General features: G+C 40.7%; 2 protein-coding genes and 1 pseudogene across 3 annotated transcripts; 1 reads left to right on the forward strand and 2 right to left on the reverse strand.

Moving 5' to 3' along the window:
• The first annotated feature begins 2671 nt into the window (after window positions 1–2671).
• On the forward strand, window positions 2672–7588 carry LOC123631796 (mamu class II histocompatibility antigen, DR alpha chain). 2 transcript variants are annotated; one of them, XM_045541780.1, is made up of 5 exons: window positions 2672–2882; window positions 5056–5301; window positions 5775–6056; window positions 6350–6515; window positions 7183–7588. In XM_045541780.1, the coding sequence occupies exons 1-4, from the start codon at window positions 2795–2797 to the stop codon at window positions 6502–6504; spliced, it is 771 nt and encodes a 256-aa protein (XP_045397736.1). In that variant the 5' UTR covers window positions 2672–2794; the 3' UTR covers window positions 6505–6515; window positions 7183–7588. The 2 variants fall into 2 exon arrangements, with proteins under 2 accessions (XP_045397736.1, XP_045397737.1); XM_045541781.1 differs by having other exon boundaries at window positions 2717–2882; window positions 6350–6505.
• A 12839-nt stretch (window positions 7589–20427) lies between these two features.
• Window positions 20428–20564, reverse strand: LOC123633578 (annotated as a pseudogene).
• A 2537-nt stretch (window positions 20565–23101) lies between these two features.
• Window positions 23102–34286, reverse strand: LOC123631797 (HLA class II histocompatibility antigen, DRB1 beta chain-like). The gene is made up of 6 exons (XM_045541782.1): window positions 34085–34286; window positions 26727–26996; window positions 24960–25244; window positions 24157–24267; window positions 23731–23754; window positions 23102–23429 (listed from the first exon to the last, which is right to left on the reverse strand). Exons 1-6 carry the CDS (start codon window positions 34182–34184, stop codon window positions 23416–23418), a joined length of 804 nt encoding a protein of 267 aa, XP_045397738.1. The 5' UTR covers window positions 34185–34286; the 3' UTR covers window positions 23102–23415.
• Window positions 34287–72089: the final 37803 nt, after the last annotated feature.

The raw sequence follows: 72089 nt of genomic DNA on the forward strand, positions 1-72089 counted from the left end.
CACAGAGGACATGCTAGGAAGGCCCATTTACCCACCACCCTAGCACCTTTGTTGATATCAACAGTTCACAGTTTTTATTCTGGCAGAGATTTATTTCAGCAGACTAACTTCTGCCACCTCTCGGGTTGTGGAGAAGTGACACAAACAAAAGTTTTTCGTGCATTGAATTGGGAAGGAAACGTCTAGATCCATATCCCCTCAGCACCTCCGGGAGGGAGTCCTCAGTAGGAGAAAACACCACGAAGACCCTGAGTGCAAGAGGAAAAGGGAAAGGGAAAGCGAGTTTTAAAAAAGGGGCTGGAAGTTCTCAGAACACAACCACACAAACAAATGAAGTATTCAGGTCTCGCACTTGATCTGGGCCCGACGTGAAAGCTCTCTCAATTCTGTCTTAACCTATTACTCCGAAAGAATGTGTCCTCCGGTTTTAGGCTCAGCTCTGTGGGGAGAACTAGAGTGAGCTATGGTGGAGATAAACATTTGCATATGCATATATAAACACACACACATATATATACACATATATATTTGCATTTAGTAATTTTTATAAAATTCCCATTTACTTCTATAGTTCTGTCTGTATCTCAGGGAATAGAAGTAAGACTATTACATCTCCCAGGCTCTCCTTGTCCACAGGTTTCTGAATGTGGCATGCATTTTTCCAGTGAAACTTGATATTATGAGACTTGGGAGGTGGAACTTAGGCTGAAGCCATCTCAGACAGTGAACACAACGTTTCACAGATATGAGTTTTGGCAGCAGCCTTGTGTTCCCAAGACACGCCGCTCCCTGAGGGCTCTACTTGACATCAGCAGAGCTTCCTGTGGGTTCCTGATCTTGTGATCTGCACTGACTCGTGCTCCTCCAGGCTTCCTAACGGTTTTAAGGGATGATTCCGTGTAATAGGTTCAATCCTGTCTAGATTGTCTACAGGGATTTCTGTTTCCTGCCTGAACTCCGACTGGTACCGTGGCTCCTCTCCATTTATTATCACCAGGGAGACCTCATTCAGGAGCCTTCAGAAATTCCCTCAAACACATAGGAAGTTAGAGTGCGGGAGAGAATAGGGAACCATGAGTTGTGTCCAAATAGAAACTTCTCTCCTGTTACAGAGAAAGAGAACTGAAAGTCTTTTCTAAAGTCTTCCAAATTGAGTAATCTCATCAGGAGAACCAATCAGTGTTTTAGGACTAAACAATATCACAAGTTACTGAGCAACACCTTAGGTTGGAGGTGACATGTAAAATGTCTTTGAGTTTACCATATATTTATCAAGCTCTTTTCAAGAGCAAGGCATTATGGTAGCCAGCAAAGGGTAGAGACAGAAAAGTTACACATGGTTTTGCCTCTGAAAGACATGACAAGCCTAAATCACGTTATCAGACTCTCAGCATGGACTGATACTGTAGAACTCTCATGTGGCCCATTCTCCGGCCTCCAGAAAATGTATTCCTGAAAAATTTTAAGACAGAGTTGTGCTGTGGTTCTCCTCTTAGTGATCTAGGAGTTATTGTCAGAGGATGCTCAGAGCCCTTAGATGTGATCAGATAATCAATAATGTGTAGGGTGTGTGCCGTCATTATTTGTGAGGATGGCTGCACTGCAGGATAAGATCTCAGCACAACAGTGTGGCAGATCCACCCTCAGTAGACGTGTTATGACTGATACTGAACGATGGACTCACCATCTGATGTGCTCCCTCACTGCAAAGCCACTCTTCATTGGAAGTATTTGGATTCCAGTCCTTTCTAGGTGTGGTTTAACATTTTCCTTTCTGTTGCACTGTATTTTCAGAAACATGAGAGTCAGAGTCTCTTAACTTTCTGTATTCTCTATGATGAACATCAAAACACATTCTTTGGATCAGAACTTTAGTAACCATATGACAAGAGAAAAATTTTCCTAATCCTGTGACATGAGGGAAGGAATAGCAAAGCTCTCCTGTGGATTATTTTCTTAGTGTTCCTGCTAAAACACGCTCTGCCCAATTTATTCTGCCACACTCATTGACCCTGGTCTTCAAACGAGGAGTCAACTCCTATCTCTGGTCATATTTAAGATGGTAGGGATTAGGAGAAGGTAACCCCTGTACAACCCACTGTTTCCACTAACCACTACCTGTGTGGCAAGGTAAAGCTTCGCATCCTTCGCCAGCTTTGGGAGTACTGAAACTCAGTGTCTCCTCCCATGTTCTCTAAGGACAGCACGATGCCAGCAATCCCAAGCTGCTGGGCTGAGTTGGTCACCTTGGGGTCTAGGACCCTGGAGAAGCATGAAGCGATAATGAGTTTCTTCCCCATGGGGCCTGAGAGTCTACTTTCTGGTTAGATGATTTCTTGTCCCTTCGACAAACTCTCCAGCCTTCACAGCACAGAGGCATGAGCAGTATTTAGCTCTCATTTTAGGGTGTTTCCATCGATTCTATCCTCACCAATGTACTTCAGGCCTATCCCATTCTAGAACCTGGATTGGGATGGAAGAGTTTGCGAGTGATTGACCAGCATTCTCAAAAGCTTGATTTTTTTTTTTTTATTGTTGTTCTATTTGTTTGATTAAGAACTTTACTTTTTAATCTAATGAACTGAGCGAGTATCTCCTGTCCTGGATAGTTTAAAAGAACCCTGCCCCTAGCAACACATGTGTCATCTCAAAAGATTTTTCTGATTGGCTGAAGCTTGACTGATTTGAATTTTAATCATGTCAGACTCTATCGCATCCCACATTCTCTTTCCTTTTATTCGTATTTGTTCGGCCTCACTCCTGAGCTCTACTCACCCCCATCAAAGCACCCGAGATGAAAATGGCCATAAGTGGAGTCCGCGTGCTAGGATTTTTCATCATGGCTGCCCTGATGAGCCCTCAGGAATCCTGGGCTGTCAAAGGTAGGTGCTGGGAAAATCCAAACTGGGGATGATAGACTACCAAGCTTTTGAGAAATGAACTGAAAACATTTGCAAGACAACCTTTGGCGTGAAAGGAAAGTGCGACAGGCTTATGTGTGTCTAAGTCTGAAAGTATAATAAATTGTAGTTTGGAGGAGTTCTTCCCTCACTGCAAACTGAAGTATAAGTCAAATTTATTTTGGAGGAACAAAACTGAGCTATAAATTGATTATTGCCACTGAGTCAATATTAAATATAAGCCAAACTTGGGGGCATTATTTTTGGACAGGCATTAACAAGTTACATCTCTGGAAAATTAGTGAAATTAAAAATTAAAAACCTCACATAATTTTGTTAGAATTAAATGAAAAACATATGAGAAGTTCTTAGCACTGTTCTTAGCTAAATAGATGGTACAGTTGTTATTTTTTGGCATGTAAATCGTGACAGCATACTTTGAACACAGACACTGTATTGAAGATGATTAGAAAGAAAAGTCACCAAAGAGCAGCAATTGACCGAGGGAGGTGGGAGTGCAGGAATGCTGATATGAGTCACATTTAATTTACTGCCTCTTGGGACAGTGCTAGCCATCCCTCCACCGCCCCCCCCCCAACTCTGTGTTACAATAGATCTTACATGGCCTTTGCTCACTGTTACTTAGTAATATTTTCAAGAGAGTAGAAAAATGAATAAGGAACTAAGGAGCCTGATATTATTCTCTGCCATCCCCAGAGCAAACATCTGTGCTGTTGTAAAGATGTATTGTGAAAAAGTATTCTTCACCCAGAGTAACCCCCACAGAGGGTGTCTGTCAGGTAGACCGGAAATAAGCAAAATAATAACCCAGCTCCCACACCCACAGTGGCAATTATAGGTGCCTACTGCCCAGAAAGAGCCATATATGGATGAGGATGTTCACCTGGAAAGATAGAGGTTCTTCCTTGATTTGGAAAGGGGTAGCTAGAATATGTGTGTGTGTGTGTGTGTGTGTGTGTGTGTGTGTGTGTGTGTGAGTGTGTGTGGCACGCATACATTCAAATGCTAAATAAATCTCTAGGTTTATCAATACATGGTCAAACATTAAGATCTCTCACCTTGTCTTTGAAGGCTAAGGAGGGAAACAATGTCCCTTCTCATCTCCACACACCACGGAGACAGCATACTCTCCAACTCCCCAACTGTAGCTTTTCTCATTCAAGTTGATTATTCCCTTGGTGTTGGTTATTCTCAGTATCAACCACAGTAGAATATGTTCCATAATAACAGGCTCAATTTCAGAAGCATTAAGATAAAAGGTCAAGTTGCCAAGGTCAATCCAAACATGATCTCCTCACAGAAGTATCCACAATGTGGATTTGGATCCAGGGAAGTAGTTACTCTACAACGCTGCAAGGTCTCAGTCTTAATTTCCTGGGTACCTCAGGCCCCAGGAAATTCAAAAATCCATATTTTCTATGGATTTGGTCCTTAAATACAAAGCAATTTCTGATCCTAAACTGTGAACACTGCTTGTTATAGGCTTGTTGATATACTCAGAAATTACTTACCTTATCTCACTGAATCTTAAACACAAACCTATGACAGAATATGACAGACTCAAAACCACAACAGAACTATGTAACAAGAATACTACACATATGTAGGTAGACTGATCTGCTCAAGATCACTAGGTAAGTAGCCGAATAAGAATTTAAGATTTTATTTGATTCCAGAGTTCAAATCCCAACCTTTCAAGCAGTGCTTCTTTCTTCTTAGAGTACAATGTTCTGAGATGCTCTGGAACTCTGGCCTGAGTGTGTTTAATGCCTGGGTAAAGAGAGTGAGAGAACATTTCTCTTTTAGGGGCTGCTGCTGGATTTCTAAAGAGGAAATCATTTCCCAGCTAGTAACATGGAGCCAAACAACAGCTTCATGAGACTCAATTCTCGGCCCTCCTCGTCTCCTTTCAGTCTACCTTCTCTAACACAGCCCCCACTGCTGCCCCACCCCCAGCACAACGTCCCCCACCCCCAGCACGACGTCCCCCACCCAGACCTCGTCTTTCACTCATCCCTACTCTCGATCACCCCCCATTCCACTGGGCCCGCTCTTTCTCCACCAGCTCCTGTCTACTGTACGTGGGTTCTCCTCCATCTCCCCCTCCTGACCGCCCCCTTTCCTGCCTTTTCAGAGGAACATGTGATCATCCAGGCTGAGTTCTATCTGGCCCCTGAACAATCAGGCGAGTTTATGTTTGACTTTGATGGCGATGAGATTTTCCATGTGGACCTGGACAAGAAGGAGACGGTCTGGCGGCTTGAAGAATTTGGACGATTTGCCAGCTTTGAGGCGCAGGGTGCACTGGCCAATATAGCTGTGGACAAAGCCAACCTGGACATCATGACGAAGCGCTCTAACAGCACCCCGAACACCAATGGTAGCTCTCTCTCTGCTGCTCTCCTGGGCATGGGTATCCATGGCTTTCAAATAGATGCTTAAGCTCTTTGTCATATTATTGTGACTGACTTTTCCTCCCAGGGGCTTAACCTTGCCAATAAACAAGCCCAAAACTTTCATGCCACAGGCCCAAGAACTTTATGGGTTTGTTCCTTTCTTGATGTGCTCAAATCTTGTCCCTGTCACCCATGGTCACGCACAGGGCATTTCGCTGAGTCCTGCTGGGGGAGCCAGGAGTGAGGTCCTTGGATATATTATCCCTCAATACTGGCTCCAGTTCACGGCAGAGGGTGTCAGAGATAGGCCTCTGAGAATGTGGCACAGACTTTTCAGGGCACAATTTCAACAGTTTTTTGGCATTAGAGTCTTAAATAGGTTTGTACCACAATTCAGTGTGGGAGGGAGGGGTGCAAGCCTGAGCGGTGAGGACTAATTTCTGTCGTGTGTCCCCAGTGCCTCCAGAGGTGACTGTTCTCACAAACACCCCTGTGGAACCGGGAGAGCCCAACGTCCTCATCTGTTTCATTGACAAGTTCTCCCCACCGGTGGTCAAGGTCACATGGCTTCGAAACGGCAAACCTGTCACCACAGGAGTGTCAGAGACAGTCTTCCTGCCCAGGGAAGATCACCTTTTCCGCAAGTTCCACTATCTGCCCTTCCTGCCCTCAGCTGAGGACTTCTATGATTGCAAAGTGGAGCACTTGGGCTTGGATGAGCCTCTTCTCAAGCACTGGGGTACGGACCATCCTTCAATCTACTTTATTTTAAGGTTTCCTCCTGTGATGCTTGTGTCTGGACCTCTGGAACCCAGAGTGTCCTGTTTCATAACATCTGCTACAACTTACATACCTGCCTTCCCCCATCACTCTGCTTCCTCCACTTTTTAATCTGCAATTCCTTCAATGCATCACTCTGTCTTCCTCTTCTTTAATCTATTAATATTCTCTTGAATAAGGACCCCACATTTGGCCCTAAGTATTCCTCCCTACCTCGTTCATTACCATGTACTCTGTCTTATTTTTCCCCAGAGATTGATGTGCCAACCCCCCTCCCAGAGACTACAGAGAATGTGGTGTGCGCCCTGGGCCTGGTTGTGGGTCTGGTGGGCATCATCGCTGGCACCATCTTCATCATCAAGGGTGTGCGCAAAGGCAATGCCACAGAGCGCCGGGGCCCTCTGTGAGGCACGTGGAGGTGGGTTAGGTGTGGTCAGAGGAAGACATATGTGGAGGTGTCTGAGGGAGGAAAACAGAGTGGGTGGGGAAAAGGAGAGAGGGCCATGTGATGCCTTTAAGAGAAACAGTAGGGACAGATGAGGCTCTTGACTTCTCTTTGTTAGAAGGAAGCAGACAATGGCATCATCTGGCATCCCAAAGCTTCAGGGTCTCTCAGCCCTTTCCATAGCTGTGCACCTAGACCACACCTTCAGTCTTGCAAATCATTTCTAGTACCTAATTCGCATTAGAATACTGAGTCTGGTGATCTAGGAAAATAAGCCTTGGGCACTTTCTGGCTTGTATTTCCTGAGGCTGGCCGTCAGTTCAGAAGCATTTCCAGAGCCTGGCTCTTTTGGGCTTAGGGTAGATTCACTGCATGAAATGGAAATCTCTTAGAGGCCAATGCGTGGTTTTGCTCCTCCAGTCTGAAAAGCGCTATCAGAAGCTCTAAGAAAAGGTGAAGCGTGGTTGCTTGTTCATGTTCACTTGGAGAGTAGGGCATATGTTTCATGTTGGAAAGTTCAGATGAATATTAAAAACTTTTCCAAAGTCAAAGGAGTAAGAGAGAAGAGAAACTAATTTGAAGGAAAGAGCTCAAAATATTCATCTTAAACTCTTTAGTAACTATGTGTGTCCTGTTACAGGTGGTGGCCTTTCTCAGAGAGAAGATCACTGAAGAAATTTCTGCTTTAATAGCTGACAGTAAAAGCTGGCAATACTCCAATCGTTGACCTCAGTGAAAACAGCCATGTTCAGCATTTTCCAGGCCTTTAGCCACCCTGGAGTGTGGCGCCTTCCCTGATCCCTCCATGCTCTACACCCAGTTGGCTTCTCTGTCTGTCGCCCTTTCCTGTATCTGTTTTCCCTCTATTTCCCATCATTTTATTATCACCATGCAGTGCCTCTGGAACAAACCCCATAGCTTCTTTCTCTGCTATGGAATATTCTTAGTATTCCATGAGGGCATCTCCTATGTACTTTTTGCTTCAGGTTTCTTCAAACTGTGATTTTTCTGAATATAATAAACTATTTTTAAGGGTCTTAGATGGATTATTTTGTTGTTTGAGCCAGTTCTTTGTGGGGGGAGGAAGGGGCTGGAGAATATATGTGATCCTTCCATCCTGAAATGTCTGAATGTTGACTGTATCTTATAAGCTCTAGAATTAATTAGAAATGTCCAAGGTCAGTAGGGCTTGGTAGCAACTGCAGGCACCCCTGTTGCTGTAGTCTGTCCTCATCAGGAAAACCCTAAAGCAGTTCGTTTGTTGGGAGATCCCTACTGAGCAATGGGTCCAGAATATGGTTTTGGTTCTTGATCCTGCAAGTCAATGACATATCTGTGTCTTCAGTAGAATCTCAAACCCTAGGTTTTGGCCTCTGAGAATGCGTGAGACAGACGGAGGGGAGCAGATGGGGGTAGAGTGGGGAGCAGAACAAGAAGAGCCTCCACATACACTACAGGATTTGCATATCAACATCACCCATTCCAGACTTAGTGAGGAATGAGACTGGACACTGCAGGTTGGCATTACCCATTTTAAAAGATGTGGTCTCAGATGCCTGTTTCATTCCCAGGAGAATAGTCTGACTCTTTCTTGGAACCATCTTCTTACCATCTTATATTAGGAGATGTGTTTTTGAGTGGAAAAAGTGAGTAAGTGGAGAGGCAGGCAGAATATGGCATTAAAATGAGAGAAAAATATGCAAAACACAGTGAGCTATTGCTGATTTGTAAGACTATTTCTAAAATGGTTACCAGAACCTACCACAAATCATAAATATTAACTATTCATGACAGTGCAGCAGACACTGCGAATAAGTGCTATTGAAATGAATTAGACTTGGGTTTCATCTTGGCTCTATCATTGATTAGCTATGTATTCACTGGTGTCTTACTTAATTTAGCCTCAGATTCCTCATGAAAATACTGATGTTAATTTTTACAACATTGAGTTATTATCAGAATTAAAGGAAAATATAAGCAAAGTAATTATATACTATGCTTAGTGATAATAAAATATTGTAAAAATTATACATTCCATTGTTTTCCTCAAAATTTCTATAGCCTGGTGATAAAAATCTAAAAGAAGCAAAACAAAGGCCGGCGCGGTGGCTCAGACCTGTAATCCTAGCCCTCTGGGAGGCCGAGGCGGGTGGATCACTCGAGGTCATGAGTTTGAGACCAGCCTGAGCTCGAGACCAGCCTGAGCGAGACCCCATCTCTACTAAAAATAGAAAGAAATTAGCTGGCCGACTAAAAATATATGTAGAAAAAAATTAGCCGGGCATGGTGGCACATGCCTGTAGTCCCAGCTACTCAGGAGGCTGAGGCAGTAGGATCCCTTAAGCCCAGGAGTTTGAGGTTGCTGTGAGCTAGGCTGATGCCACGGCACTCACTCTAGCCCAGGCAACAAAGTGAGACTCTGTTTCAAAAAAAAAAAAAAAAAAAGAAGCAAAACAAAACAAACACAAACCAGGGCAGCATGATGTTATAAGAATTACTAGTAAATAACAAGATTATCTACCTATGCTTTAGAGCTGTGGTCCCCAGCCCATGGGCCACAGACTGGTATCTGTCCTTGGCCTGTTAGGAACCTGGCTGCACAGCAGGAGGTGAGTGGTGGTCAAGCAAGCGAAGTTTCATCTGTATTTACAGCCACTCCCCATCACTCGCATCACCACCTGAGCTCCACCTCCTGTCCATTCTCCCCTCCCCCACTCACCATCCATGGAAACATTGTCTTCCATGAAACTGGTCCCTGATGCCAAAATGTTTAGGGATCCCTGGTTTAGAGAATCAAAGCAGAATCTTGAGAATATTGAATGTAGAATGGACACCAAGTGCTTTTTTTTAGATGTCTACAATTTTTTATTATAAACAATAGAGAATACACTAAAACTCAGAGAAGTATGGAATAAAAAAAGCAAAAAGTAAACCCATATTCTTCCATATAAGAAAACCACTTTTTAAATAGATTAATTTTCCAGAGCAGTTTTAAGTTTATAGAACAATTGCGAGAAATTGCAGGGTTTCCATGTACCTCCTTCCCTAAAACCACCCACCACCCAGTCTCTCCTGTTATTAACATCCTGCATTAGTATGGTACACTTGCTACAACTGATAACCAATACTGATATTATTATTAATATTAACTAAAGTCCATAGTTACATTAGAGTTCACTCTGTATTATACAGTTCTATGTGTTCCAGCAAATATTTAATACATAATGTCAGATATCCACCATTACAGTAAAATACTTTTGCTGACCTAAAAATGCCCCATGCTCCACCTATTCCTCCTTCACTCTTCCCCCAAAGCCCTGGAAACCACTGATCTACTTACTGTCTCTGTAGTTTTGCCTTTTCCAGAATGTCATATAATTGTAATCATATAGTATACAGCTTTTTCAGAATGGCTTCTTTCACTTAACAATATGCATTTAGGTTTCCTCCATGTCTGTTCATGGGTTGATAGCTTATTTCTCCTTAATGTTGAGTAATACTCCATTGTATGGAGGTACCACAGTTTGTTTATACACTCCTCTACTAGAGGATATCTTAATTGCTTCCAATTTTTGGCAATTGTGAATAAAGCTGCTATCAACATTCATGTGCAGGTTTTTGTGTGGACATAAGTTTTCTACTCATTTGGCTAAATACTTAGGAGTGCAATTGCTGGATCATCTGGTAAGAGTATGTTTAGCTTTGTAAGAAACTGTCAGAATGTCTTCCAAAGTGGCTGTACCATTTTGCATTCCCACCAGCAATGAATGGGAGTTCCTGTTGTTCTACATCCTCACCAGCATTTGGTGTTGTGAGAGTTTTAGATTCAGCCAGAAAGCCACTTTTTAGAAACCTTTTACTTTGAAATAATTATAGATTCACAGGAAATTGTAAAGACACTACAGAGAGATTCTCTGCACCCTCCTTTACCCAGTTTCTTCAAATGTTTATATCTTAAGTAACTATAGCACAATATCGAAATCAGGAAACTGATATTGGTACAATATGTGTGTGCAGTTCTGTGCCTGCATTTTATCACATTTGTAGATTTGTGTAGCCACCACTGCAATCAAGTGCAAAGCTATTCCATTGCCACAGAGATCCCCTGTGCTACCCCTTTAAAGTCACGACCTCCTCTCCCCACACCGTCACTCTAACATTTGACAACCACTAACCTCTTCTCCATCTCTGTAACAGCGTCAGTTTGAAAATGTTAGAGAAATGGCGTCATATAGTATGTGACTTTTTGAGACTGGCATTGTCACTCAGCATAATACCCTTAAGATCCATCCAAGCTGTTGCATGTATCAACAATTTGATCTTTTTTATTGCTGAGTAGTATTCCATGGTGTGGATATACAGCCATTTGTTTAACTATTTGCCTATTGAAGGACTTTCGACTGTCTCTAATTTGAGGCTACTACAAACAAAGCTGTTATGAACATTTGTATAAGGTTTCTGTGTGAACATGAATTTTCATTTCTCTGACAGAAATGTCCTGGAATATAATTGCTGGGTCATGTGTCAAATAAATGTTTAGTTTTTCAAGAAACTGCTAAACTATTTTCTGGAGGGACTGTACCATTTTACATTCCCACCATGAGTGTATGAGAAATCCAGTTTTTCTGCATTCTCACCAGCATTTACCAATGTCAGTATTTTTTATTTTAGCTGCTTTAATAGGTGTGCGGTGATATTTCATCGTGTTCTTAATATGTGTTTCCCTAATGGAGAGTGATTTCACATCCTTTGGTGGGCTTATTTGCCATCTCTCTATATTCTCTTTGACAAAATGTCTCTTCATGTCTTTTGCCCATTTTGTAATTAGATTTTTTTTATTGTGGAGTTTTGATAGTTCTTTATATGTTCTAGAATATAATGTGCTCTTTGTGATATATGTGGTTCATAAACATTTTCTTACTGTCTATAGCTTATCTTTTCATTTCTTAACATGATACTTTACAAAAGTTTCTAATTTGATAAAGCCCAATTTATTGATGTTCTTCTTTTTTAAATAGTACTTTTGGTGTCGTGTCTAAGAACTCTTCATTAAGCCCTAGCTCCTGAAGATTTTTCTCATATGTTTTCTTTTAAAAGTTTCACATTTAAACTTATGATTTATCTGGGGCAAATTTTTGTATAAGGTGTGGGAATTTCTTAAGTTTCTTTCTTCTTTTTCCTTTTTTTGTTTGTTTTGCTTTTGGTTTTGCTTATGGATAGACTTGCTCCAGCACCATTGTTTGAAAAGACTATACTTCCTCCACTGAATTTCTTTGCACCTTTGTCAAAAATGGGCTGGTGTAGGTCTATTTCTGGACTCTCTGTACTGCTCTATGAATCTGTGTGTGTCTATCTCTGCACAAATGTCAATCAGTCTTGATTGCCATAGCAGTATAATTTTGTTTTATCTATTAGAGTTCCCTTGCTTTTCCATATAAATTTTAGAATAACTTTGTTTACAACTATTAAAAATTTTGCTGGGATCTTGATAGAAATTGCATTGAACCTGGATATCAGTTTGGGGAGAATTGACATCTTTACTGTGTTCGCTTTTCTATAATAGTTGATGAACACAGTAAGTCTCTCCATTTGTGTAGATCTTCAGTTTCTTTTATTGGCATACAAATCCTGTACATGTTCTGTTAGAGTTATATTTGTTATCTTTTTTTGAATGATTATAATTCATGTTGCATTTGTAATTTTTGTTTTTATATCTTCATTGCTATATATAGAAATAAAATTAATTTTTTGGTTGATCTTTAATCCTGTAACCTTTGTGAACTCCCGTATTAGTTGGAGCAGAAGAGGAAAAGCATTCAGTCTTTTGCATTAAGTATGATTTAGCTGTAAGATTCTTACAGAAGTTATTTATCAAGTTGAGGAAATTCTCCTCTATTCCTACTATTTTGAGGGTTTTTATCACGAATGTGTGTTGAATTTTGTCAAATGTTTTTTCTGCATCAGTTAATATAATTATGTGATGTTTCTTCTTTAGCTTGTTAATATGACAGATGACATTCATTTAAATATTAAACCAGGCTGGCATTCCTAAAATAAACCCCACTTAGCATAGTTTATAGTTTTTAATTTTTCATCGAAACCTTGATATCATACTAAATATATATATGTTTTTCTTTATTTGGCTGATATTTTATTTGCTAGTATTTTGTTAAGGAGTTTTGCATCTATAGTCATGAAGGTATATTGCTTTTATTTTCTTTTATTGTACTATCTTTGTCTGTTTTTGATATCAGAAAATGCTGACCTCATAAAATAAGTTGAGATGTGTTCCCTCCTCTTCTATTTTCTGGAAGAAATTTTGTAGACTTGTGTTAATTCTACTTAAAATGTTTGGTAGATTTCCCCAGTGAAACCATCTGGGCCTGGAATTTCTCCTTCATCAGCCTTTCAATCATAAACTCAATGCCTTTAATAGTCAATGGAGCTATTCGACTTACCTATTTCATATTGAGTTGTTTGTGACCGTTTGTGCTTTTCAAGGAATTTGTCCGTATCATCTAAGTTGTTGTTTATAATATTCCCTTAGTGTACTATTGATATTAATATTTAAATGTATGTTTCATTCCCATTTTTGGTAATTTGTGTCTTTTCTCTTTTTTTGGTCAGACTTCCTAAATATTTGTCAATTCTATTAATCTTTTCAAAGAATAAGCTTTCTCTTTCATTGATTTTCTCTATTGTTTTTCAATTTTCAATTCCATTAATTTCTACTCTTATATTTATCATTTCCTTCCTTTTAGTTGCTTTAGGTTATTTTGCTCTTCCTTTTCTAGATTCTTTTTCTAGATTCCTAGATGTGGGAACTTAGATTATTGATTTGTGATCTTTTCTCTTTTTCAATTAATACATTTAGTACTATAAATATTTTTTCTAAGCACTTCTTTAGCTGAGTCCCACAAATATTGATATGTTGTACTTTCATTTTCATTTAGTTCAATATATTTTTTATTTCCCTTAAGAAATCTTTTTGTTTTTGGCCCATGGATTACTTAGAAGTATGTTATTTCATTTCCAAGTGTTTGGAGCTGTAGTGATTATCTTTATGTTATTGATTTCTAGTTCAATTCTATTGTGTCCACAGAACACAGTAGGTCTGATTTCAATTCTTTAGCATTTGTTGAGGTTCCTTTTATGGCTCAGGATATGATCTATCTTAGTGAATGTTTCATGGGCACTTGAAAAGAATGCTGTTGTTTGGTGGGGTGGTCTGTGTCAGATCCTGATGGTTGATGGTATTGCTGAGTTTTATATTCTTGCTGAATTTCTGTCCAGTTGTTTCATTAATTATTCAGAGAGAGGTGCTAAAGTCTCCAAGTATAACTGTGAATTTGTCTATTTCTCCTTTTAGTTCTATCAGTTTGCTTTACTTATTTGCAACCTAGTTGTTTGGTACATACACATTTAAGATTGCTATATTCTCTCTGTGGATTAACACTTTAATCATTATGTAATGTTTCTCTTTGTTTCTCATAGTATTTTTAAAAATTTATTTCAGTAGATTTAAGGAGGACAAGTGGTTTTTTGTTACCTGGATGAATTGTATAGTGGCAAAGTCTGGGCTTTTAGTGTATTTGTTATCATGGAATACATATCACAATATTTTTTGCCCTGAAGTTTACTTTATCTGACATTATTATAGCCATTCATGCCTTCTTTGATAAATGATTGCATCATTTCTTTTCCATTCTTCTACTTCAGCTTTCCACTATTGTTATAAAGTGAGCATATAGATAGCATATAGATGATTCATGTTTTTGCCACTCAGACATTTGTTTCTTAATTGATGTTTTTAGATAATTTTCATGTAACGCAATTATTAGTATGTTAAGGCTTGTGTCTGCCATATTGCATTTTGTTTTCTGTTTGTTCCCTCTGGTTTTTCTTCTCTATTTTCTCTTCCTATTTTTCTGTGGTTTACTTAAACACTTTTAGAATTGTATCTCGTACAGTTTTTGTGATTTATCTAAGTATTATTTATCATAATAAATATTATGAATGACTTTACAAAAATAAATTTGTATGTAATGGATAAATTACTCAAAATGTACAATATACTAAGCTGACAAATAACATAAAATATGAAGAGTTCCACCTCTAATAGAGAAAGTAAAAATATTCTGTAAAACTTTCCCACAACAAAACCTCAGATTCATCTCACTTCAATAATTATTTTAAAATATTTAAAGTGGAAACAACACTAATTTATGCAAACTTCAAAATATATAAATAAATAAAAAGAACACTTGCAAACACTTTTTATGAGACCAGCATAATCTTTACTTCAAAACCTGACAAGAACTCTACAACAAAAAGAAATTTATAGACCCATCACTCTTATGAACATAGATGCCAAATTCTTAAGAAAATATTAGCAAATTGAAATCAGTGATGTATAAAAAAGATACTACATCATGATTAAGTGGAATTTATTCCAGGAACACAAAGTTGTTTAAACATGAGAATGAATTAATGCAATTCACTGAGTTAACTGAAGGAAGAGAAAAGGCATACAATCACCTTGATAAAATCATAAAATATCATTTGACAGAATTCAGCAACTAGCCTTAATTTTTACAAAATAACCTATTGGCAAACTTGTATTAAAAAGGAATTTCCTCAGTCTGAGAAAGGATAGCTACCCTGTTGCACATCAGTCTCAGTGGTGAAATGTTTAAAACTCTCTCCTTGATATTTGGAGTACTAAAGGAGTTAGGCAATGAAAATGGTGAGAAAAATAAATAAAAGTTATAAGGATTGCAAAGGAAGTAAAATTGTTGTTGCTTACTCTTGACATGATCAAGTACTCAGAAAATAAAAATAATAGATAAACTAATAGGTTAATACCTAAATTTAAATGGTGTTGCTAGATACAAAGTTAATATATATAAAACCAAATACATTATGCTCTACTAGAAACAAATAGAAAACAAAATCAAGAAAATGATACAGTTAGGAGTAGTATCCCCAAATATCAAATATCTAAAAATAAAGTTAACAAAAAAAATTAGCAAGATTTCTATACTGAAAACTTTAAAACATAATTGGGAGAAATTAATGGAATTAATATAAATGGAGAAAATGCCCAATTTAGGTATTATAATACTAAATATATTAAAGATGTCAGTTCTCTCCAAATTAGTCTATATTCAGTAAAATACCATTGAAAATCAAGGCAAAGTTTTTTGTTTGCTTGCTTGTTTTGTTTTGTTTCTTCTGTTTTCTTTTGGAGGAATGGGGGAATAATCAAGCTGAATTTAAAATTCATATGTAAATGCTAAGGTCTTAGGTTAGCCAAGGAAATTTTGAAAAATAAGAACAAAACTGGAAGAAATTCAGTTCAAGATAACATGATGTACTACACAGTTATATTAGTTAGCATAGTGTAGTGTCAAGTGTAGACAAAGTGGACAACAGAACAGAATATAAATAGAAACAGACCTCTCCCAAATACAATGCTCTAGTCTATGGTAGTACCATTGCAGAGCAACAGGGGAAAGACAGTCTTTTCAATAAATGCTGCTATGTTGTTTGATTATCCACGAGAAAATTTACCATGACACCTACTCAAATCATCAATAAAAATGGATTGAAATTGTTTAGTAGAATTTAACACTGAAGCAAACTTGGCTTTTAATTGCCTTTGAGGGATGGTTTGAGAAAGATGATTTCTTTATCAGATATAGATTATCTATTTTTTCAGTTTTGAAAATTTACGTGCAGGGCAGGTTAAAGAAGAGTGCAAATTATTTCCACTCACCTCATGGAAAAGTAGATGCTATTCCCTATCCCCTTGAATTTGTGCTGGCCCTATACTCACTTTGACAGATAGAATGTGAGAGAAATGATGTCTCACAAATTCTGAGCCTAAGTCTAAGGAAGTCTTGCAGCTTTTACCTTCCTCTCTTGGGACCCCCCCGAGTTCTTCAGGTAAAACATCTACTCTCATTGCTGACAGGACCACCTAGGTCATGTTAGAGACATGGAACCAAAGCAGAGAGAGTGTCCCTGTGACCTGGGTGAGCCTTCAGAAGACCCCAGCCCCAGGTACCATCTGACTGCAACCACGTGAAAGACCTTCAGTGAGGCCCATCCAGCTGAACTCAGTGAACTCCCAAAACTTTGAAAAATCATTACGTAGCTGAAATTTTAAGCCACTAAGTTTTGAGATGATTTATTACACAAAAGTAGTTAATGAAAATTGTGTTTTTCAAAGACTTTCATCTAAGATGTGAAATCTAATGGTACAAAATTCTTTATAACATCCTCTTAGTATCATTCTAATGTCCACAGATCTGTAGGAATGTCATCTTTTTCATTCCAGATGTTGACAGTTCATAATTTGGATTTTTTTCCTCCCCCCCCCCCCTTTTTAGTCTTTCAGGTGATTTATGAAAGAAAAAAGGAAAGAAAAAGAAAACTTTGGATTCTGTTTATTTTCTTTATTATATATCTATCTTCAATTTTATTAATTTCCTCTCATTTTATTTGTTCCTTTCTTCTGTTTTTTTGAGCTAAATGTGCATTTCTTTTCCTAGATTCTTCAATTAAAAGTTTAGATCTCTGATTTTTATATATTTCTCCTTTTATAATATAAACATTTAAATCTATGAATTTCCTTCTAAGGACTGCCTTGGTTGCATATCAAAAATTTTGAAAATCCATTTTATTATTTATTTTAAATTATTTGCTAATTTCTCTCCTGGTTTGTTGTTTGGCTAATCATAGATTATTTAGAAGTGTATTGCTTCACTCCCCCAAAATTGGTGATTTTCTCAATCTTACTGATTTGTAATTTGACAAGACTGTGATCAGAGAATATGTATGTATGATTTTAATCTTGTGAAAGTTATTGAGACTAGTTTAATGGGCATAGTATATGTTCTATTTCATGCATATTCTTTGTGCAGTTTAAAGAAATAGATATTCTGTAGTTATATATGTCAATTATAAATGCCAATTAGGTCAAGATGAGTGAAAGTATTGTTTGTGACTTGATTTCCTTGTTGATCTTTGTTTGCAAAACCTATAGAGATGTTTTTCTGCCCTCTACCTACCTCCCAAGTTCCCACACTGCCACCATGAACTCAGCAAAAGTTCTGGAAGGAGAATCAGCTGTCAGGGAAAATTAGAAATACATTCTGTTGGGGACTTCTATAGATTTCAATCCATCACTCAAGTCCACGGGGCTATTTAAAACTTTGCTGGTTCTCCTTACCCCATCACAATCTCCCTTTCTGTGCCAGGCCCAATCTTCCACCATGCTGAGATTCAGCAGATGACCCGAGACATAAGAGTGTCCCTGCTCACCTAAGTAGAATTTGTCCATCTCTGGAATTTGGGATTTGTAGACTTCTTTGCATCTATGCCTCTTTGAAGTCTTTAAAAATAAGATTCTTTTCTATTTTTTCCATTTAGTTTAGTTTATACTTTTTTGTTTTTGTAGTGAAAGTTAATGTTTCTTGTAACTTTCTAAATACTAACTGGCATTGTGATTTATAATTTTTTTCCAGTCCATATTTCATTCATTTAAAGCACTATATGTTATTCCTTTGTATTACTATACCACAATTGACCTTTCCTCTATCTAAAAATTCAGAATATTTATTTTCTCTTCTGTTACAGTTTTTATACATCATCTTGGACATATATGTGAGAATGTGTCTACAGTATAAACACCTAGAATGTAAGTACTGGATTATTCAAACTACCCAGGAGGTATAGCAATATATGCCCATATTGCCATGCGCAATATTCAAATGTCATCTTGCAGTGTTATCACTTCACATATTTTACAGTTTTCTGATGTACAGATTTTTATAATCAAGACAAGTTTACCAGTTTTTCTTTTAGAATTTGGACATGTTTTCATTATTCCAAACTCTGATGCAACAAATAGTAAATTTTATGTCTCCTTGATCACGTGAAGGATTGTTTCCTTAAGATAGATGTCTGGAAGTGGATTTTTGTTGTCATCAACATGTAACATGCTTTTTTTAAATGTTAATTCATGTATCAAACCACCATCCATTCACAATCCTTTTTAATTTAATTTCATTTCTTGTTACATCTTTTTTTAAAATTTCAAAGTATTACAGGGGTACAAATGTTTTTGGTTACATTGATCACTTTTGTTATGCTTGAGTCAGGGTTATAAGTGTGCCCATCACCCATTGTACCATTAGGTGGGTGGTTGCCCATCCTCTTCTCCCGCCTGTCCCCTGCTTGATTACCACTGAGTTTTACTTCCCTCTGTGCACACATGTGTTAGTTCTAATTTAATAATGAGTACATGTGGTGTTTGTTTTTTCATCCTTTAGATACTTCATTTAAGATAATGGTCTCCAGTTCCATCCAAATTGTTGCAAAAGGCCTTAATTCATCCTTCCTTGTGGCTGAGTGGTATTCCATAGCATACATATACCACATTTTGTTAATCCACTCATGAATGGATGGGCATTTGCGTTCATTCCACATCTTTGCAGCTGTGAATTGTGCTGTAGTAAACATTCGAGTGCAGGTGTGTTTTTCATAAAATGACTTTTTTCCTTTGGGTAAATACCCAGTAGTAGGATTGCTGGATCAAATGGTAGGTCTAGTTTTAGTTCTTTGAGGACTCTCCATACTGTTTTCCATAGAGGTTGTGATAATTTGCAGTCTTGATAACAGTATGTGAGAGAATCTATTCCCATAGAATCTTCTAAATCCTTTATTTAAAAACAATGACATTTCCTGATTTGGGGGGAGAAATAGTTCATCACATTGCTATTGAATTTGCATTTTTCTGATTATCAGTGAGTTTGAGCAAACATTTCATATTTATTGATTATTGGGATATTTTCGTCTGTAAATAGTCTATATCCTTTGCCCAATTTTCTGCTGGGTTTTTAAAAATTAAAATTTATTGATTGATTTTTGGACAATTTTACATAATACAAAAGTTTTGTATGTTTCAAAGTTTTCTTGGGCTTCACAAATTTCTTTTAATCTTGTTATTTTCTCCATGCAAAGAAATTTATAATTCAATTTTTTTCTCTGTGTCTTCTGGATTTTATGTCTTGCTTAGAAAATCTTAGTTTTTTTTAAAAGAATTATTTTATTAGGTTTATTAAGGCATAATTTGCATCTCACAAAATTCACTCGTGTAAAATTCAATGATTTTTGTAAATTAACATATTTGTGCAACTACCACCACAATACAGTTTTAGAACATTTCTATCACCTCCATAATTGCTCTATTTAGAGTTAGTTAATTCCTGCCCTTATCCCAAGCCCTAGGCACCCACTGATCTTCTGTCTATGTGTATAAATTTGCCTTTTATAGACATTTCATATAAATGAAATCATACGACATATAATCTTTTGTGTCTGGTTTCTTTCACTTACTGTAACATTTTTGAAGTTTACCAGTTTTATAGCATTTATCATCATTTTGTTCCTTTTTTTCTCTTTTATTATTTGTATAAATTTATGAGGTACAAGTATATTTTTGTTACATACATAGATTGCATACAGCGGTGAAGTCAGGGCTTTTAGAGTATCCATAATCCAAATAATGTGCATTGCACCTTTTTTTATTCTGAGACAGAGTCTCCCTCTGTTGCCCGGGCTAGAGTGCTGTGGCGTCAGTCCAGCTCACAGCAACCTCAGACTCCTGGGCTCAAGTGATTCTCCTGCCTCAGCCTCCTAAGGAGCTGGGACTACAACAGGCATGCACCACCGTGCCCGGCTAATTTTTTTCTATGTTTTTAGTTGTCCAGCTAATTTCTTTCTATTTTTAGTAGAGATAGGGTCTCACTCTTGCTTAAGCTGGTCTTGAACTCCTGACCTCGAGCAATCCTCCTGCCTTGGCCTCCCAGAGTGGTAGGATTACAGGCGTGAGCCACTGCACCTGGCCCACTGTACTTTTTAAGTAATCTTTCATCATCCCAGAGTACAAGGGATGAGCCTTGCCCTGGGAAAACCACCTTCATGATCATGGCATCTCCCCTGCCAGGTGAGTATACTTTTGTTTCTTCTTACTGGTGAATAGTATTACATTGTATGGGTGTAGCACATTTGTTTATCCATTTACTAATGGAGGGATGTTTGGATTGTTTCCAGTTTGGGGCTATGTGGCTATTGCTGCTCTGACCATTTGTACACGTATCTTTGTGACGATGTTTCCACTTCTTTTTGGTAGATTCCAAGGAGTGAACTTGCTGGATCACATGACAAATGTATATTACACTTTTTAAGAAATTGCCTAAGTATCGTCCAAAGTACTTTTAACATTATACACTCTCACCAGCAAGGCTTAGAAAAATCTATGATCTTCTAACATAATTATGATGGTGATAGTAACAAAAATAATAACACTTGTTTTATTAATTTTATATTTTCTTTCTATGTTTCAATTTTATTCATCAGGGATCCATTTTGTAAAAGGAATGAGTTTGGAATATGCCTTATCAACAAATTGGAACTCTCCATTTATCTTAAACTAAATCTCAACTGTTTGAGTTTATTATTCTGGACTCTGTTCTACTAGTGTTTTTAATCAATGATTCAGTACAGTACCAAAGCGTATTTATTAAAACACATGTATACTATGTTTTAGCATCCTGTAGAGCTCCTTATCCCTTATTATATGTCTTTGTTTTCAAAGATTTCCCTGGAAAATATATTTTCATCATAAAACTACATAACCGCATACTGTATTAAATCCTAAAAACAAGCATTTTTCTGCTTTTTTTTATCATAATTTGGTTAATGGCTGTCATTTAATATTCAACATGCTTTTTTTTTTTTTTTTTTTGAGACAGAGTCTCACTCTGCTGCCCGGGCTAGAGTGCTGTGGCATCAGCCTAGCTCACAGCAACCTCAAACTCCTGGGCTCAAGCGATCCTCCTGCCCCAGCTGCCCGAGTAGCTGGGACTACAGGCATGCACCGCCATGCCCGGCTAATATTTTCTATATATTTTTAGTTGCCCAGCTAATTTCTTTCTATTTTTAGTAGAGACGAGGGTCTTGCTCTTGCTCAGGCTGGTCTCGAACTCCTGAGCTCAAGCAATCCTCCTGCCTCGGCCTCCCAGAGTGCTAGGATTACAGGCGTGAGCCACCGCACCCAGTCTCAATATGCTTTTTAAAAAAGACTCAAAACCTTGAATTGAAGATGCCTATCAAGAATCTATAGGCCTTCATGAGGAAAATAGCTAAAATACTAACAATCTAATAGTACCAGAAATTGTTTCCCTACCCTAAAGTCATTCTCTCCTACCCCAACTGACATTTTTCTTTTGAAAAAGATATGCTTTTGCCCCTTGTCTTCCCATGTGTGTCAGGCCCACTCCACAAAGCTTGGATCATGGTTTGTCTGAGCCCACACTGTGCTCCTATGGTCTGTCCAATGTGTGAGGAAGTGGGTCTAATGGGAACAATCTGGGAAAAGCTTAGTTGCTCTTTTTAAAAGCACACAGGAAGAAATAGTTTCCTTTTCCTGCCTTTGGAAGATGTGAGAATACGAAATCTATTTCTCCAGGTGTCCTTCCACCACCTCAGGAAAGCTGACCTGCTGTGTACAAGAGAGATGAGCTATCGAGTTCCAGGATTGTCGGTGATGCCGCTGGCCTGCTGACTTGAGCTCTACCTGCTGTGTGAAATAATGAGTGAAGAAAAACAAAGCCAGTTCGACTGGCTTTCCTGCTACTCGCCACAGAAGGCATCTTCATTGAGATAGTCATTCCCTACATTTTAATTCTGCCTTGTAATTTCACACCATGGGTCTCATGTAAAATGAGAAAAATCGTTTCTTCATCTCACGGAAAAAGCGAGAGCATAGTCACAACCCTGGGATCAAACAGAACAGACATGACTATCAGCTTATTCAATTCCTATAAGATAACGTGCTTTGCACAAATAATACATAATTAAAAATAAAGTATACATAAAATAAACCTTTAATTTGATTGAAAATAAGATAATAGTTGTCTCTGACAGTGGAAAAATTGTGTTCAATGATTATTAATGTGAAATAAACTTCTGAATTGGTTATCTGCTTTTTAGATTTGACTTAAATTTGAAATTGACTTTTCAGATGGAACAAAGTAGCAGGACCCTTCATCTTCGTAATCAGCTTCCTTGCCTTGCTCTGAAATCTATCCAACTGCTTTATAATAGTATATTATTGAAGTCTACAGAATTTAGAGCTATATACTGATACTTTCTAGCTTGCTTCTCAGTATATACTGTTGTCAAGTTTGTTTCAATTGTTTTAGTCTGTTTTCAGTTTTTATGTATTGCCTTTTTAAACTTTTGACGTAAATTTTTAAATTTTTTATAATTGATAAAAATTATACAGTATATTTATGGTGTACAGCATGATGTTTGGATGTACGTCTACACTGTGGAATGGCTGAATCAAGCTCTTTAACATATGCGTGACCTCACATACTTATCACGTATAAATGAAAACCACTATTGTATTGGGATGTGATCTTCTCTTTCTGTTTTCTATTTCTTGTCCTTTAAGCTGTATGAAGCACATGATTTTTCACTCCATGTTTATGTGAGAAAAATTTAATAAAGGAATTCAGCACAAGGTGAGTTCAGAGGCACAGGAGGCAGTAAGGGTTGGGTACAAAGGGGACCAGGAAAGAATGGACATAGGTCCTGAGTCAACACTGGGATGTCCAGGCCAAGGGCAAGGGCTGAGGAAGCCATGAGGGAGGACGTTTTCTGCAGGGTCAATGAACCAGGAGTGAACAAGGTCCTGGGAAGGCACTCTCTCTCTGTGCAAGAATAAGCCAAGCAGGAAACCTCTTCATGCTGGGAAGCTGAGACAGAAGTTTCTTCCTTGAGTGTCAACATCTTCACCTCAGCTCAGGAGTCCTGCAGAAAACAGAGAAGAGTGTTGTTTTCAGCCTTAACTCTACACACAGCTCTTCTCCCCTCTTTCAGGGCCCCATGTGAGAGGACTGCAGGAAGAAGAAAAAATATCACGTCTTCCTGAGCCAGTGCTACTGCAGAGCACAGGCTTTTACTACGCGGAGAGAAGACGCTTTACTGGAAACTGCCTGATCAGGAATTTGGATCCCACTGTTTCCCATTACTTCTGTCTTGTGTCTTGCCACTTTCCCCATTGTTCTAGAGAAACTGGATCTGTCTCTCAAAGAGGATGAAAGGGCATTACCTGTTGGCTGAAGTCCAGAGTGCCCTGGGAAAGAGAGGGAAAATATATACTTAAAAGCTGTGGAATCAAATTTGTCCTCAAATACAATGTCCCCAGGCCCAGATCTCCCAAATGAGATTTCTCTGACACCTCGACCCACACCAGGAGAGCCAGAGAGTGAGCAGAAACTGAGAGCATGTGACCCAGGCAGCTTCTGTCAGACAAATCTAGTGGAATTTCATTAGCCTTATGTGGGCCATAAGCCCTTATGCTTTGACATCGTAACCAGGGATTGTTGATTTTGGGATTTTAGGGAAATGTGAGGTCAACTGGGGGAAGAAGGCTTTACACAGGGCCACGGACACACGGAGAACTAGCCTCGGCACAGCCGTATTTCTTCCTCCAGGAAAGTGTATGGAGAGACTCAGCTGCCAACAGATTCCTTACCTTTCTGATTCCTGAAGTAGATGAACAGCCCGACCCCAAGGAAGAGCAGACCCAGAACAAAGCCCCCGACTCCACTCAGCATTTTGCCCTGTGCAGATTCAGACTGTGCTCCTGAGAGAAGAAGCCAGGTTTAGTGATTTTTATCCCAATCCAACTTCTCTAATTGACACCCTGTGATTCAGAGCTTTGACAATGGGGGAAGAAGTTTGCCTTGGAAGCACCAAAATAATTGGCCCTTTCTGGAAGAGATTTTAAAATCACAGTTAGGAGCTACAAGGCCCAGGCATTGAACTCACTCAGTACCACCCTGACATAAAGCAGGACTTGAACATATGACAAACAAAAAGCCTGGAACTCAGTGAGGTTAAGTAGTTTATCTAGAGTGACACAGCTAATAAAAGGCAGAGCTGAGATCAGACTCCCCTCCCATGAGGAAGGCCCCTACATCGCTCATCTTCTCAGATCTCAATGAACGACTCAGAGTGACAGCAACGGGGACGCCAGAAGTACAATCCCAGCCCCAGAGGCAGGGCCTGGTGCCCAGGGCCAAGGGGGTAATCATGACCTTTGACATCATGAAAGCTTCAAAACAGGGACAGCCTCTTTTCTGCCTGATTGCTTCCCCAGGGGATATAAGTGTTTCTAGAAACTACCGCAGGGCTACTCTAGTAACCTGTGCTGAAGGAGAGGAAAACATGGAGCAAATGAAAATATGATGTGGGAGAGGAGAAACCAGACCCTCAGGGATAAGCAAAGTCCCCTTCTTGGTGGGTGAGAAATGTATGAGGTTAGAGGCTGCTCACTCCATTCCACTGTGATGGGGCTCATGCGGCTTGGGTGCTCCACTTGGCAGGTGTAAACCTCTCCACTCTGGGGAACTATTTCAAGCATCACCAGGGTCTGGAAGGTCCAGTCTCCATTCTGGATCAGGCCTGTGGAGGAGACCACCGCAGCCTCCTCTTCCCGGCCATTCCGGAGCCACTTGACTTCAATGTTGCCGGGATAGAAACCATTCACAGAGCAGACCAGGAGGTTGTGGTGCTGCAGGGGCTGAGTCTTTGCAGGATACACGGTCACCTTAGGCTCAACTAGGAGGAAAAAGACAGAGGGAATAAGTGAGGAAGACAGAGTAAGTCTCCTGGTTGGCTGTCCTGCCTCCCTCCAAATCCAGGCTCGGTCTCAGGCAGGCCTCCACTCCAGCAAAGCCGGACATGCGGCCAACAGTGTAGCGTCATGAGCCGTGAATTTAATCCTTACAGCGGGGACCTATTAGATTTTAGAGATGTTGAGGAAAATTGTGTTTGTTTTTTTTTTCATAGCTTGAAACTGCTATTTATTATGGAGTTGAAGTGTTTGAAAATCTTTGCAAAGCATATGTTGTACTAATTAACAGTGTGATTTCTGGAGCCAGGCTGCCTGGTTTGGATCCAGGCTCCTGCTAATTGACACTGGGGGAGTTTTTCAATTGCTCTGTGCCTCATCTTTCTCACCTATAATGGAAGATAATAATACTAGTTTATCTCATGAGATTATGTGAGGATTAATGTACCTAAAATACATGAAACTATGACTTACACGCAGCCTTCAATTTCTGTTAGCTACTTATTATCCTTGTTTACCCTGAGAGAAAAGTACGACTCAAAGCAGTATGGATAGACTGGGGGCAGAGCAGGGTGCACGGGGTACGGAGTGTGGAGCTTTAGGAATGCTACCTCCAGGCGCTCACACCTTAGAACGCCACAGAAACGGCTCTGCCATGGGAAGGAGGCACAGAAAGAAGTTTCTCTAACTCTATGAGTTGAGTCTCTAGAAAAGCATGAGTCGTAAAGGAGGGAGTAAGGAAAAGTCATTCATTTAAAAAGGTTCTTATATTTACATTGAGCTGATCAATCCGTCTCCATTGCAAAACAAGCATAATTATTATTAGAGCTATCATTTTCAAGCCTAGATTAATACGTACCTACTTAAATACTATTAGCATTGTTATAAAAATAGTAACACTATGTTAACAAATTGTAATTAAAAAGCTAGTTTCACAATCATTTTCACTACATAAAAATATATACAGTGAGGAAAAAAGTTGCAAAAAATTTAGCCCTGAAAGAAGCCTCAGAAAGGCCAGAAGTGCCTCAGAGGTCTCCTCACTTCCCCTAAAATCAGTCTAATACTTTTTCCGAATGAAATGCTTCTGCAAACAAACACTACACTTACTTCGGAGGTGTCAGGATCACGAAGGGTTTGGGGACAGTCTGTGACTAGACCAGCCTCCTCACATTGCCCCAAACCGTTTACATTCCTCTTCTCTCCTCCCCTGAAGCTCCACCGCAACCACAGACACCGCACGTCCCTGCCCGCATCTCTGCCCGCGGCAGGTAAGGTCCCGTCCGTCCCGGCGCCCCGCACCGCCGCCGCCTCCCAGCCGCCGCCTCCGCCACGGCGGCCACCGAGGACAGCCGAAGCCCCTCCGCATCCCTCCCGCCACAGTCACGCGCCGTCCCCGGCATCTCTCTCCCCGCCGCCTCGTAACTTCCGCTCGCTCACAGTCCTAGTCTCTCTCCCAGCCCGCTCACCTCGCCGCCGCACGGTGAAGCTCTCCACGACCCCGTAGTTGTGCCTGCAGAACGTGTCCACCGCGGCCCGCGCGTCATCCAGGATGTCCTTCCGGCTGTTCCAGTACTCGGCGTCCGGCCGGCCCAGCTCCGTCACCGCCCGGTACTCCCCCACGTCGCTGTCGAAGCGCGCGTACTCCTCCCGGTTGTAGAAGTATCTGTCCAGGAACCGCACCCGCTCCGTCCCGTTGTAGAAATGACACTCAGGCTTAAACTGCTCCAGGAAACGTGCTGTGGGGACACGAAGGATCCGGTCACGCGCGACTTCCCGGCAGACACTGACGGCGACGCCCACGGTCCGGGGCGCCCTGGGCGGGGCGCGGGGACAGGCGTGGCGCCCCCCACACACACCGCAGCCCCCGCGGGCTCCTCTCCCGCTGCCGGCACCCAGGGAGGCCGCGGGGCGGGAGACCCTCCGAGCCGAGCCGCTGGGGACCCGCGAGCCTCTGCCGCAAACCGCGGCCTCGCGCGGCCTCCCCCCACCCGCTCCTGCCGGTCCCTGAACTCCACCCTCCGCCTTCGTCCCTAAATGCCGCCTTCGGGCCGCCTTCCGCCGCCGGGAGCCGAGCAGGGGAGCCCGACCCTCCCTCCGCGGGAGGAGCTTTTAAAGTGGAGTGAAAGTGACGCGCACAGAACACACACAGGACTGAGCCACGCAGAAAGGGAAGTGCGGCCTTCTCTAACAGAACAATAGGATGATCTGGGGTTAGGTTTGTTCCAGGTGGGAACCCGAAAAGTATGTATAGGACAGAATGCGGTTAATGCAAAACTTAGGCTTGTGAAACAATAGTTGGAGGAGACTGGGGAGTCCCGGACTTTGTAGATTTGACAGACAGCTGCAGCTGGCATTGCTTCCCCTCCCTCCCTGATGGAGACCAAGGCTGTCCCTCCCTGGCTCTCCTGAGAAGGACGACGCCAGAGCAGAAGGATGGATGTGACTGGGACAAAAGGGTTGTAGGAGTTGGTTGTTTGAAGAAGAATTTACTACAAACAGCTGTTCTGCCCACCGTCCTCTGCCATAGGCGAACTGCAGGTAGCAGGAAGCGGTTCTTCACCTGCCAGTTGGGCTCAGAAACAAAGAACTGAACAGGGCAGGTGGGAGGGGGTCGGCTATCCCCGTTTATAAAAAACCCTCACTAAACCCCCTTCTGTGCTGACCCTCTTTTCTGCTCAGCGCACTCTCCCAGGGGTGAATAAACCAGCCGTGCTGCTCCCACACAGCCTGTGTGTGAAATCTGTCCTTTGGGTCATTCACCCTGTCACTGAGTTACATTAGGGAACCAGAGAAGGGCTCTCTGAAGAGTGACAGGTAAGACATGAGGTGAATGGTTAAGTTGCTGTGGGCAGGGGACAGAGTGGAGCATGTGTATTTATGTCTGGACAAGAAGGAGGGCACATTTCAGGTAAAGGTAAAACCACGCTCAAAAGCTTGAAAGAATGGATAAACTTCTGCAAGAAACCAGAAGGAAGTTCACTGAAGCACAGAGTGAGGGGAGGGAGGGTGTAAGATTAGGCTGGAGAAATCACAGAAAGTCAGGCACTTAAAAGCCTTGTGTGTGGTGTTAGGATTTTGGATTATACTAAATGCAATGGGAAACTACCAAAGAAGTCTAAGGAGATTATAACCATTATCCCAACATAGGTCCACAAACGCTTTTTTACCTTTTTAAATCCAGAAAGCTCAGAAATCCAGTTGTTTTTTAATTTGCTGCCAAAATTCATTTGGCAAATCTGATCTGAAGAGTTAAGGGGTCCAAGGTGTTTCAGAGTCTTATTGGTGACATGTGCCTCTGAGTTTCAATATATATAAACATACGAGTGTAAATATGCACATATATACTGTATATATATATATTTTGATGTTTTTGTCTTTATATTTATTTGGACTGTGCAAATGTCAAAAAGTCAAAGAATAATTGCTGTGGTTGATAAAAGTGAGATGAATAGATGGAAGCACGTTACATTATCAACAGTACAGAATGTAGAATTACTTCAGAAATCTGAGGCATTTTACTGAAAAATATTTGCAGCAACCATCAATATTTATGACTTATAATAGCAAGTTGTTGAAAATTGATATAGCGATGCCCAATAACTCATCAAAATTTTGAGGACTAAAAATAAAACTGAAGATCTTAAACTTGCACTGATTGAATGGACTCAACAAGAAAGTGGTGAATTTATGCAACTGTCTAGTTTGGTAATGAAACAAGCAAAAATAAACCACGAAGACCTGACCTGGGAGGTGAGTATATGTATTAATAAAAAGTATGAGTCTAGAATTATTTAGAAGTAGCACAGTGTAAACCAGTGTTCTCAGCCTTGGCGCTACTGACATTTTGGACCAGACAGTTTTTACTTGGGGGCCATGCTGGGGGACTGTCTACTGGTGTCCTTGGCCTCTATTCATTAGCTGTCAGAAGAAATCCCTGCTGTGACAACCAAAAATGGCTCCAGACATTGCCAAATGTTCCCCAGGGGGTGGGAGGAGAAGGGAGGAAGGCAGGGAGAGAGGGAAGATGATCTATTCCTGGGTGAGAACCACTGGTGTAAACCATCTGAAAAATCTGTGGTGAAAAAACCACTATTAATCATAGAGCAGCTGAGAACTACATTAAAAAATCAACCAACATTATATCTGTTGAAAATCTTTGTCCTTCATAAATTTTTAGGAATCAGTCCCAGGGCAGAGCTATTTTTCTAGCAAAGTGAATTTATTCAGAACCAAAGTTTATTGATTTCTTTGCTTTGCCCATCAGACACCAAGTCATATAATTTATCTTTCACATCATCTTCCATCTTAGTTTCTCTGCCACTGCCCACTGCTTATCTACAGTGATAAACTACAGCCACAGCCATTTAATTCCTGTTCAATGCCCCAACTAATTCATTTTCTAACTTTCAGTCTCTTATTCCCAACAATACAAGTGGGCATCAAATTAACAGCGTTGGCCCTTATTTCTGTAGTCAAGTCGCCTCAGAAGGGGAGAAACTGAGATGACATTCTCATATAGACTTCACAAGCCTCCTTTTGCCTTGTAAGAGGAGTGCACTCTGGATCAGACAAGGTCTATCTTATTATTCACAAATTCTCTAAGTACCTTCTTCACAGATGAGAAAGTTAAAAAATAAAAATGTGTGAAGTTGCTGTCACTGTAGCTTACATGGCTAACACTGTAGTCCATGCTTATGTGCCCAACTTAGAGTTGCCAGATTTAGCAAATAAAAAGTACAGGATGCTCAGTTAAATTTGGATTTCAAATAAATTGCTGTTGTTTATCCAGATTTCACTGGGCATCTTGTATTTTATTTGACAACCCTTGCCCAGCTTGCTAATAAAACCTCAGAAAAAGAAGGGATTTAATAATACTTCTTTGTGTTCTTCAACACATACCCATGATAGCCAGCACATAGTGTGAACCTATATGGAACTTTCAAATGCAAAATGAATCAAAGTTTCTCCTGTATATTGGAACTAGCAGCCCTTGCATCTTTCCCCCATCCTAAGACACACCTTGGCACACATGAACATCAGAAATTCTATCAGCAATTCAGAGCCAATCTAGTCATTATTCACTAATGGTGGTTGGAATCTCAGGCTCTAGAATCAGAAAATATGAATTTAAACATGACCTCTTCTACTTGGGTTAATTTTTAACAAGCATGAGACTTTTTTCTTTATCTATAAAGTGGATTTAATAATAGCATATTTGTCACAAGATTACTGTTAAGTGTAAAATTAAGTAGTGACTCTTCTTAGTGCTGATCACATAATGAACACTCAAATATATTTGCATCTTAATTTGTATAACCCCTGTAAATGCAAGCTTGTATTATCTTTCTATCCCTTAACTCCTAAAACAAATAATATCTTCATCATGATTTGGCAATTGTCTTCTCTTAATTTTATCAGTAATTAACATTTTGAACACACAAGTACCAAAACACTGGTTTGTGTATAATAATGCAATATACCTAAACCTAACACAAAAAGAATATGCTGACATAGAAAAGAGGGACTTTCTATACACTCAGATTTATACTGCAATCTCATTTCTAGCACTAATGTGACACTGGATAAGTTACTTGTATCCTTTGAATTTTAGATTCCATAAGAAGTATATGTTTTTAAATGCTGCAGATATGAAAGGCTAGTTATTAGCATTGCATACTGAAATGTATAGGACGGGTACATAGTCACTACAGAATGTTACAATGCTCCATGCTGCTAGAGACCAACTTTGTTCACCACTCCCTTCTCATCGCCTAGTGTAATATTTGATATATTCTTTTTTAAAAGGCATTTCCAAATATTCTGTAAATGTCTCATATATTCTGTCACTAATAAATATTGGCAGTATGAGTTAATGACCTTTTGCATAACTAGTCACCAGTGTATACAAGGGCCAGCTAGTGCATCCTTGCTAATGCCTGAACATCTCTCTCAAGTCCTGTTGCTTCTCTTCAGCCTGTTTATTCTTTTCCTTAGGTCCAGCTGGCTCCCTGACCCCAGAGCACAGTACTTCTCTGAGGCCCGCTACTCAAAAGAGCCAACCATCATCCAGCCCTCACTTCTACTTCCTCTTCGAATGGTCCAATCCAGTTTCCAGCCTGGGTACTGCACTGACTCACATGTCAAGTCCACCAACCCCAGTGCTCACTTCTGTCTCACGTTCTCACTTCACACATTTAGTGGTAGTCACCACAACTGGCCACCCCCCACACACACACCTTGAAAAAAGTCTGTTTTCCTTGACTTTCATGAGTCATGTTTTCTTGATTTTTCTCCAACATCACTGGGGCTCCTTCTCAGTCCCCTTTGCTGGCCCTCAGCCCTCTTTTCTTTTTCTACACACGGCCTATCTCCCTATGTAATCTCTTCCACTTCCCTGGAATTTAACACAGTACATGTGTCGGTGATGCCAACATAAGTACCTCCAGCCCTGGCCTCACCTTGAACTCCAATGTCTTATATTCAACTGACCTCCTGATGGCTTCACATAAATATCAGAAAAATCACCTCAAACTTACCTTAAACAAACCTTTACTTCTAACCACCCACTTCAGATTGTTTCCTCCCACATTCTTCCCTATCTCCATAAACAGCATCACCATCGACCTATTTATCAAGACAAAATCCTAAGAAATAAGCTTGATTTCCTACTCCCCTTAGATTTAACTCATTAACAGGTTATGCAAGAACATATTTCGAATATGTTCACTTCACCTTTATCACTGCTGCACTAAATGAAGCCACAAGCCTGTCTTCCCTGGACAATATTGCTGTGCTCCTAAATGGTCTCCCTGACTCTACTCATGAACCCCAACTATCCAATCTCCACATAGTAGCTAGAATTATTTTTTAATTGAATATAAATTGACTCTCCTTGTAACATTCCAGTAGCTTCCCATATCTATTTAAATAAAATTCAAATTTCTTACCTGGGCCATCAGTGCCCAATCTGATGAGGCTTCTGTCTTCCTGTCCACCCTGCCTCATCTCATGCTACCACACCCCTTTGCTTGCTACACGTCAGCCACTCTAGCTTTCTTTCTCTCCCTTAAACACAGCACACGTCTTCCTACACCTTGACCTTCCCCCTGTTCCATCCCCCTGGGAACACTTGTCCCTTAGATCTTCACATAGCTGTCTGTCATTATTCTTGTCTCAGCTAAACGTCACTTTTTCAGGGAGAACTCACTAACCATGTGAACTGAAGTTGGATGAATCCCATTCTCTCTGTCCCATCACCTCACTGTTTATCATATCATTTTCTGTCTTCTCTGATATTAGGTATGTTACATGAGAGCAAGGACCTTTTCTATCTGATTCAAATAGAATTCTCTGAACCTAGAACAGAGCCTAGTATATAATAGTTGCTCACAAAAATATTTGTGATCTAAACGAATAAACTAGGGTTCTGGGAATTGATCACTGGGGGGATCTTGGAAAGCAAGAGGGGGCTCAAGCTCCAACACTCTTTTATTCTGATGACACCCTATATCCCTTCCACTCCCTGTGAGAAATGCAGGCAAACTTCCTCTTTCTCCTCCTTCTAGTGGAAGAAAGAGTCACAGGAAAGCAAATGGTGATTTTAGGAAACAGGGAAATTTTCATTAAGTTTCATCTCTTTTGATGGATCTCATAGTGCTGAGGGTTTGTGCAAGCTTCAGGGATTTTCAGTAATGATGATGACATAGCTGGGGAAAAAATACAGAGGAACTGGAGGTAGAGGTAACCAGACATGGCTGATTAAGGAAAACAAGGCATGATGAATGAAACTGAATTTATGAGATTTAGAACAAGACCCCAGTAGAACAATGAGCTTGCTTAACTTGCTTATTGGCTTTCGGCCCTATGGGATGATAACAACCTTCACGTTTTCTCTGTAATCCCACTCAAGGTATATGGTTTGAACCACATGAAATTGCTGATACTTGACTATTTTCAACTTACAAAAATAGAACTTTATATAATTTATTTTACACTAGTTGAATCCCTCTTGCGAGCTCAGACTGGAGAATACGGTAGGTATAGGAGAAACTAGTATAGAAAGGTTCAAAGTAGATTCATGATGAACACTAACTTGTGCTAGGTTTTCAGAGGATGCCCTAAGTCCTTTAAGGAACCAAAGAACACAGCACAGATGCTCCTTGTCCATAGGGTCATTCCAAGTACTAAGGGTCTCTGCCTCAGCTCCAGGCTGCTTTCCCCAGGAGAAAGAGAGAGAGCTAACCCCAACTTCTGTAAGAGAACCTCTAGTATGAGGATACAGCCTTTATGAACACTGGCATTCAGGGGTAAAGAAAGAAGATGATGAGAGACGCCTTTTGATACATCTTCACACATTAGGGAGAGGCACCAACACCACAGATCCTGTTGAGGACATAACACAGGATCCTCTAGGAGAGACTCTGAATTCCTTTTGACTCTCCATAAAATTTTCAGAGAAACCTTCCATTTTCTGGCATAACTCAACACAGTAAAGGGAAGTGCTGTAAGAGGAATTTATTTTAACATCATTATTTCTAAATCCTCTCAAGACCCTGAGGAAATGTGATACAAATCTGGAAATTTTACTGAAGGAGAGTTGAGAAGAAACCTTCTATACGGAGGCCTCTTACACAGGTCTCATAAAGAGGGCAAGTAGCCAGGCTTCTTCTATTGCAGAAATAATTTGGGATCCATATGATAAAGATAGGTGGTCCCTGAAGAAAATGTCACAATTTTTTAAGGGACATAACGGGAACACAGAGACAAAGTTAACTTCCTTTCTTCCCCCGCCCCGAATAACCCAGCACCCAAAGTGTGCACTTACGTCGGGTGTCCCTACCCAAAGCCAGGGGAGGGCTCAGCATCATCAGTATCACTGTCAGAGCTGCCGTCCAGGAGCCTCCAGGGAACCACAGACACACCATGCTGGAGAACAGGAAAGGACAGGCGCTAGAGGAGCAGGCACGTCTCGCTCAATAAGAACTATGTCCCTCCTCCACCCGCATCTCAAATAATAGGAACCAAGGTATTCATTGCTTTGCTCTTTGATTGGGTAATCTTAGTGTGGGAGAACCAATCAGCATCAGAGATGAACTGCATCATCAGTTGCTGGTCAGAGATTCCCCATGAAGGTCCTATTCTGAAACTTCGATTTTCCCTCATTAAAGGATTGTTTTAAGTTAGTACTTTAAAGATTTAATCTAGTTGCATCTGAAACGCTTTAATTGGGCCCCTATTGTGAGCCAGCTCTGTGGCTGGTCAGTGATGTGTTCACAGGTTTGAGCCTTGTGGAAACATTCATCTCCCACTTTAAGACGAGCTGATCAGACAAGTGTGTGTGTGAGCTTGTCTAGGAGAAAGGGGATGGAGGGAACGTGACTGCAAGTCTGGAGACCTTTAATCTGGTCCTCCTTGCACCATAATTTAGTGTCGTAGACTTGGGAAAATGACTTAATTTCTCACAGTTGAAATGGAGGCACTGTGGTCTTTCAGATATTTCAATACTGGAAAATGCTGTGATTCTGCAGATACCTCAAGAAGCAGCATCCCCTGGTAACTGATGACATGACAGAATTATGGCTGTTAATTGGAGAGTATAATCAGTACCTCTTTACAGGTAGGGAAATCTCTGGTAAACTAAAGGAAAGTGAAAGTTAGTTAATAATTTAATCCGAGTAAAAAGGTTTTTCAAGTTTGTCTCCTGAGGCTGTCACCAAGTTTAGTGGCACCTCCAGAACACACACAGGCAAGGGTCTTAGAGGAGCCCATCTATGTGGAATGGAGGGTGTCGACAGTACCTTTGAACCTAACAATAGAAATGGTATCTCACTTACTTTGGAAAAATGTATTTCTATTAATGTAGAAAGTGCAAAAATTTCTTGAAGAGATTGGGTAAGAGTCACTATTGTTCCCAGATTTGAGAATAAACTATGTCCCTACATCCCAGTGATAATTCAGACTATTGGCAGCTGTCCAACTGCAACCAGGAGAAGATCACATTTAATTTGACAAACATAAAATAAATTTACTCAGAAACTAACTAATTGTGATAATCTAGGAAAGCCAAGCTAAGGTTCTCCTTAGTATCATAGGATAAAAGAGTGGCAAAGATAAGTAATTCTATATCAAGAGCATACTGAAATAATAAAGAAAACACTTTCAATACATATACATATAAATTTGACATATAATTTATAAATCATAAAAATTAATTTTTATAAAGAATGTTCAAACACTATGAACTAAATTCTGTATGTTGTATACATTTATGGTAAGAAAGATGTCTTAGTGTGTTTGTGCTGCTGTAACAAAATACCATAGACTGGGTAATTTATAAAGAACAGAAATTTATTTCTCACAGTTCTGGAGGCTGGAAAGTCCAAGATCAAGGTGCTGGAAGGTTCAATGTCTGGTGAGGGGACATTATCTGCTTTAAGATGGCACCTTTCTGCTGTATCCTCTTGAGGGGAGGAATGCTGTGTCCTCCTCACGTGGCAGCAGGCAGAAGGGCAAGAGACTAAAGGCTGTGTGAAGCCTTTATTACAAGGGCCTTGATTCCATTCATGAGGGAGGAGCCCTCATGACCTAATCACCTCTGAAAGTCCTCTCCTCTTTATATTACCACTTGAACTTTGGAGGGGACACATTCAAAGCATATGCTTCTTTGCAAAGAAGGTGTGTGCTTCTTTAAATATTATGTATCTCACAATTTTCTTCAATATTAATTCAATATAAAGATAGCTCAGGTAAAACAATGTAGCAACCATCACCAAATCATCAATCCCATAGGTCAGGTGATCTCTAGGCTGAACTTCTTCACTGAAAGAAGAGAACAATCCTCTTCACCTTTGCCATGTGTGAGAAAGATCAAATAAAAGCTTATTTCCTCAGGAAAGTTAGTCCTGAAGGCAATTGGTTCTACTACCTAGGAAAAGTACCTAGCAGTTGGCTTACTTTCCCTCCAGTTAAAATTCTTTTAACTGTCAACATTTCCTTCGATGCTATTGCTGATGTTAATTGCAATATCATTAATCTGGACTATGGTTTTTTCACCTGTGGTTTTATAGCCATGTAACTTCGGACGGTCAGAAACAAACTTGCTGGGCTCCCATATGGACAATTTGCTGGAGTGTTTACCTAGATAGCTTTCTAAGGGTACCTCTAGTTGTTCTGTCAGTTAGTTAAAGACAGAGTCACTGCCACGATAAGGATTTCAACTGTCAAGAGAGTTGTAAAATTCTAGATGGATTCAAGGATGTTCAAGTGGGTCATGAAATGTTGGGAGAAATTTGTGGCATGCAGGAAACTTTGGAACACCTTTGACAGATCACTGTTATAATATCACCTATGAATTCTGCATATAAAAATTCTCATGAACTTCTTATAAAGTGAAGAAATAAACTTTCCACACATTTCCTTATACCATGGCACTATCTACATCAGTTGATGGGGGGGGGGGCTTCTTCAACTTCTGAATGTCATTCTTTGATTCAGCTTATCTATGTTATCTCATATTTTCACAGTAGCATATGTGGCAAATATGAAAAAAAAAAGCCATTAAATTCAAAGGTAATTTTGTTACCAGTAACCATTAAAGCACCATCCCCAAACAGGAGCCATGAGCCATCCCAGTGTCATGAAAAGCCTGCTATATAGATATCCTACAGCCACATACAACCACCATCCCATAGAAGGTACAGAATTCCACTGTGGTAACCATCTGCTGGTAGCCATCTGCAGGCAATAGGTCAATTGTCCTTCTAGCAAAAATTGATCCTGTACCTCAGCCAGCCAGCCAGATGGTACTGCAAGGTACCGAAGAGGATGAGGAATGCTTCATGAGCACTGATATTGGTCTTCTGAAAATAGCTCCCAGAACTGATGAAACACCAATTCATATATTTAAGAAGCTCAAAATATCCCAAGCAGTATAAATAAAAAGGAAAACACACTGGAAATACCATAGTAAAACTATGAAATACCTAACTAAAACAAAGAGAATATCTTAAAAACAGTCAGAGGGAGAGAAATGCAGATTATTTTTAAAGAGTGAAACTTAAACTAACTGACGACTTTTCAGCAGCAATAATAGAAGCCAGAAATAGTGCAGTGAGAATTTCAATATGCTCAATGAAAATAGCTGCCCACTTGGAATTTTGTGCCAAGTGATTATATCTTTCAAGAATGGGGAAAACATTTTAAGATGAACAAAAATCAGGATTATTTGCCACCAAGAGATTTTAATGAAGAAAATTCTAAAGGATGTACTTTAGTCAGAAGAAGAGTGACCTCAGATGGAAATTCTAGGATGAAATAAGAAATGAAGAACAAAGCAGTCAATATGTGGGTCATTCTAAAATGTATCAACTTATAAATACGTTGACTTATAAAATAGTACTAAGATTATTCCATGGAGTTTTAAAAATAATATATAATTAGTATAATGATATAGCAATTATACTATTATATTATATAATTAAATATTGTTAATATATTATTAAACAATAATATGTAAATTGATGGGAGATATAAGGTATTAAAGCATTCTAAGATTCTATGTTATGCAAGAGTTGGGTAAAGATATTGATTCAATTTGGACTTAAGTATATATGTTGTCATTTCTAGAGTAACCACCAAAAACAAAAACAGTATAGAACTCCTGAAATTGAAAAGGAAAATAAGGAAATTATTAACATTTACCTCACTCAGCTATAGTTATCCCTGTTTGCATTGTACATCTCTGTGGCTCACTCCCTTAATGATAAATACTACCACCAACAAAAAAAAAATCAAATAACTTGAACCAATCTAAATACCAATTGTAAGACAGAAGCTTACAAACATAACACATCTCTTTTTTTTTTTTTTTGAGACAGAGTCTCGCTCTGTTGTCCGGGCTAGAGTGCTGTGGCATCAGCCTAGCTCACATCAACCTCAAACTCCTGGGCTCAAGCGATCCTCCTGCCTCAGCCTCCCGAGTAGCTGGGACTGACTACAGGCATGCGCCATCATGCCTGGCTAATTTTTTGTATATATATATATATTTTTTTTTAGTTGGCCAGATAATTTCTTTCTATTTTTAGTAGAGATGGGATCTCACTCTTGCTCAGGCTGGTCTCAAACTCCTGACCTCGAGCGATCCACCCACCTCAGCCTCCCAGAGTGCTAGGATTACAGGTGTGAGCCACCGTGCCCGGCCCATAACACATCTCTTATTGTTTCATTCTTTTACTTTTGCCGAAGGGTCTCTACACTCAAAAAAAATGAATACATATGCGTACTATAAGTTTTGTACCCTATTAGAATTTATGATTTGCTCTTTGGAGAATAAAATGGTAGAATGTTAAGTTAGAAAAATATAAAAGGTTACCAAAATTTTTGTAATTGTGACTGACTACCTCAATACAAAAAAAAAAATTAAATTAGGAGAAGGGGTGGAGCAAAATGGCTGAATAGAAAACTCCAGAGATTAACCTCCACACAAACACCAAATTCAACAACTATCCATGCAAGCAAGCATCTTCAGAAGAACCCAAAATCAGACGAGCAATCATACCACCTGCTTTTAACATTACAGCAAGAAAAGAGGCACGGAAGAGGGCAGAAAAGACAGTCTTGCATTGCCCACACCACCGCGCCCCCATCCCCTGGCAGTGCCCCACCAGCACACCAAGTGGAGAGAGAACCAGTGTGCTGGGGGGAGGGAGGTATGAAGTGATTGTGGTGCTTAGCACTGAAACTCAGGGCCACCCTGGCACAGGGGTACACAGCACAGGGCAGAATTCTGCTGGTGGCCATGATGTAGAAAGCATTTAGACCAGCCTAGCCAGAGGAAAATCTCCTCCCTGAAACCTGAGTTCTGACTAGCCAGCCCCACCACCAGCTGACACAGAGCAGCCTGTGAAACCATTTTTATAAGTCAGAAATAGGGATGTAAGGCAAAAATTGTGGTAAGGGTCTAGCTAAAAATAAGGCACAGGCCTAACTAAAAATAATGATAATGATTAGTCACTATCCTTCTGTTTACTTCTCTATAATTGCCACTCTGGAGCCACACAGATGGTGGTCATAGGGATTCTTAGCTTTCTCCATAGATGACATCACCTTTGAAACCTAGGGGTAGATTATGAGATATCTTCCAGGTCCTGAATTCCAGTGGAATGGCTGACCCATCCAGACCAGTGGCCCATACCAAGGAACTGACTCAGCTGGCCTTGTAACCCCCACCCAAGGACCTGGTCAGCAAAGAAGACAATTTCTACAACCCTATGATTCCACCCTGAACCCAGCCAATTAGTAGACTCAATTGCCTATGCCAAACTGTCTTTAAAAGCCCTGTCTCCCAAATTCTCAGGGAGGCAGATTTGAGAAATTTCTCCCATCTCCCTGCTTAGTGCTATGTGGAATAAACTCTTTCTCTGCCTTAAATCCTGCTGACTTAGTGTATTGGTTTCCTCTTGGCAGTGGACAAATGAACCTGGTTGGGCAGCAACACCTGGAGCCTGGACTAAATTTGTAAATCAGTCAGGCCACAAGTCAGGCAGTACTTCAGCAATTCCTGTGGCAGTGTTGGCTCAGAGCCAGTGGACTTGGGGTGCACGTGACCCAGCAAGACACCAGCAGTGGCATCCAAGATAGTGCATATATTAGCCCTACCTCAACGACAGGTGGAACGGCTCAGGGAGAGTCTTTTTTCACCTAGGGAAAGGAAAGGGAAAAGTTCAGAGGACTTTGTTTTGCAACTTGGGTGCCAGCTCTTCCACAGTAAAATAAAGTACCAAGCACACTCCTGAAGACCCAGAGTCCAGGCCTTAGTTCCTGGATGGCATTTCTGTACCCACCCTGGGCCAGAAGGAAACATGCTGCTTCAAAGGGAAGGGTCCAATCCTGGCAGAATCCACCACCTGCTGACTAAAGACCCCCTTGACCTTAAAATAAATGTCAGAGGTAGGCAGGCAACTATCACCACAGGCTTTGGGAGATACTGGGCTGGCTTCAGGTGTGATCTAGCACTGATGGTCATGAGGGAATGCCCACATCACTCCTCCCCAACTCCAGCATCCCAGCACAGAGCATGAGGGAAGAGAGTGAGAGACTTTGCCTGGTAATCCAGGAAATTCTCCCATATCTTACCCAAGTCCACCAAGGCAATATCACCAGGAGTCTGTAAGAGTCACAACACAGCATTCCTGGGCTTAGGGCAACCCCAGTGCAAATAGGGCTGCAGTGACCAAAGACTTAGATCACAACACTCAATTCCCTTTGAATATCTGTAAAGCCTTCTCTAGAAAGATGGGTTCAAAGAAACCCAGACTGTGAAGATTAAAACAAATACCTAAGTCTTCAATGCACAGACATCAATGAACATCCGTAAGCATCAAGAGCCTCCAGGAAAACATGACCTCACCAAACAAACTAAGGTACCAGTGAACAAACCTGGAGTGATGAAAATATATGACCTTTCAGACAAGTAACTTAAAATAGCTCTCCTGAAGAGCTCAGTGAACTTCAAGACAACACAGAGAAGGTATTCACAAGCCTATCAGAGAAATTTAAGAAAGTGATTGAAATAATAAAAAGAAATCAAGCAGAAATTCTGGAGCTGAAGAATTCAGTTGACAAACTAAGAAATGCATCAGAGTCCTCCAACAGTAGAATTGACCAATCAGAAGAAAGAAGTAGTGCGCTTGAAGACAGGATTTTTGAAAATACAGTCTGAAGAGAAAAAACAAAAAAGAGTAAAAGAGAATGAAACATGCCTACAAGATCTATAAAATATCCTCAAGAGGGCAAATCTAAGAGTTACTGGCCTTAAAGAGGAGGTAGAGAGAGAGAGAGAGAGAGAAAGAGATTGGGGTAGAAAGTTTACTCAAAGAAATAATAACAGAGAACTTTCTAAACCTAGAGAAAGATATCAAGGTGCAAGAAGTCACAGAACACTAAGAAGATTTAACCCAAACAAGACTACCATTTAATAATCAAACTCCCAAAGGTCATATATAAAGAAAAGCTCCTTAGGGAAGCAAATAAATAAATAACATATAATGGAGCTCCAATATGTCTGACAGCAAACTTCTCAGTGAAACCTTACATGCCAGGCATGACATATTCAAAGTGCTAAAGGAAAAAACTTTAACCTTGAATATTATACCCTGCAAAAATATCTTTCAAGCATGAATGAGAAATAATTTTCTGAGACAAACAAAAGCTGAGGGATTTCATCAACACTAGACTTGTCCTACATGAAATGTTAATAGGAGTTCTTTACTCTGAAAGAAAAATACGTGAATGAATAATGAAAAATCATCTGAATGTATACAACCCACTGGTAACAGTACATACACAAATACAGAATACTCTATTGCTGTAATTATGGGGTATAAACCACTTACATCTTGAGTAGGAAAACTAAAAGACAAACCTATCAAAAATAACTACAACATCTTTTTGAGAGATAGGACAAGATAATATGGAAACAACAAAAAATTAAAAGGATTGATGGAGTTACAGGGTAGAATTTCTGTTAGATTTTTCCTTGTGTGTTTGTTTGTAAGCAGAACTGTCAAATGTTTAAAATGATTGGTTTTCAAGTGTTGTATTGCAAGCCTCCTGCTAACCGCAAATCAAAAAGCCTACAAGAGATACACGAAAATATAAAGCAAGAAATTAAAACACACTATGAGAGAAAATCACTTTAAACAAAGAAGACAGGAAGGAAGGGAGGGAGGGAAGGAGGGAGGGAGGGAGGGAGGGAGAAAAGAAGGAAGGAGGGACCACCAAACATCAGAAATCAAATAACAACATTGCAGTAGTAAGTCCTTACCTATCGATACTATATAATAACATCAAATGCAAACTCTCCAATCAAAAGACATAGAGTGCCAAAATGGATTTTAAAAAAAGAGTCAACTATTTGGTGTCTGCAAGAAACCCACTTCACCTATAAAGACACACATAGTCGAAAATAAAGGGATCAAAAAAGATATTCCATGCAAATGGAAACCAAAAAAGAGGAGAATTAACTATACTGTCTTCAAGACAAAAACTGTAAAAAGAAACAAAGAAGGTCATTATATAATGATAAAGGGGTCAATTCAGCAAGAGGATATAACAATTCTGAATATATATGTGCCCAACACTGGAACACCCAGATACATAAAAATATATTGTCATAGCTAAAGAAACAGATAGAACCCAGTACAATAATCAATAGAGACCTCAACTCTCCACTTTCAGTGTTGGACACATCACCCAGACAGAAAACTAACAAAGAAACATTGGCTTCATCTGCACAATAGGCTAAATGGACCACAGTTACAGAACATGCCATCCAGCAGCTGTAGGATACATGTTCTTCTCCTCAGCCCACAGATCATTCTCAAGGACAGACCATATGTTAGACCACAAAACAAATCTTAAAAAATTCAAAAATTGAAACCATACTTAGTATTTTCTCTGACCACAATGGAGTAAAACTAGAAATCAATAACAAGGGGAACGTTGGAAACTCTACAAACACGTGGAAATTAAATAATATGCTCCTGAATGACCAGTGGGGCAATGAAGAGATTAAGAAGGAAATTAAAAATTTTCTCAAAAACTAATAAAAATGAAAATAACACATATCAAAACCTATGGGATACACAAAAAGCAGTACTAAGAGAAAAATTATATCAATAAGTTCCTACCTAAAAGAAGTAGGAATCTTCAAATAAACAGCCTAATGATGCATCTCAAAGAACTAGAAAAATAAGAGCAAAACTAACCCAAAATTAGTAGAAGAAAATAAATAATAAAGATTAGAGCAGAAATAAATGACATTGAAACAAACAAAAAATATACAAAAGATCAATGAAATAAAAAGTTGATTTTTTGAACAGATAAACAAAATTGACACACTTTTAGCCAGACTAGGAAAAAAAAGAGAGAAGATCCAAACATATAAAATCAGAGATGAAAAAGGGGACATCACAACTGATACTGCAGAAATTCAAAGGATCATTAGAGACTACTATGGGCAACTACATGCCAAATACGAAAAACCTAGAAGAAATGGATAAATTCCTAGACACACACAACATACCAAGATTGAACCAGGAAGAAATCCAAAACCTGAAAAAACCAATAACAAGTAATTAGAAACAGTAATGAAAAGTCTCCCATCAAAGAAAAGTTTGTATGGTACCACAAAAGACCCTAAATAGACAAAGCCACCCTGAGCAAAAAGAACAAAACTGGAGGAATCACATTGCCTGATTTCAAATTATATCAGAGAGCTATGGTAGCCAAGAAAACACGGAACTGGCATGGCAACAGACACATAGACCAATGGAAGAGAATAGAGAACCCAGAAATAAGTCCACACATCTATAGTGAATTTATCTTCAATGAAGATGTCAAGAATATACCATAAGGAAAGGACAGTGTTTTCAATAAATGGTGGTGGGAAACTGAATATCCATATGCAGAAGAATGAAACTAGACCCTTATCTCTCATCACACACAAAAATGAAGTCAAAATGGATTAAAAACTTAAATCTGAGACCTGAAACTATGAAACTACTAAAAGAAAACATTGGAGAAACACTTCAGGACATTGGTCTTAGCAAGGACTTCTTGAGTAATACCCCCAAAGCACAGGTGACGAAAGCAAAATTGGACAAATGGGATCACATCAAGCCAAAAAGCTTCTGCACAGCAAAGGAAACAATCAACACAGTAAAGAGAGAGCCTACAGAATGGGAGACGATATTTGCACACTACCCCTCCAACAAGGGATTAATAACTAGAATGTAAAAGTAGCTCTAAAAACTTGACATGGAAAAAAATGAAATAATCCGATTAAGAAATGGGCAAAGGCTCTGAATAGACATTTCTCAAAAGAAGATACACAAATGGGCAACTGGTAAATGTTCAACACTATTAGCCATCAGAGAAATGCAAATCAAAACTATAATGAGATATCATCTCACCCCAGTTAAAATGGCTTTTATCAAAAGGATAGGCAACAACAAATGCTAGCAGGGATGTGGAGAAAGCAGAACCCTAGTGCACTATTGGTGGGAATGTAAATTCATGTAACCGCTATGGAGAAGAGAATGGGGGTTTCTCGAAAATCTAGAAACAGAACTACCATATGACCAAGCAATCCCATTGCTGGGATTCAGTATATCAAAAAGATATCTGCACTCTCATGTTTATTACAGCAGTAGCCAAGATTTGTAATCAACCTAAGTGTCCATCAATGGATGAATGGATAAAGAAATTGTGGTACATATACACAATGGAGTATCATTAAGTCCCCAAAAGAACAAAATCCTCATGTATTGATGGGCACTTGGGTTGCTTCTACATCTTTGCAATTGTGAATTGTGCTGCTATAAACATTTGAGTGCAAATATCATTTTTATAGAATGTCTTTCGTTCTTTTAGGTAGATGCCCAATAATGGGATTGCTGGATCAAATGGTAGCTCTACTTGTATGTTTTTGAGGTATCTCCATATTGCTTTCCACAGAGGTTGTACTAGTTTGCAGTTCCAACAGCAGTGGATGAGTGTTCCTATCTCTCCTTATCCACGCCAACATTTATTGTTTTGGGACTTTTTGATAAAGGCCATTCTCACTGAGGATAAGTGATATCTCACTGTGGTTTTGATTTGCATTTCCCTGATGATTAGAGATGTTGAGCATTTTTTCATATGTTTCTTGGCCATTAGTCTATCTTCTTTTGAAAAGTTTCTGTTCACATCCTCTGTCCACTTTTTGATAGGGCTGTTTGAATTTTTCTTGCTGATTTTCCTAAGTTCTATATAGAGTCTAGTTATCAGCCCTTTATCAGATGTGTAACATGCTAATATTTTCTCCCATTCTGCAGATTGTTTGCTCTCATGATAGTTTCCTTGGCTGTGCAAAAGCTATTTATTTTGATCAGGTCCCATTTATTTTTGTTGTTGCTGTGATTGCCTTTTGGGGTCTTATTCATAAGTTCTTTGCCTAGGCCAATGTCTATCTATAAGAGTGTTTCCAATTTTTCTTATAGAATTCTCATATTTTCATGCCTTAGGTTTAAGTCTGTTACCCACCATGATTTGATTTTTGTGAGAGGTGAAAGGTGCAGATCCTGTTTCAGTCTTCTACATGTGGCTATCCAGTTTTCCCAGCACCATTTATTGAATAAGGATTATTTTCCCCAGTGTATGCTTTTGTCTGCTTTGTCAAAATTTAGTTGGCTATATCAGGATAGTTTTCTGTCTGGGTTCTCAGTTCTGTTCCATTGGTCTATGTCTCTGTTCTTGTGCCATTACCATACTGTTTGGGTTACTATAGCTTTGTAGTATAGCTTGAAGTCTGGTAAATTGATGCCTCCCAATTTGTTCTTTTTGCTTAAGATTGCTTTTGCTAGACGGTGTCTTCTCTAGTTCCATACAAACATAGAATTATTTTTTCTAGATCTGTGAAAAATGATGTTGGTATTTTAATAGGGATTGCATTGAATCTGTAGATCACTTTGGGTAGTATAGACATTTTAACAATGTTGATTCTGCCAATCCACTATATAAATAAGAAAATAGATCTGTGTTTCAAAGTCCTTGAAATAATAATTAATGGGATTTATGTCATTGTAGAAACCTAGAGTTACTTGTCTAGTTAAAATGTAGAACAGGACTGAAACAACATTTTAGTTAATTCTGTGATGGCTTGCTTAATTTATAGCTAATAGCCAAAGTCCGCTTTTGTATACAAGGCTTGCTTGCTTAATTTATAGCTAATAGCCAAAGTCCGCTTTTGTATACAAGGCCTGCTTGCTTAATTTATAGCTAATAGCCAAAGTCCGCTTTTGTATACAAGGCTTGCTTGCTTAATTTATAGCTAATAGCTAATAGCCAAAGTCCGCTTTTGTATACAAGGCTTGCTTGCTTAATTTATAGCTAATAGCTAATAGCCAAAGTCCGCTTTTGTATACAAGGATGGCTTGCCTAACGCTTGGTTGCGATAAAGAGCTAAAAAAAAAAAAAAAAAAACAAAAACAAAAACAAAAAAAAAACATAAAAGACCTGTACTCCCGCTGCGCGGGGTCCCTGCCCATAGAAAGAGACCACTGCGTTGGTGCTCGGGGCTTGGACCCTAGTTCGAACTAGTCAATAAACTCCTTTGCCTTTTACAGCCTCAGTGACTCTGTCATTCTGTTCCCGGGGCCGAGGGAATCTGGCTCTAACATTTTGGGGGCTCGTCCGGGATCCCAAATCCCCCGGAACAGAATCCGGATCCAAGGAGGAGTTGGAACTCTTGAAATCCGTACGGTGTAGGTGATTGGGCCCTGGAAAGAGACCGGCAGAAGACTTAGGCAGACGCGCTGGTGGGTCGCTGGTCGGGAGTGACAGGAGACGTCCGTCACCCCCACGGTTGGTTTTGCTTTTTTTTGGTTTCCAGTCAGTGGGAGGCAGTCCCGAGAGGGGAGATAAGTCCGGGGCCACTCGGCAGTCAGTGGGAGGCACTCCCGAGAGGGGGACAAGTCCGGGGCCACTCGGCAGTCAGTGGGAGGCAGTCCCGAGAGGGGGACAAGTCCGGGGCCACTCGGCAGTCAGTGGGAGGCACTCCCGAGAGGGGAGGTAAGTCCGGGGCCACTCGGCAGTCAGTGGGAGGCACTCCTGAGAGGGGAGATAAGTCCGGGGCCACTTGATGGAAACGGTGTTTAGAAAGGCGAAACCAGGTGGATCCGTTTGACGAGGAATCCAAACGGTAGCCGGCTAAGATGTGTGTTGCGGGAGGCACCCCCGAGCGGGGATAAGTCCGGGGCCGCTGTTTGTCATTCTGTCTTTGTTTGTTCCCCCGTTGTCGTTACTTTGTCGTCTCGTCTGTGTTTTTCGCTTCTATGACGCGCCTGGTCTTGGAAGGTGCAGTGTTCTGGGTGCAGCTCTTCCTCCTCTGTTCACTAGCCCTGGTGTTTGGTGTCGGTCTATACACTGTAACACCCCAGTCTTGGAGTACTCCACAGAAGTGTGCATTTACATTCTTCTACTGGGTCGTAGTGGGAGTCCTAGCGTGGCTCCGGATCGACCCTCCCTTCTAAGAGGTAAAGTCTGTCTGTCTGACTGAGTGAATGAAGTGTGACTGTATGAGGTTCCACGGCTATGGCTACGGAATCTGAGTGGGTCCTAACCTGCGTTTCTGTGGCGACGTCGTACGGCATAACGGTGATTCACTCCCCTAAAAAGGAGTGACCGGGCCCGGGCTTTATACGGGTACACCTTAGCCAAGACGCGCCTAAGTTCCTGCGAGGGACGCAGCCAGGCGGACACCTGAAAGAACTCCCTCCCCTGATACCCTTGTGAGCATGGGTCAGACTCAGACAACGCCTCTATCTATCCTCATTGATCATTTCAAAATTGTTAAGGAAAGGGCACACAGTCTTTCCTTGGATATAAAGAAAAATAAATTTATCACTTTGTGTGAGGCAGAGTGGCCAGCCTTCGGGGTAGGATGGCCACAGGAAGGAACATTTGATGCTGAGCTTATTGAGAAAATAAAAGGGATAGTCTTTGGTCATCACGGTCATCTGGACCAAGCCCCCTATATTATAGTCTGGCAGGACTTGGTCCAGGATCCGCCACCTTGGCTAAGGGCCCTCCTGCCAGCATCAAGGAAGAGGACACAAGCCCTGGTTACCAAAGAGATAAAGAAGAGTGGGGTGCAGGATCCTCAGCCCACAGGGTCACCTGTGCTGCCAGACTCTAATCTATATCCAGATTTAATAGACCTAGAGTGGCATACACCCCCACCTTATGATCCCAGGGTGGCCCAGGGGGCCCAGGCGGCTCCTGCGGCTCCTGCGGCCCAGGGGAAGACGGGGCCTCCGACGGGGGGGCCGGCGTACGGCACTAGACAACGGACTGGACAAACTCCAGATCTTGAACCAGTGAGGGCGCTTCCCTTGAGGGCCGTGGGACCCCCGGGAGTGGATGGGGAGCAGACACATCAGTACTGGCCCTTCTCCACCAGTGATCTTTATAATTGGAAATCTCAAAATGCAAATTTCTCTGATAATCCGAGAGATCTAATTAACCTTTTAGATTCTGTCCTTTTCACTCATCAGCCCACATGGGACGACTGCCAACAGTTACTTAAGGTTCTCTTTACCACGGAGGAGAGGGAGCGAATCCAGGGGGAGGCTCGAAAGTTAGTTCCTGGAGAGGACGGCAGGCCTACTGTCAACCCTCGGGTCATCGACCAGACCTTTCCCCTTGAACGGCCGCCCTGGGACTACAATGAGGCTGAAGGTAGGGAGCGTCTCCGGGTCTACCGCCAGACTCTGATGGCCGGTCTCCGGGCGGCGGCACGGAAGCCGACCAATTTGGCTAAGGTAGGGGATGTTCGGCAGGGGCCCGAGGAGAGTCCAGCGGCTTATCTAGAAAGGATTATGGAGGCTTTCAGACAGTACACTCCCATAGATCCCACTGCAGAAGAGAGCAAGGCGGCAGTAATGATGGCTTTTGTTAACCAGGCAGCCCCGGACATTAGGCGTAAAGTGCAAAAAATAGAAAGGCTGAGTGAGAAAACTTTGAAAGACCTGCTGGAAGTGGCGGAAAAAGTCTATAACTATAGGGAGACGCCGGAAGAAAAGTTAGAAAGAATGAGACAGGAAGATAGGAAGTTCCAGGCCAGTGAGGCACGTAAGGCAAATAAGGAGATGGCTAAGATCCTACTTGCAGCCATGGGAAGGGGACAGTCAGGGGCAGATGGCAAAGAACGACCCTGGAGGGAAAGACTAGGCAAGGATCAGTGCGCCCACTGCAAGGAGCATGGACATTGGGCTAGAGAATGTCCCAAGAAAAAGGGGGGCCCAGGGAGCAGAGCATCGCCTAAGAGAGTCTTACTAGCGGGGCAAGGAGAAGATAGTGAATAGGGAAGACGGGGTTCGGTGCCCCTCCCCGAGCCCAGGGTAACTTTGCAAGTGGAGGGGAACCCAGTTAGCTTCCTGGTGGACACAGGGGCAGAATACTCGGTGATTACCAAAACTACTGGAAAACTATCCAATAAGACTAGCTGGGTACAGGGGGCGACTGGAATTAAGCCCTACCAATGGACCACTCAACGAAAGTTAGATTTGAGCTCGGGGCAAGTGAGTCATGCTTTTATGGTCATTCCAGAATGCCCCACCCCATTATTAGGAAGGGACATACTCACAAAATTAAAGGCCCGTATCTACTTTGAAGAAGAAGGAATAATAATAACTGATAATAAAGGCAATCTTATCAGTAGCCCCCGGGTTACTCAAATCTTGACCTTGGCTCAGGCAGACGAGTACCGACTGTATCAGCCCATGAAGATCAATCAGGAAGGGGAAATGAGCTACTGGCTTCATGAGTTTCCTGAAGCCTGGGCTGAGACGGGGGGAGCAGGATGGGCAAAGCATCGGCCGCCTCTCTATATTGAACTGAAACCAGGAGCTGAACCAGCCCGGGTCAGGCAATATCCTATGCCCCAGGAGGCCAAGATGGGCATAATGCCCCACATTCGAAGGCTTCTAGATGCTGGAATCCTCCGAAAGTGCCAGTCAGCTTGGAACACTCCGTTGTTGCCAGTGAGGAAACCGGGTGGGAAAGATTATCGGCCAGTGCAGGACCTCAGGGAGGTCAACGCGCGGGTCCTAGACATCCACCCTACGGTTCCCAACCCTTATACCCTGCTAAGCACCCTTCCCCCGACACAAACCTGGTACACTGTCCTGGATTTAAAGGATGCTTTCTTCAGTTTGGCAGTAGCCCCGCGCAGCCAGGAAATATTTGCCTTTGAATGGCAAGATGAGGAAAGGGGAATTCAGGGGCAACTGACCTGGACAAGGCTGCCTCAAGGGTTTAAGAACTCACCCACTTTGTTCAATGAGGCCCTTCACGATGATTTGGGTGAATACCGTGCCAACCACCCAAAAGTGACTTTGCTGCAGTATGTAGATGATCTGCTACTAGCTGCCCCAACCCCACAGACCTGCTTGAAAGGCACTAAGGACCTGCTTAGGGTGCTAGGTGAACAGGGATATCGGGCCAGTGCTAAAAAGGCCCAGATCTGCAAAGAAGAAGTCACTTATCTAGGATATAAAATAAAAGGAGGTCAGCGATGGCTGACTGAGGCAATGAAACAGACTGTGTTAGGGATTCCCACCCCAACTTCATGTCAAGAAGTGCGAGAATTCCTGGGGTCAGTAGGGTACTGCCGTCTCTGGATCCCAGGTTTTGCAGAAAAAGCTCGGCCCTTATATGAAGGCTGTAAAGTGGGCCAGAAATGGGAATGGACTATGCAAATGGAAGATGCCTTCCGGGCCCTAAAAAAAGCTATGTTAGAGGCCCCGGCCTTGGCGCTCCCTGACCTCACAAAGGAGTTCCACCTGTTTATAGATGAGAGAAAGGGAATAGCCAAGGGAGTGCTTACACAGACATTAGGACCTTGGAAACGGCCAGTAGCGTACCTGTCCAAAAAGCTAGACCCGGTGGCAGCAGGGTGGCCTGCGTGCCTGCGAATCATTGCAGCTACTGCTTTGCTGGTCAAAGATGCCGACAAGCTCACCCTGGGCCAGCGTCTGCACATCACCACCCCTCACGCCATAGAGGGGATCTTGAAGCAGCCGCCGGGACGATGGATCACAAACGCGAGGCTGACTCACTACCAGGGGCTTCTGTTAGACGCCCCTCGCATCGGATTCCGGACTCCTGCCATCCTGAACCCAGCCACGCTTCTGCCAGATCCGGTGCCAACAATGCCTGAACACAGCTGCCTTGAGATCCTGGCCGAGACCCAGATGGCCCGGAGTGACCTGCAAGACCGCCCCCTCGCAAACAGCGACCTGATCTGGTTCACGGATGGGAGCAGCTTCGTCCAGGACGGACACAGGTATGCAGGGGCGGCCATAGTAGATGAGCAAGGCAGGCTTATCTGGGCCACACGCCTTCCACAGGGGACCTCGGCCCAGAAGGCCGAACTGGTTGCATTGACAGAAGCCCTTCGTCGGGCCCAGGGGAAGAGGCTGACGGTGTATACTGACAGCCGCTATGCCTTCGGGACAGTGCACATACACGGAGCCCTCTATAGGGAAAGGGGCTTCGTTACAGCTGAAGGCAAGGAAATTAAGCACAAATCGGAGATACTCCAATTACTGGAAGCCATCCTGCTACCCAAGGCAGTGGCTGTAGTCCATACCCCGGGGCACCAGAGGGGGGACTCCCTTGAGGCCAGGGGCAACCGGGCCACGGACATTGAGGCAAAAAGGGCTGCGGAAGGGCCGGTACTAACAGATGTTCTGCATCTAAGCTTGCCGCCCCCTGGGATGGGAAAGATGCCCCCCCAACCGGACTATTCCAGCACGGACATAAGGTGGGCCACAGAAAAGCTGCAGGCGACGCCGAACAAGGACGGCTGGTTCCAAGACGGAGAACATCGCCTGATAGTCCCTGAGGCCTTAGGGCATCACCTACTAGGGCACTTGCACCAGACAACGCATCTTGGCAAAAAGAAGATGTTACAGCTGCTGGCCACGGCACGACTCAGATTCAAATCACAAGAGAAGACGGCAGAGGACATTGTCAAAAACTGCCGTGTCTGCCAGGTTATGCAGCCGGGAAAGGTCAGAGGGACCCATACAGGTACCAGGGAACGGGGGAGGCAACCTGGGTTGTTTTGGGAAATAGATTTTACAGAGGTAAGACCAGGGAAATATGGGTACAAATACTTACTGGTCATGGTAGATACCTTCTCAGGGTGGGTAGAGGCCTTTCCTACTAAAGGAGAAGCTGCTTTAATAGTGGCAAAGAAAATATTAGAGGAAATAGTTCCCAGGTATGGGCTGCCAGAGAGCATAGGGTCTGACAATGGACCAGCCTTCACAAGTCAAGTTAGTCAGGGACTAGCCCGGGCACTGGGGACAGATTGGAAATTACATTGTGCATATAATCCCCAGAGCTCAGGGCAGGTAGAAAGAATGAACAGAACCCTGAAGGAGACTTTGACTAAATTGGTCCTAGAGACTGGCGGAGACTGGGTGACCCTCCTTCCCTTCGCCCTGTTCTGAGCACGGAACACCCCCTATCATTTAGGCCTAACCCCCTTTGAGATTGTGTATGGTGCTCCTCCACCAGTAGTGCCAAAAATAACTTTTGGTGCTGCGCCTGAAGCCCCAAAAGAGGTGCTACAGGCTGTACAGGCTCTACAGCGAGTCCAGGGCCAGATTTGGCCTGCGCTCCGAGCTTTTTACCAGACAACCCAAGAGGGGAAGAGAGAGGATACTGGGTACCTTTACCAGCCGGGAGACTGGATATGGGTGAAAAGGCATAATAACAAAACCCTAGAGCCCAGGTGGAAGGGACCTTTTCAGATTATTCTTGTCACCCCCACTGCCCTAAAGGTTGATGGTGTGGCAACCTGGATACACCACTCTCACGTGAGACCTGCCAGCGAGGGTGAACAAGAGCAGCAGCAAGATCAGTGGAGGGCCTCAGCAGATCCAAAGAATCCCCTGAAGACCAGACTGACTCGTGTGGCCCAGTGATAGAAGTGCCTGGAACAAAGATGCTTGTGGTGACTGTTATAATTGTGACTCTTGTGGGAACGCTAGTGACTGATCCAAATCCCCACGTGCCTTATAACCTCACCTGGGAAATCACTAACTTGGAAACCCATGAAGTTTATAATAGGACTTCAGGGACGACCCCACTAAACACTTGGTGGCCGGACCTATATTTCAACTTAGAACAATTACCGGGCATTGATGTGGACTATAACCCTGCAAAGCACAACAGGTGGATAGGAGGAACCGCGGGGGGGGGGGGGGGGGGGATGGTGTGGCGCCAAGATGGCGAATTTACTCAACGCCAGGCCCGGATAGAGTTAAGTAGGAATGGGTTTTTTGTATGTCCAGGATTTAGAACAGGGGAAATGAGACGCACATGCGGGGGAATTGAGTCCCTCTACTGTGCATCCTGGAGATGTGTGACCACCAGTGATGGAGAGTGGAAATGGCAGGTCCAATCTCTTCTCATCGAAATGTCTTTTGTCCGGCCGTGCTCACGAACCAGGTATGCCTCTGACTGTAACTTAGTGCGTGTGAGGTTTACGGAGGAAGGAAAGAAGGACAGACGGTGGGTCACGGGATTATATTGGGGATTCACCCTCTATGATCACAGCAAAGGGGGGGCGAGGCACTGTAATACAAATTAAGCTGCGGGTCTCTCCCATCCAAGGTGCTGTAGGGCCCAATAGGGTGCTGACAGAAAAACAGTATACCCAGTGCCCGACAACCCAGAAACCCACCAGCACCCCACTTATACCTTCAGAGGCAACTCAGGTGGCCCCCAGAACACAGGCTCCGGTAGCAAAGAACCTTCTATGGAAAGTGCAAGAGCCACAAGACCCTTTATGGAAAATGCTGATCACGGCATATGGGGCTTTAAATCGCTCCGACCCCAATGCTACGGCAGCTTGCTGGTTATGCTATGATATTAGACCCCCTTTCTATGAAGCAGTTGGATTAACTGCTCCCTTCAATTACTCAGAGGAAGAAGCCCCTGGATCTTGCATATGGGACCACAAGGGCCCCGGGCTAACACTTCAGGTAGTTGCCAAGAGTGGAATCTGTATAGGAAAGGTAACCCCCACTCATACACAGTTCTGTGCCAAAATCCACCCTTTGGTAAACCGGACTGTAAAGACAAAATGGATCGTTCCAGCACTCAATGGGTGGTGGCTCTGTTCTGAAGTAGGCCTGACTCCATGTCTTAGCCTGTCTGTGTTTAATGAGTCTAAGGAATTCTGTGTCCAGGTGTTAGTATTCCCTAAGGTTATTTACCATCAAGAAGATATAGTATACGATGCATGGACAAAGAGCACAGGCAGAGCCAGGTTAGCTAGAAAAAGGAGAGAGCCCCTTACAGCAATAACCGTGGCTACCCTTTTTGGCCTGGGTGTAATAGGAGCAGGAACAGGCATCTCAGCCTTAGCCATGCAACATAGAGGATTTGACCATCTAAGGGCTGCCGTAGATGAAGACATAACCAGAATTGAAAAATCCATCTCCCTTTTAGAAAAGTCCCTAAGCTCACTGTCTGAGGTGGTGCTGCAAAACCGGAGGGGACTGGACCTTGTATTCCTCCAACAAGGAGGGCTATGTGCGGCCCTTGGAGAAGAGTGCTGCTTTTACGCTGACCACACTGGAGTAGTTAGAGATACTATGGCTAAAGTCAGAGAGGGACTAGCAAAGCGAAAGCGTGAGCGCGAACAAAGAGAAGGATGGTTTGAGTCATGGTTCAATAGCTCCCCTTGGCTAACTACTTTGCTTTCCACTATACTAGGACCCCTAATTGTAATCCTGCTCATTCTCACTCTCGGGCCATATATCCTAAATAGGCTGGTTGCCTTTGTAAAAGAACGGGTTAACACTGTACAATTAATGGTTTTGCGACAGCAGTACCAGAGCTTAGAAATGAAAGACATAAGAGGCCCATAAACCAAATACGAGCAGGAGTGCTCGTATAAACAAAGAAAAGGGGGGAAAATGTAGAACAGGACTGAAACAACATTTTAGTTAATTCTGTGATGGCTTGCTTAATTTATAGCTAATAGCCAAAGTCCGCTTTTGTATACAAGGCTTGCTTGCTTAATTTATAGCTAATAGCCAAAGTCCGCTTTTGTATACAAGGCCTGCTTGCTTAATTTATAGCTAATAGCCAAAGTCCGCTTTTGTATACAAGGCTTGCTTGCTTAATTTATAGCTAATAGCTAATAGCCAAAGTCCGCTTTTGTATACAAGGCTTGCTTGCTTAATTTATAGCTAATAGCTAATAGCCAAAGTCCGCTTTTGTATACAAGGATGGCTTGCCTAACGCTTGGTTGCGATAAAGAGCTAAAAAAAAAAAAAAAAAAAAAAAAAAAACATAAAAGACCTGTACTCCCGCTGCGCGGGGTCCCTGCCCATAGAAAGAGACCACTGCGTTGGTGCTCGGGGCTTGGACCCTAGTTCGAACTAGTCAATAAACTCCTTTGCCTTTTACAGCCTCAGTGACTCTGTCATTCTGTTCCCGGGGCCGAGGAAATCTGGCTCTAACAGTATGGATCTATGAATTACACAGATCAAAGGGAGGTGGCTTGATCCCTGTAACTGCCTCTTCTAGTGCTAGCTGGAAAGACTTTACTTATATAAAAGCTTCCATGAAGGCTGAAAATTTGATAGTCTTTGCAATAGTGTGTTGTGTTTTTCTCCTTCCTCATGCCTCTCCCTTTTCCCCTGGCTTCTTAGGAGCATTTTTAAATCAGTTTTCTGGATTTGGCAATAGCAAATGAGAGAAACAAGCAAAGAGACATTGAGCCTGAAACTCCAGAGGCTGCTGGAAGAATTTGTCAGCAGAGGCTAACCCTATGTAATTGATAACCAAAATGAATAACTGAGGCAAGAATCTCAATCAATGGAGGTATATTAAGCCAGCTTTAGGGCATGTCCAGGAAAAATGCCAGCCACAGACACATCTGTGACTGTTTTTTTCTGAAAAAGTTTTCAGGAGGTTTAGTATTTATATACTTCCTTAAAAGGAGTGAAATCATGTAGGGTAGGAAAATGGTTACATTCTTGTGAGACTCTAGGTAGTGCCCAGGAAATCTACATTTTGCATAAGATAAGGTGAATGTTTGAAGAGAAAAAGGGAGTAAAGGAAGAATCAATTATGCAGACGTCCCTGGGTAGGTGGAGGAATGATTGATCTCATTTCTCTCTGTTCTGCACCTGGGAAGATAAGCTTGGCATCAACATTATCAGTGTGGAATCGAACAGGTTTCGGTTTTAGGAGCTAAACTTAGACTGTAGACCTAAAGCTATAATTGGCATGCCCTCGTTTATTGGAGGCAGGTGAAGAATTTACTTATGAGTAATCTGTGGCGGCCATCCTTCGTGCATGCCTGAGGCCTTTTACTTTTCTGTGGGATCTGGATAATGCAAATGTTAGTAGCAGCTTTGCATGACTCAGATTCCAGAGCTGACCATCCCTTTTGCATAAAGAGTTGTGGGGCTGGGGGTCCTGAGATTTTATGTTCCTTTACATAATGAGGAATTACACGGGTACATGGGGGACAGAGAAGAGGACAGAGTTCAAAAACATCCTATGGTTAGGAAAGGCTATTATGATAGAAAATGAATCTTATACATATTGTAAAATAAAAGAAAATAGAGTAAAATGAGAAAGCAGTGTAAATATTGCTAGGTGTCATACATTAAATAAGTTTTGTTTTATTTTGAGAAAAGCAAGCTAAAGACAAATTATTTTTAAAAACGCTTCTGGTTGGAGGGAGGGCTGATGAGGGCATTATGTGTAATATCTGGAAGGATATCATCTCCAGCTATTAGCCGCACTCAAAACTGCAGGATGGGGCATTTGTGTTCTAAATGATACATTTCTGGCCTGCTTAAATCATTAAAGTGAACATGTGTTAATTTTATGATTGAACCTCATAAACACAATAAAACTAAAGATCATAGAATTACTGGGTGAGCATTACCTTTAGCTCTGACATCTGTGGGAAGCAAATAAAACAGGCAAGTATAATGGATTATGAACTTTCTCTCATCAAGGAAAGTGTAAACCAAAAATAAAATCCTAAGCCTCCTACTGACCCCAGCAAAATCTTAAAACTGAGTTTCAGGCCATGATGAAAAGGGAGTTCAGACATGCCTCCTATATCCTCTCCCTTTTGGAGTTTAGACACTACAACCAACCAGCATTAATGTTCAAACAGAGATTATGAGAATGATAAAACAGACTCTTTGCAGCAATAAGATACTAACTTACAAACAGGACCTAAGACCATGCAAGGCAAAGGTTAAGTCGTGCCTGCAGGCCATCAATTTGCTTAACAGATCATTATATTGTGGCTTGCTCTGTGATTAACAAACTTCCTTATCTTGAAGCATTCCTTTATACTGATTCCAGGCCTTTAGACAAAGCTTTACAAATCAAAGAATCTCTGAATCTGCCTATAACCTGTAAGGTCCCTGCTTCAAGATGGCCCCACCTTTTCAGGCCAGACCAATGTATAACTTCCATGTACTGATTTACGCTTTTGCCTGCATTCCTGTCTCCCTAAAATGTATAAAATCAAACTGTAACCTGACCACCTGGGGCACATTTTTTCATAGTCTCTCCTGAGACAATGTTCTCCAGGCTGCAGTCACTCATGTGGGGTTAGAATAAACCTCTTGATATTATTTTACATAGTTTGAGTTTTTCCATTTACAGAAGCATATTAGTTCTTCAAGAAGTATTTACTTTTTATGCTTCCAATTTAAAATGTCATGGGTATGTACTATAGTTTCAATGAATAACTTACAAATGTTGAAGAATGGCACAACTATTTTCTAGAAATAATAGAAACATTTAAAATAGCCATATCCTTTACTAATTCTTGATGAAAGATTAGCATGCAAAATGAAAATGTAATTCAGAGACTACATTTCACAAGGTGATCTATTTATTCAATCCTAGAAGTAATGTGATAATTTTCTTCCATAATGAAATGTATCAAATTTATTAAATTAATTTAGGCAATATATTGCATGCATATTGTTAAAAATTATAATGTGATATAAAACAAAGCCATTCAATAAAATACGTAATTTTAAAATATAATTATTATTAGGTTCTATATGTCTAAGACTATTAGCAGGTGAACTAAATTCCTAAATGATATAGTATACGAACCTTAATTAACATTTTTAAATATCTACAAGTGGTGGAGAAAGAGGAAAACAAAAGCAAGCAACATCCTTCTAATCTGTTTTTCTACATGGGAGAATGTTTTTCCTTCAATCAAATAACTTGAGTTCAGTGTTATAATTTATGCTTTTAAAAACAAAAAGGCACAGAATTAAATACAGTAAACTGTATAGTCTTTTACCATAGTAGGTAAAATCAATTAAATCTTATTCTAGGTAAAGAAGAGAGAAATTCAATAGAAAGAAAGCCCCAAAAAATGAACATAGTAAAAAAGATATGAGATATTGTTTGTGACAAAAAATATGTATGGCTCATTGCACTTAGCATAATGTCCCCCAAGTTCATCTGTTGTCACGATTAACAGGATTCTTGTCTTTTGTAAGACTGAATAGTATTCCAGTGTATGTATGTACAACATTTTCTTTATCCACTCATCTGTTAATGGACACTTGAATTGTCTCCATACCTTGCCTACTGTGAATAGTGCTGCAGTGAACATGAGAGTGCAGATACGTCTTTGAGATCCTGCTTTCAATTCTTTTGGATGTATACCCAGAAGTGGGCTTGCTGGCTCATATGGTAGTTCTATTTTTAATTTTTTGAGGAATTTCCATACCGTTTTCCATAGCTGCTGTACCATTTCACATTCCCACCAACAGTGTATCAGGGTCCCAATTTATCCACAACCACACCAACACTTGTTCTCTTTTGTTTTTTTAAATAATAACCATCCCAACAGGTAAGGAGTGATATCTCATTATAGTTTTGATTTGCAATTCCCTGATAAGGATATTGAGCATCCTTTCATATACCTGTTGGCTATTTGTCTGATTTCTGTCTTAGTCTGTTCAGCATTCTATAACAAAATATCATAGGCTCAGTAAGGTAAACAATAAACATTTACTTCTCACAGTTCTGGAGGCTGGGAAGTTCAAGATCAAGATGTTCGCAGATTTGGTTCTTGGTAAGGGTCTACTTGCTGGTTCACAGGTGACAATATTCTTACGGTGTCCTCACATGGTAGAATGGACAGGGTAGCTCTCTGGGGTCTCCTTTATAAGACCACTAATCTCATGCATAAGAACTGTACTCTCATGACCTAATCATCCCCTAAGGGGCCAACCTCCTAATACCGTCATACTGGAGGTTAGGATTAACATATGAATTTGGTATGGGGGAGACACAAACATTTAGTCTAAAATACCTTCTTTGGAAAAATGTCTGTTCAAGTCCTTTGGCCATTTTTTAATCAGGTTATATTTTTTTTACTATTGATTTGCAGGAGTTCTTTTTGTATTTTGGAAATTAACCCTTTATCAAATATGTGGTTTGCAAATATTGTCTCCCCTTCTTCAGGCTGCCTTTTCATTTTGTCTGTTGTTTTCTTTGCTTTGCAAAAGCTTTTTAGTCTTCTAAACGCTAAATGAAATAATCCAGTTACAAAAGGACAAATATTGCATGATTCCACTCATATGAGGTATGTAAAATAGTCAAACTCATAGAATCAGAAAATACAGTAGTGGTTATCAGGGGCTGTGGTTTGGAGGAAATGGGGAGTTTTCATTCAAAAGGTATAGAGTTTCGGAATTCTAGAGATCTGCTGTACAACATAGTGCCTATAGTCAACAGAATGAATAGTATTGTGCACTTCAAAGTTTGTTCAGACTTATTTGTTTTGTAGCCTAACATATGATCTATCCTGGAGAAAGTTCAATGTGTGCTTGTGAAGAATGCATATTATATATAGAAAATCTTAAAGAATCCACCCAAAAACTGTCTGAACTAATAAATGAATATAGTAAAGTTGCAGGCTACAAAACTCACACACAAAAATTGGTAGTGTTTCTATACACTAACAATGAACTATATGAAAAAGAAATAAAGAAAACAATCCCATTTACAATAGCTACAAGCAAAATTAAATGCTTAGGAATAAATTTAATCAAGGAGGTGAAAAATAACAGATTTTTTCAGTTGTTTTCACACTGACAACTACAAAACTTTGTTGAGAGAAAATGAAGAAGACACAAATAAATGAAAAGATATTCCATGTTAATGGATTAGAAGAATTAATATTGTTGTAAGGTCCATACTACCCAAAGAAAACTACAGACTCATTGATATCCCTATCAAAATGCCAATAAAAGTCATCATAGTAATAGAAAAAAACAATCCTAAAATTCATATGGAACCACAAAAAAGCCCAAAATAGACAAGGCAATCTTGAGCAAAAAGAAGAAAGCTGGAAGCATCACACTACCTGACTTCAAACTACATTACAAAGCTATAGTAATTAAAACAGCATGGTACTGACATAAAAGTAGACACATCAACCAATTAAACAGAATAAAGAGCCCAAAAATGAGCTCACAGCTTTACAGTCAATTGGTTTTCAACAAAGATTCCAAGAACACACAGTGGGAGAAGGAGAGCGTCTTCAATTAAGGATGTTGGGAAAACTGGAAATCCACATGCAGAATAATGAAATAGGGCCCTTATCTCATAACATATTCAAAAATCAATTCAATATGGATTAAAGAGTTACATGTAAGACCTGAAACTGTAATGATACTGGGAGAAAACATAGAGATAAACTACACAACATTGGTCTAGGCAATGATTTTTTGGGATTGGCCCCAAAAGCTCAGGCAACAAAATAAAAAATAGACAAATGGGATTACATCAAACTAAAAACTTCTGCACAACACAGGAAACAATTAACAGAATGAAGAGACAAGCTACAGATTGGGAGAAAATATTTGCAAATAATGCATCTAATAAAGGATTAATTTTCAAAATATATAAAGAACTAAAAAAACTCAATAGCAAAAAAAAAAAATAACCTGATGAAAAATGGGCAAAGGACCTGAATAGACATTTCTCTAAAGAAGACATACAAATGGCCAATAGGTATATGAAAAAGTGCTCAATATCACTAATGATTAGGAAAATGAAAATTAAAGCCACTTGAGATATTAGCTCATACCTGTTAGAGTGGCTGCCATCAAAAAGGTGAAAGATAAGTGTTGGTGAAGATGTGGAAAAAAGAGAACCCTTGCATACTGTTGGTGGAAATGTAGATTGGTGCAATCATTATGGAAAACTGTATGAAGGTTTCTCAGAAAGTTAAAAGTAGAACTACCAGCATATGGTCTAGGGATCCCATTTCTGGGTATATATCCAAAGGAAGTGAAATCAGTATGTTGAAGAGATATCTGCACACCCACGTTCACTGCAGCATTATTTACAATAGCCAAGTTATGGAATCAACCTAAGTATCCAAGAATGGATAAACAGGTTAAAAATGTGATCTATATACACAGTGGAATACTATACAGCCTTTAAAATGAAGGAAATTCTGTCATTTGCAACAGCATGAATGAACCTGGAGGACATTATGCTAAGTGAAATAAGCCCATCATTTCTAAGTGAAATAAGACAAATACTGCATGTTCTCACTTATATGAGGAATATGAAACAATTGAACTCATAAAAGCAGAGAGTAGAATGGTAGTTGCCGGAGGCTGGGATGTGGGGAGTATGAAGAGATGTTGGTCAAATGGTACAAAGTTGCAGATAGACAAGAGGAATAAATGATAAGTAAGGTGATAGATATGTGAATTAATTTGATTCAATCATTCTGCACTATATACATATATCACAACATCCTTTGTACCCCATAATTACATACAATTATATTTTGTAAAAAAAATTAATTAATTTTTAAAAGTCATAGGACAGAAAGAGGTTCTCAAATTTATGAGAAGATCGGGATAAACCTTCAAATAATTCTAGAGATATAGTTGAGATGAGACCTGTACCAAAGGCAGAAATGGAGGCTGGGACTAAAAACTGGGTGTTCCCTGAGCACATGTGTGGACCAATCCACACTCCCCTCCCTGCCTCTGCCTCCCACCAAAATGTAGAGGGTTCATCTATGTTGTTACCAAACAGAGAAGTGGCATTAAGGAGTAGTGCTATCCTGATATTTATCCCCAAGTATGCACAAGGAAATAAACAAATATACATAAATTCATATACATAAACCCACAATTCCATAAATAATTTTAAAATTGTATTTGTTTTAAATGAAAGAGCTCAAGAGAGCTGGGGATATTTTTGTGGATATTAAGGCAGATGAAAGAAGGTAGGCATAGAAAAGAAAAATGGGAAGGAAACAATTCTGCAAGTGAAAATGTTGAGGAGAAGGCGGGGGACCAGAGGGAACAGCCAAGCATTACATCTGTGACAAAGAGCATGGTTCATGAGACGTAACACATGTGAGTCTCAGAAGGACAGTAGTACACAGGGAATGAACCGAGATGGTGCTCCCGGCCAGGGTTGCTAACGTCTATGAGAGAACAAAGCAATATCTCAGCCGCAGCATTGAATAGAGAATAATGTGAGAATCATGAGAAAATATAGGGGCGAGGTTACTGATCCCCACAGAATATTCTAGGAAAGCTCTTGCGTAGGGCCTCAGAATAAGCACAGGGCTGACGCCGGCCTCTTCTCACTAGCTGGACTCCAGCATTTGGAGTGGGGGTGGGCAGACGGGAAATGATTCTCAAGAGGGTCTGAAGCAGATAATTCTGTGAAATATCAGGATGCAGTTTTGATGAGACTGTGTGTGGATACACCATAAGGGGGGAGATAGAAATAAAGGAGTTCCAAAAGACCCAAACGGCCAGCATCCAGATCTTCTGTGACCGATAATTGATTTGTGAAATGTGAACTGTTTGGTATCATTTGGAACATGATTTGGGGCTGGTCAACTTCTTGATCACTAGTTAGTTCATCCTCCCATTTTCTAGGAAAAAATAGGGATCTGCTTCTACATAAGAGAAGTTGTAGGAGCCACACAGGGTGGTAACAGTGAACAGCAATTTGGGGAAAAGAATTCTATGGAAGGGATTGTCCCTCTTTCACACATTTCCATATCTAAATCCTCATAAAAAAAATATCCTTGACAGCTAGCTCTCATATGTTTTGCTGCAATGATGTAAACCACATTTACCATTCAGTAAATTTTAACTAAGAATATACCATATATATATACATACACACACACACACACACACACACAGGCACATACACATGCAATCTAGTTGGGGATAATTAACTCACAAAAAGTTTATTGATTGCTTCCTATGTGCAAGAGATTCTTCTAATGCTGGGGATACAAAGATACATATTAATTAGTTACTGCTTTTTTTTTTTTTTTGAGACAGAGTCTTGCTGTGTTGCCCGGTCTAGAGCGAGTGCCGTGGCATCAGCCTAGCTCACAGCAACCTCAAACTCCTGGGCTTAAGCTATCCTACTGCCTCAGCCTCCCGAATAGCTGGGACTACAGGCATGCGCCACCACGCCCAGCTAATCTTTTCTATATATATTTTTTAGTTGGCCAGATAATTTCTTTCTATTTTTAGTAGAGATGGAGTCTCGCTCTTGCTCAGGCTAGTCTCGAACTCCTGACCTCGAGCAATCCACCTGCCTCGGCCTCCCAGAGTGCTAGGATTACAGGCGTGAGCCACCGCACCCGGCCTAGTTACTGCTTTTAAGGAAACTAGAGTCCATAGTAAAGACAGACATAGAAAATTAATATAAAATAATGTGACAAGATCTAAATAGACACATCTATAAAAAGCAACAAAAATACAAATTGATGCCATTAATTTTCAAGACAAAACACAATGGTTAAAAATAAGTAGAAACCTATATTTACAAGGAGGAAGCACTTGTATAAATGCGAGTCCCAGAGGAAGTGAGACTCAGAACTGAGAAGAAGAGGTTCTGTGTCAGGTTCTTTAGAGACTAGCAGGGGAACGGGAACTATAATGAAAATCATGTGTGGGGGTTGGGGAGGCCAGGAGACGGAGGTGGAGAGGAGTCCTGTTTGACTAGAGTGAAATTCCTCCTTAATGCTGGGACAGCAGAGTGGATGTGCAGAGCTGAACTATGCTAGAAAAGACATTGAAAAATTGGCAAAGAAGTTACATTTTTTAGAAAGACGAGGATGGCAGCAGGAAAAAATATTAGCTAGTAAAACTTTATCAATCCAAGGTTAGTTATGAGGGTTTGGACTTTGAGATTAGTGTGGTGGCAATAGGAATACTGTGTTCCTCTTAGATTTCCAGATGTACATTAAAAGCTGGTATTTGATAAATAACAGTGGAACAGGTGGTCTTTTAGAAAGAATTACTTTCTTTCTTTTTGGAGGTAGAACCCAAAGGGATCAATCCTCCTATCAGTCTGGGTGCTGGTTCCTTCCTTCTGGGTGGATATTTTGGAGAATAAAAAGAAAGAGAGATTTACTGGAAATCCCCATCTCTTCTCAGGTAACTTTTTTTTTCTGTAACCAATGGGGATAAAGAGTGAGGCAGCATCACTTATCTCCAGCAGATACATCTGACCAGAAGGTCTTATGTAAAGTCTTGGAGAAAAGTCAGTGGAGAACAGTATGACTAAATTAGATGTTGATAAGGAAGGCTGAAAACTTCCTTTTGTGGAATGAATTAGGACATAGTTACCAAGGAAAGAATATTTGCAGAGTAAAGCAAATTGTGAAGTGAGGATTAGAGGAGCTAAGCATTTAGAGGCATAGAGACATGATGCCTGATTTTTTATGCCTATGTCTGGCTAACACTAAAAGCACAAACGAAAAGCTGTGATGCTGGTATCACCCTGCTATTCCTGTTATAGAAGAGATGGGGATTATGAGAGAGAGCCATCATGCCAACTCTGGTTGCCATGGGTTTATGCAAAAAGGAAGGGAAAATTAAATAAGGAATTATTATTATTTTTCACCAGGCACTGAATTATGCACTTCCAGATACTTTATTTCATTTAATTCTCATCATAACCAACAGTGGATGTATTTTCAGTTAACTGCTTTGTCCCTAGCACATTGAAAAATGCCGATCACTTAGTAGTATGCAGTAAGTATTGATTACTGAGGTCTGGTCAGGAAACCAAATAATTTACATTCTTAACACTGTATGGTGAGATAGAACACACATGTAGAAAAACACATAAAGCATAAATGTACAACTTAATCGGTTATGATAATGCCAACATCCATTGACCCGCACCCAGACCCCTACCATGCCTCTTCCTGTCCTCACTGCTCTCCCTTCCGCCACGGTAATGCACTATCAGACTTTAATAGCACTAATGTGCTTGCATCTCAGTACACCTTCAAAAATCTAATAATTATCTCTAAACATGCTAATATCATATAAATTGAATCATGCAGTATTTTGTCTTTTGTGATCTAATTATTTTCTCCGTTGAAATTCTCTCGGCCAGGAAAGAATGGGCTTGTGAGCAAACGCTGCTGGATCAGTTGGATATCCTCACTGGGAAAAAATGAAATTTGACACCTGTCTCACATCATACACAAAACTAATTCCAGTAGAATTGTATATCTATATGTGAAAAACAATACAATAAAACTTCTAGAAGATGATATTAGAAAATATCTTCATGACCTTGAAGTAGGAAAAGATTTTAAAAACAGGATCCAAAATTCAAAATCATAAAGAAAAAGATTCTGCCGGGCACGTTGGCTCACGCGTGTAATCCTAGCATTCTGGGAGGCCAAGACGGGAGGATCATTTGAGCTCAGGAGTTCGAGACCAGCCTGAGCAAGAGTGAGACCCTGTCTCTACCAAAAACTAGAAAGAAATGATCTGGACAACTAAAAATATATATAGAAAAAATTAGCCGGGCATGGTGGCGCATGCCTGTAGTCCCAGCTACTCAGGAGGCTGAGGCAGGAGGATTGCTTGAGCCCAGGAGTTTGAGGTTGCTGTGAGCTAGGCTGATGCCATGGCACTCTAGGCCGGGCAACAGAGCGAGACTTTGTCTCAAAAAAAAAAGATTAATTGGCAGTCACAAATATAATATATTTAAATACGGACAGTAAGAAATTGTTGGGCACGACTAGGAGGTGCCATGGGATGTACCACAAAGTGTCTGATGAGGACGTAAAATGAGCCTGTCACGCTGATGCTAGGAGCCTCTCGCTCCAGCGTCTGTGGTTGGGAAAAGCGGAATAAGAATGACAGAGCAGCGCGCCCTCGGACACCTTCATCACACAAGGGACAGGGGCAAGCAAACCTGGGAAACAGCGACACAGGCATTGATAAATATTTTTGTGGTTATACCAAAGTCGAAGGAGCGGAAAGAGGGAAGCACACTCGGAGGGCTCCAGGAACATTTCTGATTGGTGATTAGATTGGGTCAGTGTTTCTGGTTTACGGTTCCAGTTCTTGTCAAACTTTTTGGCCACTAAACTCCTCCATTCTTTTTAAGGCAGTTTTCAGCCCCTTTTCCCACAGGAGGATAAGTTAGTAGAGGGCTTCACAAAGTGACAAACACCTATTACCTTCTTTAGGAAGGTGACGAACTGAAATATGCAAATTCAAAGAAGGGAGGGAGGGGGCGTGGCAGAGATCACCTCCCTGATCACCACTTCCAGTGTCAGAAAAGGAAACTGTACCTTAATGTCAATCTTAATTTCTTCTTGATGCCATATCAATTAGACAGCAAATCTTAACTGATCGCCTACAAATGCCAAGCGTTATGCTAAGTGCTGTGAGGCTGTCACCAGCATGCTAAGTGTAGGCGGGCTAGAGAAGCATGGGGTAGAACCGATGATATTAAAAGAGCAAATGCTACTGAACACCTCCTGTGTTTGCAAACGTGCTAGGGGCTGAGAACCCAGGATGAAGATCTCGTGAAGATCAACATCCACCGGGGAAGAAAGAAACACACATAGAGCATAAACTCCACACTTTGGAGGCTTTATACTCTTTGTATGCTAGTCTCTCCTCAGTTCCTAGAAAATGTCTGGCTCAAAACAGGTAATTGTTAATAGTTGTTGAATTAATAAACAGTATATAAGTAAAATATAAACGCTTATCAACTACAATAAAAATACAAATGGGTATAATTTAAAAGCAACAAAACTTAAGAATAGCAAAGAAAAGGGTATGGTCATATACATTGGAGTATTTAGAGAAAACCTGAAAATGTAGTTCATTTGCAGAAGCGAGACTTGAAGCAGACAAGAGGAGGGTATGATTCAGAGGAACAGCAGAGGAAAGGAATGATCATGACCCACATGAGCAAGAGCAGTACGGGTGGGTGGTGGAAGAGGTGGGTTAATTTAGGGAGAAGCCCGGATTGGCTGGAGTGAAAGCCCAGAGTAAAGAACAATATGAGGTAAGAGAAGATAGGCAGAGGGGCTCTGTTTTATGAAAGGCCTTAGAAGCTGAGCATTACTTCTTTAAGAAGGGGTTGAACTAAAATGTGCAAATGTAAAACAGCAAAATCAACTGTTGGTAACCCAGGTGTCACAGAGATAACAGGAAGGTCATCACTGATAGGGAAGTGACAGTGAGAGTAGAGGAATGGCATTACTAAGTGCCTCGTGTCCTTCCAAACTTGTGCAAGTTACTACCATCAAATGGGTAGAGAAAGAAAATGTGGAGCTTTTCAGAACTTTCTTCTTTCAGAGATAACATCTGAAGACTCAGTCCTTGAAACCCAGGTTGCTTCTCTAACCTGGGTCCTAGGCTCTGTGCCTTAAGATGAAGCAGGTCAATTTTCTGGATAAAGACACTTTATGAAAACTCTATTACTTATCAATTTCTTTTTTATTCAACCAATGAGTGAAGGATTATCACTTGTCTCTGGCAAATAATATTACTGCAATAGTCCTAGCATTAATCTGATTTCAAAATCCTACGAGAAGATGGAGTAGGGGCAGGTTATTAGTTATTGGGTGAGGGGAAGATCTAATACTTGGAATTTATAGGGAGAAACAGGATATGGCTGTGTGAATTGCCAAGAACTATCCCTTTTCAAACATGATCAAGCACGCTTGATGAGCATAGAATGCTAGAGTAGGATACTTGCTCCTTTTCGGGCGTAGGTGGAAAGTCCCTGATCATGATTAAATGAAAAGGAAATTGCTGTGATGCTAGGATCTTGTCACTAGTAGAAAATTAAAATCTGTAGTGGAGAGAAGATTGAAAGGAAAAGGAGAGAGAGAGATTGATTGAGGGTCATCTCCCCACCTGCTGGTTATCAAAAGAAAGTGCAGAGACAATGATGGGAAATGGAATCAATTGTTCTAGGCTCTGATTAGCCATTTTTCAATTATCTCATTGAATCTTTATAACAACTCTGCAAATAACATTTTATACCACTTTTTGGAAGTGATAGTAGGAATATGGAATTATATTCTGACTTCAGAAAGAAAAAACATTCCTTGGGGAGAGCATAAATTTATTAAAAGTGCATTAGTGCTACAATTGTGCAAAGCATTCTTCAAGGTATGGCATTATTAGGATAAATGGGATCTGCAGATCTTTTTGCCTAGGAGTTCAGGGCCAATATAAGCTTACTCTAACACATTGCAACAGGAGTTGCAATGCATTTGTTTATAAAATACATCAAGAGCACAAATTTGTGTATTTTAAAATATGAGCAAGTTTGTTAAAATGTTTAATTAATATAAACTTATAAGAATCTTAAAACTTAAAGATTGGAGTTCTCCATGTGTATGAGATAGTAACACTCATTAAAAGGGGCAAGAGAGTATATTTCAGGTTAATTAAGGGAGTAGAAGGGGCAAAGAAAAGATAAGGAAACAATATGCAGGAGCAACAGAGGATGAAAGATGCAGGCAGGGAGAGGAGTCCTGTCTGAAAGGAGCGAAGAGTCTTCCTTTAGACATGGGAGAGAATGGACAGAGTGCAGCCACCAGCAAAGGCAAAGAATTGCATAGCTGCAGCCAGGCAGGAAAATCAACCACGAAATCATCTTGATAATCCCAGTGTAGTTACAAGGCTGGAAAGTGACAGTTAGAATGGAGGGTTTGGATTTTCTGAGCACCACTATTCTTGTAATTGTGCTAGGAAATATCATTTGATGAAGAGGGAAAGATGAGTCCTTTTAGAAGGAAGGCATCTTCTCCCTTTTCAGAGGCAGCACCTACAGGCTTAGCCCTCAAGCCCAGAATCTGCCTCATCAGTCTCAGTTCCTTTTTGGGAAGGCACTCCAGCTTTTGCAGCAAGGCATGCTAAGAAAGAAAAGCTTTCCTGGAAATCCCCATCCCTTTCTTGGCATTTTTCTCAACCAATAGGGATAGAGAGTGAGGCTGCATCACCTGTGTCCAGCAGATATGTCTGCTAAGAAGGTCTAATCCAGTTCCAGGTCTTGGGGAGGTGGTGGAGAAGGGGCAGGATGATGATACATGGTGAGAGGAATGACTGTCAACCTAGTTTCACGGGAAGAAATAAGATATGCCATGTGGGGAGCCAAGAAACTACATTTTGCTGTTGTGAAGCAGAGTGCAGAGTGAGGATCTTAGTATTTAGTACTGGGGGGAGGAAAGGTTACCTGATGTGTTTTATGCCTCTGTGGGAAGTCCCTGGTCAGTTTTAAAAGGGAAGGAAATGGCTATGACGCTGGGCTCTCGCTGCTAGTGATGCGTGAGCACCTGTGGTGGACGAGATGGAAACTGTGAAGAAGTCCACGATCCCACCTGCTGACTGTCACAGGACACTTTGAGGGAAAGTCACGTCATCATGTACCGATTATTTTGCTCTAGCACAGCAGCACTTCCAGGTGTATTATCTTCATTAATTATCACAACAGGCTTGCATTTTTGTTAACTCCTAAATCTTCAGTACCTAGAGTAGGTCCTAGCACTCAATAAATATTTGTCAAATTAATTGATAAATGAGTAGGATGCTAAGAATTGGCAATTTTAAGAGATCACTAAGAATTAGTGATGTTAAAGAGTGATTTTAAGAGACTGTAGTGATTTAAGAGATAATTGTTAGCATTCAAACCCAGTTCTGCCTAAATCCAAACTCCAGGAATTAAAAATATTATCTGAGATCAGCGGAGTATCTGAAATAAAAGTTGAGAGAAATTTCATCCTATGAATTCCACACACCTCAATTTAATATTTCCTTTTCCAATATCCCTCCCATACAAAGCAATATTTTACTTGATCAGAGTTCTTTGGAGTTCAGTTAGTGAATATAGTTATATGGTAAAATGGAAAGAGCATTGTGTTCGTGGTCATGAGGTCAGAATTCTGGCACCCAATCTACATCTTGGTCCAGTCATGTAGTCTTTTGAGTAATTTCTATTTCTTAATTACCAAAATTAAGGGGTTGAATTACATAACCTCCCATATTAATACTTAGCTCATTCCTAGACCATGATAAATATTAATAATCATTTAATTTTTTATTCCAGTATCATTGGTTATTTCAGGAACTGAAAATGCTTTGACTCTTGAAAAATGTGACGGTTGAGACACCAACACCCCACACAGTCAAAAATCTGCATATAACCTTTTGACTCCCCCAAAACTTAACTACTTACAGCCTACTGTTGACCAGAAGCTTCACTGATAACAGTTGATTAACACATATTTGCACGTTATATATACTCTATTCTTATAATAAATTAAGCTAGAGAAAAGAAAATGTTAATAGGAAAATAATGAAGAAAAGAAAGTACATTTACAGTACTGAATTGTATTTATCAATACCATAAGTTTACATTGTCTGTTTCCAAGAGGCATCGTCTGTCTAAAATGGTGAGCAGCTGCAGCTGGAGATTTCCGTCTACGTATCAAGCAATTCAACTTCTTCTTGCAATGTCATGACTTTGCTTCTTAGGAGCAGTTCCAGCATCACTAGTGGCACTTCATATGGGTCCCCTAGTGTTACTCAAAGTTTACAGTATTGTGCTAAACATGATAAAAATTACACAAGAACCACAAGAGATCACTTTTTACTGCAACATGCAATTTATGGTGATTTAACGTCACACGACATTTTAAGCGGATACTTGCAACACTTGAGCTCACAGCAATAGCAACAAAAGGGGACTATGAAATTATTACTAGTACAGTATTACTATAATTATTTTACACAATTATGATTTTAATACCATATCTTTACATTTATTTCCATTTCTCTCCACTGTGAATGGCCTCGTGTATGGTGTTTGATGTTTGTACAATAAATTTTGATAAACTTTAACTTTTTATAATAGATTTGTGTACATTATGGTAGTAAATGATAAAAATAGACTAGTATCTACACATATTTTATGCATTCATGACACACCTAACTTTTTCTTAATTTTTTTCAAAATTTTTAGACTACATGGTTCATCTGTGAGTTTTTTCAAATTGTCACATATCTCCAAAAAATTTTCCAGTCTATTTACTGAAAAATATCTGCGTGTAAGTGGACCCATACAGGAGTTAGCCAGTATGCTAATAGTAACATAGAATTGTGGAACGGGATCGTCATTCTTTGGCTGAAAAATGCAAGTGTTACAAATTAGGCAACAAAGAGTGTAGCTTAGTTTTCATCACAATGTACCCACTAGCTTTCCAGTTCACTCCCTGATTGACTAACCATGTATGTAGAGTTATTTGTCACCCTGTCGGTAACTCCATGTAACTACTTCACCGAAAGCCTGGCATGGTTGCTTGTGCTTCTAATGCAGACGAACAAGTTCCTAGTATTCCAGGCTTGCCAGCTTCTAAGTAAGGGTAAAAAAATGGAAATCCTTGTCTTATATATGAGCCAGGAGTTGGAAAATTGGGTCGCACCTCTTGCAGGCAGGAATATCCCTAAGTAGGATTTATTGAAGGTTCCTGTACATCTCCCTAGAATATAGGACTGCCTGTCAAGGGAAGAGAGAAATAACCAAGTGATCTGCCATCTTTATCATTGAAAAAAAAATATCAGTAGTCATGTAAGAGAAAGAGTTCTATGTTATGACTTAAGTCTTGGCCTAGAATGAAACCTGCAATTGGTCAATACCTTCGTGGACGATTTATCACGTACAACAGAGTATTTTAGCCACAACACCGTCTCACTGTTGTCAGTACCCAGCTATCTTGCAGTGAGGCTACTGGTTGCTGGAGGAGTTTCAGGACTTCTAAAATCCAAGTCCAGAAAAAGTTCTGTGAGTCACATTCTTTTTTGCTTAAAAAAATAAAAATTAACACTTTTCTTATTATATTAGTAATACCTACT

This window comes from Lemur catta, chromosome 2, assembly GCF_020740605.2.
Source record: "Lemur catta isolate mLemCat1 chromosome 2, mLemCat1.pri, whole genome shotgun sequence".
NCBI lineage: Eukaryota > Metazoa > Chordata > Mammalia > Primates > Lemuridae > Lemur > Lemur catta.

What these genes read in the sequence shown, in the direction of transcription:
- LOC123631796 (XM_045541780.1), top strand. Translation starts at nt 2,795, where the DNA reads ATGAAAATGGCCATAAGTGGAGTCCGCGTGCTAGGATTTTTCATCATG. An exon ending in GGAATCCTGGGCTGTCAAAG is followed by an intron (nt 2,883 to 5,055) that starts GTAGGTGCTGGG and finishes CTGCCTTTTCAG; the next exon opens with AGGAACATGTGATCATCCAG. An exon ending in CAGCACCCCGAACACCAATG is followed by an intron (nt 5,302 to 5,774) that starts GTAGCTCTCTCT and finishes GTGTGTCCCCAG; the next exon opens with TGCCTCCAGAGGTGACTGTT.
- LOC123631797 (XM_045541782.1), bottom strand. Translation starts at nt 34,184, where the DNA reads ATGGTGTGTCTGTGGTTCCCTGGAGGCTCCTGGACGGCAGCTCTGACA. An exon ending in CCCCATCACAGTGGAATGGA is followed by an intron (nt 24,268 to 24,959) that starts GTGAGCAGCCTC and finishes TTCTTCTCTCAG; the next exon opens with GAGCACAGTCTGAATCTGCA. An exon ending in CTACTTCAGGAATCAGAAAG is followed by an intron (nt 23,755 to 24,156) that starts GTAAGGAATCTG and finishes TCTCTTTCCCAG; the next exon opens with GGCACTCTGGACTTCAGCCA.